Source organism: Dreissena polymorpha, unplaced genomic scaffold (genome assembly GCF_020536995.1).
Source record: "Dreissena polymorpha isolate Duluth1 unplaced genomic scaffold, UMN_Dpol_1.0 chrUn053, whole genome shotgun sequence".
NCBI classification, from domain to species: Eukaryota; Metazoa; Mollusca; class Bivalvia; order Myida; family Dreissenidae; genus Dreissena; species Dreissena polymorpha.
In genome coordinates, this window is record NW_026273367.1 from 158,395 (window position 1) to 211,923 (window position 53,529).

Here is a 53,529-nt window from a genome sequence, read left to right on the forward strand (position 1 = left end):
TATTCAAGTTTTGGCCTAACTATTGTTTTGTAAGCGTGATCTTTAACTTTTGATGAGCTAATTTTTAGGTTGCGGCGAAGACACCCTAGTGCCTGGTTTGCCTTATTAGTGCTTGAGTTGACTAAAGGTAAGATCACACGAATGTGCACGCACTAACTTGCAACGTGCACACTTAAATTGTGTATATTACTTAATGTTATTTAAGTGTTACCATTTGAACTAATTGATTGCGTTGTGTGTTTATGTGTGTTTTTGTATTTTTGAAGGAAGGCAGAACTACCCTAAACTGTTTATTTGTAAATAGGCCTTAAATGGTTTAATGTGTCTATTGTTTTTTGAATTTATAAACTCGCACACTTGAAATCAAATACGTGAATACTAACAAATATTTTGCTTAAACGACATGGTATAATTATACATTAATATACTTGAAACCAAATGTGTTTCTGTACAGATGAACCGTTTATCAAAAAGATTTTCTTTGGTTTACTTTATTCATAAAATTTCACGTTGAAGTACCGTCAAACATTAAATTTGTCAAAGCATCTGCGTTTATTTCCGCCAATGAAAGCCATGCTAATTTATAAGTTGCCTTTATTTTGAAATTTATTATGGCGTTAAAGGGGCCTTTTCACAGAGTTTGGCATGTATTGAAGTTTGTCATTAAATGCTTTCTATTGTAAAAATTGGATCTAAAAAGCTCCAGTAAAAACAAGAATACAATTAAAGAAAGCAAAAAAAGTAATCCTCAACTGCGCTCGAACCACTTATTCCTAGAGTAAAAGTCTATCGATTAGACCACTCAGCCATCCGTGCTCATACATCGAGTGATAAATTTTTTACTTTATATAAGCAATCCTCGTAGTATCACAAAATATAACGACAACAGAACTTTCCAAATTATTCAATCGTTTCGCGTTGCAACGCTTTATAATTTTCAGGATTTTAAATCGTTAAAATATGCATATAATAGAGATTTTAGAACATGGTTAATGTTCAGTATTACTGTTTCCTTACGCATATCATAACTACAACGGAAATTGGCGGATCTGAAACATTTTTTTTGTTTTGTCTATTTACCAAAATGTTCTCAAGGAGTATGTGTTTTGCAAGTTTGCCCGAAATTCTCTTGAAATGCAGAGAATGCTGGGTGGAGATTTATTTTCCTTCATACGGTTCAATTACAGTTTTTATTCAACCAACACGTGCGTTCTTCATGCGAAATTTTGTACCTTAGGTAGTTTTATTAGTTATGGAGTGTTAAATGTCTGTGGTGGTACTGGTCTAGGGAGGGATGAATGCATTTTTACGAAAACAATCCGATATACAAGAGTATTTTACGTCAGTTTAATTTTCATTTGCAGGGGCGCAATTAAGGAAACTTATTTAAACACTTTATAATAGTAAAACAACGATTACAGTTAAGGAGATTTCCAAAATTTCGGGAAATATATATATGCCAGCTGACAACTATAAATACGAAAGCTAAACCGTGTTTGAGAATAATTTTCTAAATAGTATCTTTTACCAGCAAATACAAAATTATTGGCCTCTAAGAAACAAAATCTTGCATTAGTAAAACAATAAATATACCTGATGTTCAAACACGTCCTTTCCATAGCAACCTGTCAACGCGGTACAAATCAGGTGGAATTTAAATATTTATTAGATATACAAAATTCTCTTTATAAAACTTGAGTCTTGATGAAAAGTATGATTTAGATCTAATACATTTTTTACTAACATGATGAAAGTTCTTTTGAGAAGCTGGCAGGCAACAAGATTTGTAAATGTAGTATTCTATATATCCTTTAGGCACCTGGGCAATTTTTGCAGCGAAACGATGTAGCGTATTGAAACGTATACAATTTTTCTCTCCTCAGAACCGGGGCTTTTTTAAAGGTAACACCTACAACGTTGTTAAACATACACGTTTTTCGCAATTTTCAGAACTGTAACGGATTTTCGCGTTTTTTAAAATACATTTTACGGTTTACTACGAAAATCGGGCCTAAAATACGTTTTTTACCCGTCACAGTTGTTTATCGTCAATCAGTTATCTGGTTAAATACGGTATAATTTGTTTTAGAAAGGGATGCCCCATAGCGGCTTCTACCGTATGTTTACGCTTTTATACAACTGAAAAATGACGTGCATGAGAATACTAAGAAGAACTGTAACGTATTTTTACGAACTTAGTCAATAGCAAATAAACCTCTGTAACGTATAAAAACGTATTTTTGAAAAAAATCAATACAGATTTATACACAATATTGCACATGATCCTTTGTGTGATTTGATCTTTTTTGCCAAAACGTTGTCATATAAACATTCGAAATGCAGAACTTTCTTAAGTTTATACCACACACATGACAGTAAATCATTGTTTTCAAAATACCACTCATTTGCTTTTTTAAGATGAATTTTAGCATTTAAATATTTATTGATTTTAACTCTCAATTATTAACCATAAATGGTCGAAACTTTATTTGACAAGTTTATAGTAAACAGACTGTATATTGAACATTCGAACATCGCAGTTTTTATTTAATTTTTGTCTTTGATTAAGTTTCAGTTCATTTACAAACATTGATAATTGTATTTTTTAAGAAAAAAAGTTTCAGGGTTCCTACGCTTAAATGGGGTCAGGTTTTGAAACAACGAAATTTGTATGCGTTCTATAACGTTGTAGTCGTTCACTGCAAAAATCGCCCCGGTTTTGAGGAGAGAAAAAACGTGTACGTTCTAATACGTTACAGGTGTGCAATGGATATCCCGCATATTGGGACGAAATATGCTATTGAAGACCCTTACTTCAATTTCAAAAATGACGTATTAGGTAATATCCAGGCTGAAAAGATATATTTTACTCTCAGGAGATGTCAATTATAGATAATCTAAATCACTCTCTTCTTCACGGGCACTTTATATCAGAGATATTTGAACTCGATGATATTGAAATCGAATGATCGGAAATAATGACTGTCACAAAGTTTAATGATTAGAGCGACCGTCTTAACCGAAACCCAGTAGTTCTTCTTTTGATAAAGTGCTAATAAATAGACTTTGTGCCGGCGCCTATTGCTTAAGGGATGAACACTTTTTAAGTTTGTATATGACAGACAGACAGACAGACAGACAGACAGACAGACAGACAGACAGACAGACAGACAGACAGACAGACAGACAGACAGACAGACAGACAGACAGACAGACAGACAGACAGACAGACAGACAGACAGACAGACAGACAGACAGACAGACAGACGACAGACAGACAGACAGACAGACAGACAGACAGACAGACAGACAGACAGACAGACAGACAGACAGACAGACAGACAGACAGACAGACAGACAGACAGACAGACAGCGACAGACAGACAGACAGACAGACAGACAGACACAGACAGACAGACAGACAGACAGACAGACAGACAGACAGACAGACAGACAGACAGACAGACAGACAGACAGACAGACAGACAGACAGACAGACAGACAGACAGACAGACAGACAGACAGACAGACAGACAGACAGACAGACAGACAGACGACAAGACAGACAGACAGACATACAGACAGACAGACAGACAGACGACAGACAGACAGACCAGACAGACAGACAGACAGACAGACAGACAGACAGACAGACAACAGACAGACAAGACAGACAGACAGACAGACAGACAGACAGACAGACAGACAGACAGACAGACAGACAGTTTATTCAGACTTAAACATAAGTACCTCGTCTTCATACACAAATACATGTATTCACATTGATTTCTGTCACATAAATAGGTTAACAATATTACATTACACAACATAGCATAAATGGTCATTTAAGAATACAAACATAAATAAACACAATCAATTACAAGAATACCTAAATTCCATCAAAGCGGTAATGGTTTTTAATTTTTAAACATAACATAACATAAATAGTCATTATCGAAAAAAAATGTAAATAAACACTATCAATTGCAAAAATACGTACATTCCATCAAACGGTCTTTATAAATAAACACAATCAATTGCAAGGATACGTATATTCCATCAAAGCGCTAATGAATTTTTTTTAAACTTAACATAACATAGATTGTCATTTGCGAATACAAAAATAAAGAAACACAATCAATTGCAAGAATACGTAAATTCCATCAAAGCGGTAATGAATTTGTTCAAACAACATTATTTAGAATTGTATTTCTCAAAGCAAGAGCTTCCTTCAAATATATACATACATTTGAAATAACTGATTTGTCACATGAAACTAATCACTGGTGGAATTTATATACAGATGGGTTTATATAAAATTTACGGCTTATATATTTTTTCCTAAGATCAGTGTTACATCGGCATATACATATAAAATGATATTCATCTTCTAAATCCAAGTCATTACAACATAAACAATAACGTTCATTTCGTAGTATGTTATTTTGGGCGTATCTCCCAGTTTGGATTCTAAAAGGATGTGCAGAGACTCTTAATCTTACAAAAAATAGTCGCAGTCGTCTAGGTAGTAAATCTAAATATGTTTCATATTCTAGACAGTTTTTAAAAAACTTTATAATTATCTAATACAGTACTATTATTAATTTTACCGTACCATTCTTGTTTAAAATTGTCAACAAGTCTACATTTGAACTCGCTAATAAAACTATTAACATGTACAACGTTTGGATTTTCAAAAACATAACCAAATCCAAAATTATTTAACATGTTCTTGACATTTGAGACCCAGTTTGTAAAACCTTTATTACAGTCGCTCAAGGCGTGTTTGTACACAGTATTCATTATGATGTTATCATTGTTCAGAACTTTAAACCAATATTTAATAATTTTAACAAACCTGTTTACATACAATAGATATCTACCCAATTCTCCATAAACAGCAACATTACATGTAATTATTTTTACTTGTAGTAAGCGTTTGCAAAATTTTAAATGTATACGTTCTTAATAATCGGACTTCATGAAACCCCATACTTCTGAAGCATAATTTAATATCGAACCCACAAAAGAGTCAAACAACTGGCAAAATATTTTCGGTTTTATGTCAAATTCATTGCATTTAGACAATAATGTATTCATGGCCTTAAGGGCTTTACCAATCAAATGCTCATGGTTTAGTTTAAAACTTCCAGTATAATTCAACACTGTGCCTAGATAGTTATCAACAACTTCAATAGCATTACCATTATTTCGTTTTCTTTTAATCCTCCTCTCTTCCGAAATACCATTATTTTCGTTTTTGCAGTGTTAACATTTAACCCCCAAGAATTGCAATATAAGTATAAATTATCTAAATGAGTTTGAACTTCAGCCGGGGACTTGCCTAAAATAGCCATGTCATCAGCAAATAATAATAAAATCAACACAATATCATCTATATTCAAACCAGAATTTATGCTATCTTGTAAGTAAAGTTCCAGGTCTTCAACAAATAAAGAAAACAAAATGGGCGACATTACCTCCCCTTGCCTCAGTCCAACAGCATAACTAAAATAATCTAAATAAGATGAGCATGATTTGACACGTGACTTAACATTTTGCATACATATCTTTTACTATTCTAAGCAATTTACCTTCTATACCAGACTTAAACATTTTCAACCATAATGTCTAAAACAATGCTTACTGATGAGTCTGAATCGGCGGTCGACTGGAACAAGGAGATTATCTGGAGTAGTGATGGTCACTATGTAGTGGACAATTTTATATAGTATGATAAGCCGAAAATTTGTTCTGCGTGTTTCAAGAGTGGGCCAATTTAGAGCGTCTATCATATTCGTTACTGAGCTTGTGTTGTGATATATGTTTGTTACGAATCTGGCCGCACGTCTTTGAACTTTTTCCAGTTGAGTTATTTAAGTTTTGTATTTGGGTCCCAGACACTGGAGGAATATTCAAGTTTTGGCCTAACTATTGTTTTGTAAGCGTGATCTTTAACTTTTGATGAGCTAATTTTTAGGTTGCGGCGAAGACACCCTAGTGCCTGGTTTGCATTATTAGTGCTTGAGTTGACTAAAGGTAAGATCACACGAATGTGCACGCATTAACTTGCAACGTGCACACTTAAATTGTGTATATTACTTGTTGTTATTAAAGTGTTACCATTTGAACTACTTGATTGCGTTGTGTGTTTATGTGTGTTTTTTTATTTTTGAAGGAAGGCAGAACTACCCTAAACTGTTTATTTGTAAATAGGCCTTAAATGGTTTAATGTGTCTGTTGTTTTTTGAATTTATAAACTCGCACACTTGAAATCAAATACGTGAATACTAACAAATATTTTGCTTAAACGACATGGTATAATTATACATTAATATACTTGAAACCAAATGTGTTTCTGTACAGATGAACCGTATATCAAAAAGATTTTCTTTGGTTTACTATTCAGTTTTACAATTTTTAACGTTGAGGTACCGTCAAACATTAAATGTGTCCAAGCATCTGCGTTTATTTCTGCCAATGACAGTCATCCTAATTTATTAGTTGTCTTAAATTTTAAATATATTATGGTGTTAAAATAATTGCACTTGTTTAAGGAGTTTGTGTCTTGCAAGTTTGCCAAACATTCTCTTGAAATTCAGAGAATGTCTGGTGATATTTTTTTTCAGCATATGTCTGGTTCAATTACAGTTTCAATTTTTAACAATATGATGAAAGTTATTTGGAGAAGCTGGCAAAAGTGCCTGGTTTGCGTTATTAGTGATTGGGTAAATATGTTTATCCCATTTGAGGTGTCCGGTTTGTGAGAGATATTATGGTAGAAAGAAACTTTATTTTCCAAAGAATCTTTGGATAAACAGGTTGGAACAAATGTAAATTTCCTTTTATACCAAGGATTACAAAATACAATAAAAAATATATTGACAAATTTGAAGACCTGCCAAATTTTAACAAAAAAAACTCAAGGACCTATATTTCAAACTTACATTTAAAAAGTAGTAACCAGTCCAAAAGAAGAGAAACAAATTTATAAAATATTAATTCAAAACGATGAGATTCCAGCTTGTCATACAAAATGGAATACATGATTTTTTAATATTGAATGGAAAAAAGTACATACTCTCGTATTCAATGTAACTAAGAAAATATATGTCAGATGGCTCCAATGCAGAATAGTCCACAGAATATTGGGAACAAAATTTCATATGTTCAAATTGAAATTTGCAGCAAATAATCTATATACATTTTGTAACATTGCAGTTGAAAATATAACGCACTTGTTCCGGTACTGTCCATTTACCCAAGAAATTATTAAATTTGTTGCTGAGATTATTCGTAAAAGTAGACCAAGCATACCTATTCATATTACATGTCAGAATCTAGTCCTTGGAATTATTAATCCAAAAATGAACGATTTAAACATAGTATGCCTAGAGCTTAAGCGATATATTTTTCATTGTCAGAGAAATTACAGAATCCCTTCAAAGTATGGACTCGTAAATAGTATGAAGCACGCTTTGGAAATTTACAAAAATACAATAAAATCAGATGAAGAATTAAGAATCTGGTCCCTTGTAAAACTATTTACTGACACCTCATATAACGACATTACAAATAGTAATAATTACTAATAATATAAAAATGTTTATCCTTTATTATTTGTTCTAAACTCTGCATAATCAATGTTCTTATATAATAACATTCAGCACTTTCTAATTAATTTTCTTATGTGCAATACCTTTTATAATAAATAATATACATACATATATTCAACATTAATTAATGTTGTATGTTACAAGCTTGTTTGTGATTTTGTGTTTGTTTTTTGCTGTTGTTAACTACTTGAAGTATAACACTACTACATTTGTATATGAATTTAACTTGAATGTACGACAATAATATGTATGTACCCATCAAGTAGCTGTACATGAAAAACTTTGCTTATGAAATTCTCAATACTATATGGAAAGCTCTGTATGTATGAACTGTATTGTCTACATATGTATGTAATATTCTACGGAAAAAAAATGCACACACACACACACACACAAAACGTTTATCCCATTTGAGGTTACTTTGGAGTGTGAGACCTAGACATTTGACATGATTTACTTTTTCAAGGATGCGATCATGTAATTTACATTCTTTTTGAGTAATGCTGAGGATTGTGCATGTTTTAGAGTGGAATTTCATCAACCAGTCCTGCTCCCATCGACCAGCAGCTTCAATATCTAGCTGGAGGTTGTGGGCGTCAGAGAGGTTGTTGATATTTTTGTAGATGATGCTTTCATTTGCAAAAAGTCTTAGAGTGCTATGTTTTTTTATAATCAGCAAAGACATTTATTTAGACCAGAAATAAAATGGACCCAACGACAATGCCCATTGTGACTCCGGATGTTACAGGTACCTTGTCTGGCATGGTTCCTTCCAGGACAACTCTCTGGGTTTTATTTGTTCGGAAGTCAGAAGAAAGTATTTGAGTTTTTTTCATAGTATTTAAGCATGCATAAGAGGTGTTGGTGGGGTTCTTTATCGAATGCTTTAGCGAAATCCATAATGATGATATCAGTTTGTATACCTTGATTTTTTTATTGTGTTAGGCTTTGGAGGAATGATATCAGTAGTGTTTCGCAGGAACGGAAAGGTCTAAACCTGTGTTGGAGGTCAAATAAAATATAAAAAAATTATCCAGGTGAGACATGATACAGCTGACTCAAAAACAAAGAGTTAGGGCACACACATGATAGACGTTTGTAAAAATAACTTTTTTGTTAACGATAGAATAGCCAGTACCCGCAATTATAATGTAGAAATGTATGAATGGTACACTATTCTTTATCATCATCCACAATATGTAAACCATTTGACGACCATACAATAAATGAATGTTACATGTGTCTCAGATGGCGACTCACAGATAACACTTTCCATAAAAACGTAATTATATTAAACAAGCGAAACCATTGAAATAGTTACTAAAACAGAATTGAACAAAAACAATTCTAAACAATGGAATAGAGACATAAAACAAGCTAAGTGATAGGTGAGAGTTTATAAAAATTCTCAAAATTGAAATAAATCTTGACGTGTAACTACAATATAAAAGGTACAATTATCAAGCTTTTGTGGGCAATATTGTTTATGATATAAATAACTTATTTAATAAGTGCTAGCTTGATTTGATTTAAATGATTACAATTAAATTGTATGAAGACCAACACCCTATTGAAGAAGATTCGCGTAAAAAGCATTGGTTCAAAAACACATGTAACGAAGCAGGAAATAGATACCGCAATGCACGAAACATGTACAATAAATAAATTGTTTAGCAACTTTCAAAATCTAAAATAGATACTTAAATAATATTAAAAAATATACTTTTAACATCATTTAAAATATAAACACACAAAAACACACTACAAACTAGATAACAGAAATGCAAAAATCCAAAACGATATTGTAAAATAAATAAACAGTACTGAACACAAAACAAATGAAACACGCGTCTCACGAGATGACTTATATAACTATTTCATACAATTATACATACGGCATCACAATACAATCAAACGCAACGAACAAAACATGTTAACTTATATTTTGGAGAAATGAAAACATAAACCAATAGCTAATACAGAAAAAGATAAACCGAATAGTGCTACAGAGATTATTGCTGAATTCAAGCCATTAAAGAAAAATAAATTACCAAGGATTGTCAACATAATAAATGGACAAATAACATAATTCAAAAAGAATTTTTTTACCAATTAATGTAAAACTGTTCATTGTAATATTTAACTCCGGCACCGTACCTGATATATGGGCAATTTGGGAAGATCAAATCAATATATAAAACCCAATGTAGTCCAAAACCTAAAGAACTCCGATATCAAGGGAAATTGTTTAAAAGCATTATAAGCAACAGGCCCAAATCCAAAGAATCAAAACCTAAATAACCAACAGCCAAACAATGTTCATCAACAGTTGACTAAACATGTATATTTGTCCGCTAACCATTTATTGACAACTCAAAGACACAGAAAAAGACAATTTTCTGGTGATGTATAGATCTAGTATACGAATTTGATTCGGCATGGAGAGAAGGGCTATGGAAAATACTAAACATGATAACTATCAATGGTATATGTATTTAAATTATAACCAATATATACAACTACATTAAATCAAAAGAAGTGACAAAGGAAGGTCAAATATCATTCTTTGATGGTCTAGACGGATTAAGAAAGGTGAGAAATAAAGCCCGTTTTATTTTACTATTTTATTGAAATATTTAAATTAATATCTAAACGACTTTGCATAAATTGAATATAAAAAGAACAATCAAGAACTGCACATAATTTTAGGACTGGTCCTATTCTTTCATTAAGGTGTTACCGTTATATATGTACAACTGTAACTGTGACTTCAGTCAACCATTTCTTAATAAAAATGAGTTAGTTAAATAATTTAACTGATATTTTTCATAAAAATTGAACATTCAGCTGGAAATAACTTCAGATTCAAACACATATAAACTAATCAAACACACTTATAAGCTGGAAAAGTATAGAATCAAACACACTTTCACGCCGGGGAAGTATAGTACAACTGTGCTCCAAACGTTTGTAGAAACCGTTTTGACATAAGAAACCATTAATTGCAAGTGAAACATGCCAGCTATTTAATGAAATAGATCCTAATGCAAGAAAACAAATGATAACTTACCTTTTAAATGACCAATTTTCAGACATGGGAGAACACAATATTAAAAAAGGCAATATTTTATTAACCTGACAAAATTTTAATTCTAAACTACAACAAGATGCAAAGATTTGAAATGGATTCAAAATATCAGCTTTTCATGAACAAATATAATATATTTCAGAGATAAACCTAGGGAAAATCAATATTAAACACATATTATGCTAATCAAAACTTCCATGTTAAAAAGTCAGATGTTTAACATTAATTGTCAAGTAAGTAGGACAAATTACACATACCGAGGACCCTATATTTCGTTTCAACATGATGACTCCGATCACGTTGCAGACTAGAAAACAATAAATGATAGCACATATTATGAATAAAAATGGACTGTTACATTTAGTTTGAATCGAAGTTTGAGATGTTATACAATGAATTTTAACAAAAATGATGCATATCCCGAAAACTAGAAAAACAAACCACACCTGTCTAATAAAAGCTTTAGTTTTTTTAGCTCACCTGAGCTGTGCTCATGGTGAGCTTTTGTGGTCACCCTTTGTCCGTCGTGCGTCGTGCGTTGTGCGTTGTGCGGCGTCAGCATTTGCCTTGTTAACACTCCAGATGCCATATTTATTGTCCGATCTTCTCGAAACTTGGTCAGAACATTTGTCCCATTCATACCTCGACTGAGTTCGAAACTGGGTCATGCTGGGTCAAAAACTAGGTCACTAGGTCAAAAAAAAGAAAAACCGTGTGAACACTGTAGAAGTCACATTTGATGCCCAAACTTCATGTTACTGTGTCAAAATGTTTGTCTTAATGATATGTTGGTTGAGTTGAGAAATGGTTCCGGTCCGTTGAAAAATATGGCCACCAGGGGGCGGGGCAGTATTCCGTATATGGCTATATAGAAACCTTGTGAACACTCTAGAAGTCACAATTTTAGCCCAATCATTATGAAACTTGGTTAAACCATTGGTTTTATTGATATCTCGGACAAGTTGGAAAATGGTCCAGATCGGTGAAAAAACATGGCTGCAAGGGGATGGGACAGTTTTTTTTAAATGTATATAGTGAAAACATGTGAACACTCTAGAAGTCACATTGTTGGTCCAATCTTCATGAAATTTGGTCAGAACATTTGTTTTCTGGATACGACGGTTGAGTTCAAAAATGGTTCGGATCCGTAAAAAAACAAGGCCGCAAGAGGGGGTCATTTTCCTTATATTTATTTAGTAAAAAAAGCTTGTGAACACTCTAGAAGTCACATTTTTGGCCTAATCATCATGAAATTTTGTCTAAAGATCGATTTTATAGATATATCGGACGAGTTCAAAAATGGTCATGATGGGTGGAAAAACATGGCTGCCAGGGGGTGGGACAGTTTTCTCTATATGTATATAGTGAAAACATGTGAACAGTCTGTTAAAGAAAGATAACCTGTACATACTTTCTAATACCAGTAGTTAACTCCCTTGGAAAAACCTTGTTAACACTAAAGAGGCCACATTTATTGTCCAATCTTCATGGAATTTGGTCAGATTTTGGTCAACATGGCTGTCTAGGGGCGGGACATTTCGTTATATGGCTATATATGGCTATAGTAAAATCTTGTTAACACTATAGAGGCAACATTTATTATCTTCATGAAACTTGGTCAGAAAATTCATCCAAATAATATCTTGGATGTGTCCAAAAATGATGCTGGTTGGTTGAAAAACATGGCCGCCAGGGGGCGGGGCATTTTTCCTTATATGGCTATAGTAAAACCTTGTTAACACTCTAGAGGCCACATTTATTTTCCGATCTTCATGAAACTTGGTCAGAAGATATGTCCCAATGATGTCTTGGAAATAGTGCTCGAAAATAGTTTTGGTTGCTTTAAAAACATGGCCACCAGGGGGCGGGGCATTTCTCCTTATGTGGCGATATATAAAGAAGTGAATGCTTTAGTAAAACATATTAACACTCTAGAGGCTACATTTATTGTCCAATCTTCATGAAATTTGGTCAGAAGATTGGTCTTCATGATATCTTGGATGAGTTCGAAAATGGCTACGTTTGCTTGAAAAACATGGCTGCCAAGGGGCGGGGCATTTTTCCTTATATGGCTATATATGGCTATAGTAAAATCTTGTTAACACTCTAGAGGCCATATTTATTGTCCGATCTTCATGAAACTTGGTCACAATATCCATCCTAATAATATCTTGGACGATTTAAAAAAAATGATGCCGGTTGGTTGAAAAACATGGCTGCCAGAAAGCGGAGCATTTTTCCTTTTATGGCTATAGTAAAACCTTGTTCTGCTAAAAATTGTGGCTGCCAGGGTGTTCACTAGTCATTAAAGTTGGTAAGAACATTTTGTTCTTATGACATCTTGGGCTGCGCAGAACGGTTCAGTTCCTTTGTGAGCAACTTTGGGCCTTTCAGGCCCTCTTGTTTCCAATATTAATCATAATCCACCGAGTAAAAAAGTTTTTAATGTAGCAAAAAGATCAATCAATAAAGATTGGCAACATAAGTGTAAGACTTAGGGAGATATCGTGTTATCTCGCGGCCCCCTGTTATCTGGCGTTACCTGGCGATTTAGTGGATGACTTTAGCCGGTACGTCTGATTGGTGCCGATAAACATGATTTTTTTTTTACTTCGCTTAAGCATTTTGACATAATTATGGCCCCTTTTACACTTAGATAAATGAACATTTAACGTAATCAATTATAATTATAAAACACATACACACATTTATAGTCTGAAGTAAACTTTGCGATTTAAGCTTAAATTGGCTCTAGGATAGGTGCCCCCCCCCCCCCCCCCGGAGAAGTGCCCCTCAACGATTTTTCACTGGGCGGAGAACTGCCCCCTCACTGTTTTGTTATTGGGCAGAGAACTGCCCTCCTGCTGAAAAATAGGGGGCGGAGAAGTGCCCTCCTGTCGCGGCGAGTAAAGTCGATATATAGAGCGAGTATTACAATGACAAAAACGCCAGTAACATACTTGTTAATATAATTGGAGAGTGAGCAAAATTTCAAAAATAATATACAAGTAATAAAAGGTATAAAACGGTAAAAAATACCTACCTCGGTATGGACGTCGCCATATTGATAATCACGTGATTTCCCCTCTGTGAACAAATAAAAACCCTTTTTGCTAATAAAACGTTTTCGCGACTGATTTATTTGATATTTTCCCCGTAGTTTAAACAAACAATTAGTATGCAATTTATTACCTTATATTAAACACCATACAGCCAGATTGGATCTTTTGATTTTAACAGAAAAGTCAGGTGAAATTCATTAATTAAACTTCGTAAGTTTTCAGGCCAAGGCATTCCATTTCATTGATAAGAACGAACCTGCCTTTTTGCCCAAACTTTATTAGTTCTTAATTAATATTTCTTGCATTAGTAAAATTTTAAAGGAAATGAACTTGTGTTGCCGGGAGTTAATTGTGATATTGTTCGTGAACTAGTTTCGGAAATATTCATTTGCGAAACTGTGTAAGTTTAGAAACTAGGCAGACTTTTGTTTAATGAAAACTACATACCTTCCCCTGCCTTAACAAATATCATTCCTAAATAAATATTTCTTGATTAAGTAACATTTTAAAGTCCATATAAAAAATCAACCGGTAAAGAAATTGTGTGATTAAAATAGTGCACATATTCATTCGTGCCTACTGGCGTTATTTTTCCCAAAGATTTCATTTGACAACGATCGAGATTGGTCAAACACTTGTTTAGACAGATACGCCAAAAATACAGAGCCCGTATATCAACTGTAAATGTCGGAGGTTATCTGTATGTATACCTACTTTTAAACACTTGGTTTGATACGAAGTATTTGCTTCCTACTCCATGATTCGCTGTGAAGCAAGGGGCTATCAATGTTTCCCAAGTTTTAATCGACAAGCCAGCTCTGTTCTGCTAACCCACTTCTCGGATTAAAATTCAACGCGTTCACTTGTAATGGGTACATTATGTCTGTATATCTGTGCAATTTTAAGTACCTGCACGTGAATCTTAACAATTCATGAGTGTTTCATGATTTTTTGGCGGAATGTATTTGATTGAACTGAACAATAAGAAGTAAGGCTAATGTGGATGTTAATTTAAACAACATGCATGAAGGTAAGATCACACGAATTTCCACGATGTAACTGGCCACGTGCATATTCAATCATATATACACATGTACATATATATGAATTGTATGTTTAAATTAACATTGTTACTGCGTTATACAATGACTTAAGAATACTATTTAGGTAGAACGACAAGATGTGAATTGTCTTCTGTTCGACTTCCGCTCCAATGCGTTTTGTGCGTGTTTGTGTGTGTGTTTTTAGCTCACCTGAGCGATAGCTCGGGGTGAGCTATTGTGATCACTCAGCGTCCGGCGTCCGTCCGTCCGTCCGTCTGTCTGTCTGTAAACAATTTGTAAACATCTTCTTCTACTAAACCATTGAGCCAATCACAACTAAATTTCATGTGGAGCATCCCTAGGTCATGGGACAAAAGAATTGTTAAAAAAAAATTGATCACATAACCAAGATGGCCGCCATGACCATATATGGTAAAAACCTTAAAAAATCTTCTTGTCAGAAACCGCTCATCAGATTTTCAAAAAATTTCACAGGGATGACCTTTGAAGGCTCTCCTGAAAAAGTTGTTCAAAGAAATTCGATTCGTCAAAAAACATGGCCGCAGGAGCTCGTTGAACTTTGCATGTTTATTCGTTTTTGCCTATTTTGTGAAAACTTTCAAAAATCTTCCACATTTTTTGTCCGATCCTTTCCAAATTTGCACAGTGTCTTTATACCAATGAGGACACGAACCCTACAAAAAATGAGCATTATTGGTCCATGAAGTACAGAATTACCTCCCCTTGAATTGAGAAAATGGTGTTTATGCAATAGAGTCCAAATTTTTTCATCCAATTCTTTCCAAACTTGTAAGGATTTAGCATGGTTCAAACAAGGGAAACAACTACGGTTTATGCATGTTCTTTCTATTACAGATTTGCCTCCCTTTAATTCATTCAAAATCTCATTTTACAGCAGAGATTCCAAATCTGACCTGTAAATGAGCCCCATATTTACTGCCAGTGCTAGGTTACCTTTTTCCATTAGATCATTCTTAAGTATTGGTCTTGTAATGCTGCTACTGCTTCTGCTACTGCTACTGCTACTACTACTACTACTACTACTACTACTACGACTACTACTACTACGACTACGACTACTACCGACTACGACTACTACGACGACGACTACTACTACTACTACTACCACTACTACGACTACTACTACGACTACTACGACTACTACTACTACTACTACGACTACTACTACGACTACTACTACTACTTCTACTACTACTACCAGTTCAACCACCACCACCACCACCACCACCCACCCACCACCACCACCACCACCACCACCACCACCACCACCACCACCACCACCACCACCACCACAACCCACCACCACCACCACCACCACCACCACCACCACCACCACCACCACCACACCACCACCACCACCACCACCACCACCACCACCACCACCACCACCACCACCACCACCACCACCACCACTACTACTACTACTACTACGACTACTACTACTACTACTACGACTACTACTACTACTACGACACCACCACCACCACCACCACCACCACCACGGCTACTACTACTTTTACCACGACGACTACGACGACGACTACTACGACTACGACTACGACGACTACTACTACGACTACGACGACGACGACTACTACTACTACTACGACTACTACTACGACGACGACGACTACGAACTACGACTAACTACGACTACTACTACGACGACTACGACTACTACGACTACTACGACTACTACTACTACTACTAGACTACTACTACTACACCACCACCACCACCACCACCACCACCACGACCACCACCACCACCACCACCACCACCACCACCACCACCACCACCACGACCACGACCACGACGACCACCACCACCACCACCACCACCACCACCACCACCACCACCACCACCACCACCACCACCACCACCACCACCACCACCACCACCACCACGGCGACGACGACTTTTACCACTACTACTACTACTACTACTACTACTACGACTACGACGACGACGACTACGACCAGACGACGAGGACGCGACGAGAGACTGACGACAACGGGGTACGACGACGACGACGATGACGGACGACGACGGCGTACGACGAGACGACTGATCGACGACGACGAAGACGACGGCTAACGACTACGACTACTACTACTACTATATACTATACTACTACTCCTATTACTACTACTACAAACTACTATTACTACTACTACTACTACTACTATATACTAATACTACTACTACTATACTACTACTACTACTACTACACCACCACCACCACCCACCACCACCACCACCACCACCACCACATCACCACCACACCACCACCATTCACAGTGACAAAAAACGTATTCACACAATGGCTGCTACTACAACTTATAGCCCATACAGGGGGGCATGCATGTTTTACAAACAAAGCCCTTGTTTCTATGGGATTTTAACCACAACTGTTCATGTTTATCTCCGACACATATTTTTAGGTCACCTGTCATGAAGTGACACCGTGAGCTTATGTGATCGTGTGATGTCCGGCGTCCGTTGTGCGTGCCTGCGTGTGTCCGTGCGTCCGTCCGTCAACAATTTGTTTGTGTAGACAGTAGAGGTCACAGTTTGCATCCAATCTTGATGAAATTTGGTCAAAATGTTTATCTTGATGAAATCCGGTTTGGGATTGTATTTGGGTCATTAGGGTCAAAAACAAGGTCACTAGGTCAAATAATAGAACAACCTTCTGTAGACAATAGAGGTCACAGTTTTCATCCAATCTTTATGAAATTTGGTCAGAATGTTTATCTGGGTTGGGATTTTATTTGGGTCATCTGGGGTCAAAAACTAGGTCACTAGGTCAAATAATAGAAAAACCTTGTGTAGACATTAGAGATCACAGTTTTCATCCAACCTTTATGAAATTTGGTCAGAATTCTTGATGAAATCTGGGTGGGATTGTATTTTGGTCATCTGGGGTAAAAATCTAGGTCAAATAAATAGAAAAACCTTGTGTTGACAATAGAGGTCACAGTTTTCATCCAATATTTATGAACTGTGGTCAGAATGTTTATCTTGATGAAATCTGGATTGGGATTGTATTTGGGTCATCTAGAGTCAGGAACTAGGTCACTAGGTCAAATCATAGAAAAACATTGTGTAGACAATAGAGGTCATAGTTTTCATCTGATCTTAATGAGTCAGGTGAGCGATTCAGGGCCATCATGGCCCTCTTGTTTTGTTTGTTAAGGGTTTGGGTAAGACAACACTGGCGTGAATTGTTTATTTTAACATATCCATTACATTATTAAATTTGCTTGTTTTGTTTTGAATATTTAAACTCGCGCACGTAATTGCAAGCAAATACATGAAAACAAAGAAATAGTATGTTTCTTAACATGTTGTAAACTTATATAAACACACTTGAAATTCTGTTTATATTAAACATGTTTGTCTGTAAATGTAAACTGCATTATAAAAAGTTGCTCGTTGGTTTGCGATATTCAAATTTTATAATAAACGCTAAGGGAAAGAATAACGTTAACTGTTTTTGGCATCTGACAGGACAATTCATTAGTCGTCTTTATCTTTGGTTTCTATTTTGTAGTTAACAATAATTGAACGTTATCATGGAAGTTCTGTTTGCAACTTTGCCAGAAATTGTCTTGAAATGAAGAGAATGATGAATGCAGATTCATTTTCCTGTAGATGGTTGACCTAAAGTAGTTTTATTTAGCCGACACGTACGTTCTACATGCGATTTTTTGTTGTTCAGAGAGTTTTATAAGTTTTGGAATGTTGAATGTCTGTGGTGGTACTGGTTGGGGAACGGATGGGGGAATGGGGGTGGGGGGTCTTAACCACGCAAATAAAATGGTTATCAGTAGCTTGCGTGCACTTTGAAATAAAAAAATAAAAGACGTGAAAATTGACAGCACAGCTATATAGCCGTTATATGTTATATTTAATCATAGCATAACTTTCTTTTGCGACGGCGAGATGATCATTGTCAACTGGGTCATGCGAGTTGTGTATCGTGTTATTTCTTAAAAGTTGACTCAGCATTTGTAAAAATATTGCAAGAGATATACATTTCCAGAAAGGAAATTTATTTCTGCGTTGAATAAGACCGAGATCGTGAAAATCGCTGCACAATTGATGAAGATATGGCTGTTCATAGCGATGCACCCCGTTTTGGGGTGATTTTGAGTTGCATACCTTGTTATACATATATATTTAATAGTGAATTTGTTTTTCCATAAAATTTAATTTTTCGTTATAGTAAGATTATTTATCATGCAAAATGATGTTTTCACTAATTAATATCATAGCCACTCGCTAACCACCTGTGGCGTCCAGTTGGTCATTGCAGAAATTTCTACATTAAGCAAATGTCAACGTGATGAATACGTAATTGCTGGTGTGGTAAAATGCCTTTGATTGTCCACGTTTGACAGATTTATGAGGACTATTATGATTGTTGTTTCGGTAAATTGCCTCTGATTGTCCACTTATGACAGACTTTACGCCGACTGAAATAGCGAGGATAAATATTTAAAATACATTTGCTTAGTTTCATGTTATGTTGGTGCGAACCTTTTGGCGTAACTGTGTTGCTCGCGTTTCTCAATAGCAAATTATTGCATAAACTCTATCTATAATTCCCTCTGGCGGGGTGCAGAAACTTGGCAAAAGGAGGGCTTGAACGGGAGAAATCGTGTATTAACAATGCGATTCACGTGCCGTTCAAGCCCTGTTATGTGTTTTTCATATCAATGATCTGGTCCACGCACAGTTACTTCCCTTCCCCAGCCTTCGACGACTTTCCAAGCATAAATGAGGAACTGAATAAGCACCAGTTTCCTCCATGGATAATGACTATTTCAATCCACTTTTCAAGTTATACCATCTGCACTCTCTTGACAACAGCTTTATTTTATTGGCAACGTCAATGAAGTTAAGGTTATTTACTCAACACTTTCAAAAGACTATGCTGTAAATGTAAGTGTTTATGTACCTTCAACGTTCCTGCTGTAAATTCCAAAATAATTCCTCATTTCTTACTTTGCGCGGCTGCATTTCAACTTTGCATTAATCCACTGTTTAAAAACATTTTAAATCGAAAACTGCTATCCGAAGGTAAAGCCTCATCACTTCGGATGATGACCGAGTGAGGCATATGTAAAACACAACCTTGAACTGTATTGAATTAATCGCATTATTTTGTCGATGTCGAATGAACAAAACATATTGTTTTCAATGTTATTTAAAATTATTTTGGTATGTGTAATTTGTTTATGCAATAATAGCGAAAATACACATTTTCTCGGACATGATCATCTGCGGGCAGCACTCGGGCAGGAACGGATTTTTCGAGAGCCCGCACATGATCATGCCCTCGAAAACGTGTATTATCCCTATATTGAAACCTCGAATGGGCTACCTGTTCTTGTAGCTCATATGAGCCCGCTGTGATCACCATATGTCCGGCGCCCGTCGTCGTGCGATGTGCCGTGTGCAGTCTGCGGGCTATGTTTTGTGCTCGTTACCACACTAAAGGACATATCTTTAATATAATCACATGAAACTTGGTCTGAATGTTTATCTTGCAAAATATCTAAGCCCAGTTTAAATCTGGATCGTGCGTAAAAAAACTAGGTAATAAGATCGAATATTAGAAAAACATTGTTGCCACATCAAATGCCATTTTTATGACTGAATGTTTATCTCGATTTTTTTCTAGGCTGAGTTCGAGTCTGGGTTGCATGTGTCTAAAAACTAGGTCACAAGGTCAAATTTTAGTAAAAACCTTGTTACGACTCCAGATTCCACAGTTATTACTAAATCTTGACGAAACGTCAATTGTTTATCTTGACAAAATCTAGGACGATTTCGAATCACGTCACGTTCTCTAAAAGCCAGGTTAGCAGGTAAAAACTTAGAAAAATCTGATAACCACTCTACCCATAAATTAAAAAGACCTTTCCACGTTTTGGTAAATTAACCAAATTAAAAAAAAAAGTTTCCGGTTCGCAAATGTTCTTTGTAGTTAAGATATTTGTGATGAAACAGTAATACTTAAACATTAACCATTTATTTAAAACCCTGAAAATTATAAAGCGTATGCAACGTGAAACGATTGAATAATTAAGAGAGAGTCTGTTGCTGTCGTTATATTTTGTGACACTACGAGGGATGCTTATAAAAAGTATAAAATACATCATTCACTGTATGAGCACGGATGGTTGAGTGGTCTACGCGTTAGACTTTTACTCCAGGGGCCAGGCGTTCGAGCCCAGTTGAGGTATACTTTGTTCTTTCTTTAATTTTAATCTTCTTTATTCCTGGATCTGTTTAGATCTTATGTTTACATTTATCAATATAAAGCATTTAATGACAAACTTCAATGCATGCCAAAATCTGTGAAAAGGTCCCTTTAAGCGTATGTAAAATATGATACAACTCTTATTAATATTAAATATTAGATTTCCGCAGTGACTCCCCTTTGGGTGCAATCTTACTCATAATAATGTTTTGTACTTATGTGTATTATGTGTGGCTTATCGGTTCAATTTTTGTATACCCCTTTCGAAGGAGGTTGCATAGCAGTAGCATTTTTCGTCAGTCAGTCTGCACTAGTGTGCGAAATGTCTTGTCTCACGACAGATCGTGTGTAAAACTTGTCTCCTTACCGCAAAGGTCACTTACGAGTGTAACGTTATGAACAACTATATATAAATTAAAATATATAAATTGGAAATTATTGATAAATTTTTCTTTGAAAATTAATAATAATATAATACTTGAATTTTGAAAATTGTTAATATATGTCTAATTATAAAAAAATGAATTTATAATAAAATAATTGAAATGTGCTTACACTATTTTGAAAAAACAGGCAAACCTTTACATTCTTTGTTAAAGGCCCTATAAAGGTTACGATCCGTAATTATTTATATATATATATATATATATATATATATATATATATATATATATATATATATATATATATATATATATATATATATATATATATATATATATATATATATATATATACATATATATGCTATTGGACATTAATATAAAAAAATAGCAATACAACTTGTTTTTAGCTCAAAATACAGTGTCCTCCAAGTCAATTGTATTTACAAACAATCAGTTTATTTGCATTGCTGTTTACTCAAGAAAGTGAAAGTGACTCAGGTCACAAAAAATATATCGTTGATTTTCAACGTTTTCCGGTAACATTCATAAAGTAGTCTCTTCTAAATGGTTAAAACGTTTGTAGTGATCTAATAAGTTACTTTCTGCTGGTAAAAAGTTTAAAATAGAATTAAAATTGAATTTTCTTTCGGCTAGTTTTAGCATAAGTCACCGCTTTAAGGCTACACATCACGTTAGTTGCAAAGTTGTAAAAATTTCTTCCAATTAGGCCAAAAAAATTATTAAAATGATTTTCGGATTTTCTTTCAAAAAGTGTCGGGTAGGAGGACGGAAAAAAGATGGGTTACCAAATATGCACTCATTTTAAAAATGTTATGGTATGAAGTTCTTTTTACTAAGCGACCACAGTGATTTTTTTCAAACATGTTGATGTGCAAAATGATCATAATCAGACTGTAGGTCTTGATGTGCAGTTTTTAAATTAGTTTGAATTTTAAAAATATCTTAAAGGGACTGTCAACCACGACGACGAAGAAAAGAAAATTTGTAAAATACCGTATTTTTTACAATTATTAGTTTATATTGATTAAAATATCACAACTGGTTTATTAAATTACTAGAAAAAAAGTTGTTAAGTTCATATTTTCAGTATATTCGGTAATAAATTTTACTGGGTATGTCTACCAGGTAACTTACCAATTAACTATAAATAACGCCAGTAGATTGATCATCATCGTCACGTGGTAAACCCATGAATGCAAATTGAGCATGCATAGTGATTGTATATATTTTATATATAAAATGATCAATCTACTTGCGTTATTTATAGTGTGTATATCGTTGTGTCACCTATTTTCGCGATGTACTTTCGATTTCACATCGCGAAATTGTATTACCGAATATACTGAAAATATGAACTTTTTGCAAGTAATGTAATATACCAGTCGCCATATGTTAATCAATATAAAAATTAATAATTGTAAAAAATACGGTATTTTACAACTTTTTTTTTCTTCGTCGTCGTGGTTGACAGTCCCTTTAACTAATTCAAAAGTTATGCAATGTTTTCACTTGTCTATAATAAACTTTTTGTCATTTTTGATGGTTTTTTGTTCACAAGGAATCCATTTGTTGCATTAAAAATACTTTATCTAAACAAACAACCAATAAGCTATTGAGGTTTAAAAGAAACATTGATAGTTTATTGTCCAGTAAAAATCAATACAAATACAAATAGCATAATAAAACACTTTTCAGGGGTTTCACTGGCCCAAAAAAAGTTGTCGCCACTTTATCGCGGTGTGAAAATCGCCCGTAATTCAAACTAAATCAATAAGAACAATCATATAAGGAACCTTACTACATTAATGAATAATGGCATTTACTATATTTTATTACTCTGAGAAGTATGTAAATGCATAAATAACAATAAGTACCTCCATAAGTCTTAACATTAAAAGCTTTATTTTTATATAAATATTTTTTTTCCACTTGATAAACCAGATAACCAACATATTATAATAACGTTAACAATAATGTAACAGTATGCTGCATAAATGTTTAAGAATTATTTATAAAAACCTAGAATCACACAAATATATATCATCTGAAAGGAAAAATAAATCAAACATCAGAAAATAAAGCATCTCAATTCAAATTGTTAAACAGATTATACATTTGGTCATTTGGACATGATATACATTAACTTCTGTTTATTATCAAATTTCACAAATTCTAAAACAACACCTTTGTTAAAAGGTTTTCTGTTGGTTGTGGTGGTTGATTTCCAGGTTCAATTAAATGGATATTTTTTCACATCTATTTCTTGACAGAAATGCCTAGGATAATTGCCACCATCCATTCTTGTTGTCTGAAATAACAAAAAACATATTTGTACAAACTATATACGTCAAATCAACACGTAAATGTAACTATCTTTATATATGTCCGAATTTTAACATATCCGAAATGTAGTACATCGAGTGAAGGACCTACTTTTGATTTCAGAAATAGTTGGTTAATAATGGAACTGTTAAACACAAATGCTTGTTGAAACAAGTAACAATGTGTTTTTGTCATGGTATTGATTAAAGAAATAGCGTCCCTAATAATCGTTATAATTATTGATCTTCGTGACAGTTTATCCCAGGATAACATACTTGATAGTTCAATGTCATAAAGAAAGCTGTTAAACGGATAATAAACTCCATAAACTTGACTATTTTATTTGGACATTCATGGTTTGAAATCGTTTTAAAAACTGTTGATTTGCGATTTTTGAACTTTGGTACGAACCAGTTCGGAACAAAACCGAAGTTTCGTACCCATTGAAAATAACGGAAAAACACATATTATATGCACAAATTCGTCACTACAACTACATAAAACAACACATAAAATTTTATTCTCTAAAATATGACCGTATTTGTGCGTAAAATATGGAATGTTTAAAGTTGATAGGCGTAAATGGTTTTCGCATTGCGAGCACCTGTTAAATTAAAATCGTTCTTTTCTTATTGCTTTCATAATATTTTCTAGTCATTTTAATACTATCACTTTTATAAAATTGTAAAGAAATAATCAAATATTTACTTACAAATCGATTCCATTCAGGATTTCATTTGACGGTTGCATAATTATTGGGAAATAGCAGACTTAGCTGATGAAAGCGTTGTAGCGTTCTTCAACTTCTTGCACAAACAATATGAAGGCGTATCTGTTGGTAAATTTCAGCACATGTTCACGATGATGTGGGTAATTAAAACTGGGTTTATTATGATGATTTATAATTCATTTGAACTTTTTCTAAAGCCCGGCAAGCGTTTCGTGTTTAAAAGCCACCTTTTGGCATCCGAAAAACAAAATATTTTTAATATTATTTTTTTGGTTTCGTCAAAAATTGGAGTCGGCGGGTTCGAAAATCATTTTATTAAAAAATTCTGAACTTATAAAATGGGTATATCTTCCATAATTCTTGACAACGTTGCACCTAAGCTGTGTTATTAGCATTTTTTATGCAAGAGTAACTGAAATCCGGTAAAAATTAGACCAGTTTATAAGCATAGTAATTGGATTTGTCACCTTTATAGGGCCTTTAAAATGTTAAAGATCAGTAACTGGAATTGTCAGAGAATGTCAAAACAGATATAATATGTGATAGCGGCAAAAATAATTGCAGTAGTAAATTATAACAAAGTCCGACAATCTATAACGTCCGTCGAACTGACCAAAGGTGCTAATTATGAGCGCAATTTGGATGCCTCAAGCGTTATATTTATGTTTATATTTTTACTATGTTTATTTCTGTGACATATTTGATTGTGAAATGTATAGTTTTTAGACGATGTACACTGTGCAAGTCTCTATAAATATGTCTTGTCTTGTTATAATCTGAGTCAGCCATCTATAACATCGTTCGAATGTAAATAATGTTGTCTACACGTTTCCTGCATCATTGAACAAGTACAGTGATTCAGCCTATCAACAATTAGCACGTGCAGAAACAGACACTAATGACCAATCAAAATTATAATTTCGTTTTATGCAAATTGATCTGTCAGTAAAATGTGGGTGTTCGGTCGGAATAGGACACTCTTCGCTTAGATTTTGAGGTGTACGGATCAAGAAAGATCCAATAATAAAGTTTTCAGACTGCATACATGTATTTGGACAAATGAATTATATTAGATATTAAATTGGACTGAAATTCACATATGGCGTTGTTGTTAAATATTTCATTCCACGTTGTTATACGGATAAAATGACATTAAAGGAAAGGGACGGCCCACTCCTATTCGCCATGTAGCAAAATGCAATTAATGCGAGTCAGGTCATTATGGCAATATGCGCATGACGTGTATTCGAACGATTACGTGACACGAGTTCACATATCAAATTTGAACAAACAACGGCTAATGCGGACTGTGACTGTGTCATTCGTGATGCGATTTTAATATAACTTGCCATATATGACAACCACAAGGAGAATGCATTTCGGGTGCACATTAGTCTCCCTACCTCAAAGGTCGAGGTCACACTAAGAGGTCAAAAGTAAAATCTGGCTATAAAGAAGCTTAAAAATCCCTGTCTTTTGCCGTATATTGATTGATTTTAAAATGCAACTAATCAAAAGATGACGTGTCGATGGTTACACTCGTATCTCTACATCGGAGGTCAAGGTCACCCCTCCAATATCAAATTTTATCATAAAACAGTTTATTCGGACTGCAACGTTGTCACTCATCATGCTATTTTAAGATAGCGTACCGCTAATGACAATCCCGAGGACACGACATTGCGTGTGTAAAACCTGTATCCATACCTCAGAGGTCAAGGTCACGCGTAGGTGTCAAAGATCCAATACGGATACAAAACAGCTTTTCCAGGCTTAAACGTTTTCATTCATCGTTTCATTTTACGGCAACTAACAACTAATGGCTACCGCAAGGAGACTGAGTATCTCGTGCAGCATGTGAATCAAAGGTCAAGGTATATAAGTGTATGTCAGATGCGTAATTATATAATACTATGAGCTGTGTGCACTTTAAATTAGTATTTAAGTTATGTCGTTTTATCATGCGCATTCGAACTGAATGTACCTGCTTGAGTGCATTATTATAACTACATTTTTTAAGGTTTGTTGGCATTCTAAGAATTTGCATTGATAAAAAACGTAAATTTGATTCGCTTTCAACTTTTGTAAAATCCCACACATACGTTTTTATTATAAAATAAGCGTTTTGTTCAGCCTACACAAATCACAACACGCTCAATAAATTTAAATTCAATGATCCAATTTACAGGTTGTCTAGGAGGATGCTACGTACTGGTATTTTTCATTGCTTTTCGTCTACCCATTAAGCGGTTTATTGTGACAATGATACAACATGAATAGTATATTTCGTAAACGTATAAAACACATAGACATAAAACGATGATAGCATCGTGTTAAAATGTTACTGCATGTTGTAATGAACTTCACAACATGTAATTAGTTCTGCCATGTAACAGATATGCCATGTGTTTGATTTCATTCATTTCGAAACCACGGCTTAGTAACTTGTTCCCAAAGAAGTTCGCACACCATAAACAGTTGCGGGAACGTGATAACTAACGCATGGGGACGAGTTAGTGAGTCGTGGGAACGACTTATTAACTAGAGGGGAATGAACCAACAATTATCAATCGAACCCTTAGTAACTCATGAGAACGATATACAGGATAGTACAACAAACACACATAATACCATGACAAACACACATCAGACTATGGCAAACACACAGCATATCATCACAAACACACATCGTATCATCACAAACACACAACATATCATCACAAACACACATCATATCATCACAAACATACAGCATATCATCACAAACACACAGCAGATCATCACAAACCCAGAGTATACCAAAACAAACACCCATTATACTATGGGAAGCACACAGCATACTATTATAAGCACATATCATATCATTTGAACCCTAGTTATTTCCATGAAAAAGCCGATACACCAATACTCAACTGGAGACTCGAGGCATTATTAAACAATACTTTCCTTTATTTATGCCAATCAACCAATTACCAAACAGGTTTCGATAACACAGTAAGACGGTACTCTACCGCTGACATCCTCTGAATACTGGAAATAAGACAACATTCACGTCATGTAGGTGGATACGAATTACTGAATCCAAACAGCACGTATCAAACTGTTGCAGCTTTCAAATAAACATAACATTTAGTGCAAGTTCAGCAACAAGCAGTTTTCCATAACACGATTAAACGTAACTCTTCCGCTGACAGCCTCTGAAGACCCATACAGTTTAGCGATAACGATTTATAAAACACACATATGTCTATGTATGGAGAAAAAAGTCGCTCATATTTGCATATTTATATGTCTTGATATAAAATTTAAGTTTTTTTGCTAATAGAAAACATTATCCGTTGGTATTGTTGGATTTTCCCCAAATATTCAGCAAATCCATAAAATCAGTCGCGCATTTGTGTGGTATTATTTCCCAGATCCTGATTCAGTAAAATGTATGCTGATTCAGCAAATTAATAAAATCAGTCGCGCATTTGTGTGGAAGAATTTTTCCAAATCCTGCTCCGGTTAAAGGAATCAAGTGAGTTGCGTAATACGATGACGATAAAACTTCACTGCATATCCGTGTTCGGCATGTATACAAACTCGGCCAAGGACCATCCTCTTCGCCAGACTATGACACGCATCGATAAGTACAGAACACTCGGATGTATATATAATACAGCGTAGCTCTTATACAATTCAGTAGCTCTCATACAATTCAGTGTGCAGGTCCGCACATAAGGCAGTCGTGAAGACGCAGCGAGACCTGTAAATAAACTCTAACATTCACACACATACAATTCAGTGTACTTATAAAGCAGTCGGAAATAGTCTGTTAACATACTTCTCTGGGAGTTAAGCAACATGGGAAGCACGGAAAAAACGAAGTAAGCTAGTTTTTGCTTGTCTTTTTACCGTGTTTACGGTAGTTAATTTCAATACAACGCCTAGAGAAAGCGCGTTTAAATTAACATGCTCCTTCAAAAGTTTAGTTTACTTTTGCAAACATGAAAACGTGAAACATGATACCTTATAATGTAACACTTAGAAAGTTGAGAGATAAAAATGTATAGTACATTTTAGTATATAGACATACATATACCTGTTTAAAATGTATTTGAGTTAAATTAGTTTCAATTCACAACACATTCTTTCAGCAGCATAGTACAGATCTGTCTATATATGCGCACTAACCTATATCAGTTATTATTAGATTTATAAGTAAAGAGTTTTAATTTGTAAACAACTCGAGGTTACCTGTGCCTACTTATCTCATTTAAACAGTGAAATATGAAGGCCATAAACTGTTTGCGAAGTTGAGCGTCGCTTTTTGCTCACTTAAACAATTCACATCCCTTAAGGCTGTTCATTATTTTACGTTCGGTACGGAATAATTGCGATGTATCACCAGCTGGCTTTGCACCCATGCGACATGGTAAATAGGTGACTGTGTTGGTACAGTACTAGACACTATCTTAAATCTTACAGTTCGCCTATAAAGACAATGTTTTAGACCCTCATGCATAAATAACCCTTTATGCATAAATGCATTTAATGTATATATTTGTGCGACGAATATGTTTTATCCGTACTACATGTATCCCGGAAAAGCAGCCTTTTGGAAATACACACCACATTAATCTGCTGGTGCAAATAAAGCTGATCCATTTGTACTCCTTTCAAAATCACACACCGTTTGAACCTTTATTATTTAAATCAAGCTGTCATTGGTTGATATAATTGGCCAGCGTTGTTTGTACCAAGGCATTAGTGGGTTTATCGATCCAATCTCGAGCGATTTCCGGGATCAGTTTATTGACGCGATTTCAATCAACTGAACCGTTCCTCTATTTTTTCATTTATACTGTTATCGTGAAGCAACACAACCGTATTCAAATATAAGAAACAATTCAAACCTATAATTTATGCTAACTGGGTTCAGTGCCAGGTCAAAGTCGTGGAGCTCCATTACCAAATGGATCAGTGTCCTATAAAGGAGTCAAACTAATGACTTTTTGTCAAATGTTTTTATTTGCAACAACATTTATATTTTTCGTTTGACGGTATTGTTTTTTAATGTCTAATATTGTTATTTTGTATTATTATAAGTAGTAGTAGTAGTATTCATTATAATAATTATTATTATTAGTAGTATTATTATTTACTTTTTACACATGACTTTTATAATAAATCGCGTGTGATAACGCCACTAATGCATTGAAAGAACCTTATCAGTATTTGGCACTGTATATTCTCCACGATTATGACCGAATACAAAAAATGAAAATTAGCCGATTTTGTCACTACGTTTTTTTGATAAGACCTTGTATAACAGGATAGTCGTGTAAAGTGTGGTTACTTAATGATAACCAATTTTCAATTGATGGGAGCAGTTTTCAATTAGAAGGATCCGGCAGCATAATGAATAACAAGTTGTTTCTTAAAAACCCCAAGACAAGTGACGAGGAGCGGTCTGACTGACAATCAGGGTTTTTCAATTGTTTTTCCTGTAGTATATGACTGTCTTCCGTTCACGCAATACGTTTACTGAATGTGTAATGCGATATATTGACTATACTGACCCTAATGTATATTTCGCTGTAATAAGTAGCCGTTTTTTAATTTAGGTAACACATATCGTGCTTTTATGATATTTAAAGACATATGTATATTGATTCATTCATCATACCACTACATGGATATCTGCCTGCTATAAAGTGGCCTTAAATAATTTTAATATCACGTCAACAGTGACATGGTTTATATCAGTCAAAGTGTGGAGGAAGGTTATATTACTCGGAATCAACTATAATGTCCTCATTCTTTGTTAAAATACAAAAAAGAGTCAACAAAACAAACAATTTGATACCAGAATGTAATATATTTTAGCCACAAATATAAAAAGGCAAGCCTCGCTGTTATTTCATTTTGAGCCTTACTGATATATTACACCACGATAGTGCAGCGATATTTGTCTTCATATGAAGGACGATCGCGAGTCGATCTTCAACGATCGATAGGCTAGTGGCTACAGCTCAAAGCAATAAAGTGGTTATTGTTAAGTTCGAGACGCGTTATTTTTGTACATTATCGACATTGATAATAAGTAAGTGTACGTTTTTAGTGTACATAGAGAATAATAGGTTAGTGTTGATTATAGATCAGGTTTATCATGCGAGGCTTAGAAAACAAAAAGCACGAGCCTTGGCGAGTGCTTTTTCGTTTTCGCGCCGAGCATGATAAACCTGATCTATAATCAACACTAAACTATTATTCTATTTATCCCACTTTTTATTTTGAAAACCTTTTAGTTTAAACAAAATTAGTTTGACTGGATAATTTCGCTGGATTTATGACGAGATTTCGTCGAAATATTGACGTCATTTCCTGCCGTTGATTACAGATGATATTTAATCAACGGGGCTTTAATCAACCGAATTCGCTGTAAAAGTGGGATAAAATAATATGCATAAATCCGCATTGACAATTATGCATCATAAAGATAAACGTTCGTATACCGATACTACTTGATACACCGAGATTGAGATTTAATGCGAATTGGTTGTTTTATTACTTTTGTACATACACTAATGCAAACAAAAAACTGAAAAATGTATAACGTATATTTAAGATTTTATCAAATCGACATCAACTATTCTATTGTGTAATTTTAATAAAACGACCAACAAGTATCATATTTAAAAAATCTAAGCTCGAACCGATGTGCTTCAGTTTGCGGGCCATACATTGATCCACTGAACTGTTGAGCCGCCGTTGACCTCAATTGCCCTCGCGTGGGCCTTCTTTTTGTATGTGATGTCCATGTTTTCCTTGTTTTCTCTACGAGCAACGTCGAAGGATGAGAGAAAAGTCATAAGGGCCTTGTAAAATCTTGATAATAACAAAATGTATCAGAACATTGAACTTGGCCAATAAGCACATGATCGGTTACTGATCCAGGTCAGATCGCTGTCTATACCATGGTTGGTTATGTAAATCATTTCTAATTTGTAATCACTCTTTTGAGTACTATAATATATATATATGTTTTATTGATCGTTTGTTCACAAAGCCATTTGAAATATTTGTCGTACCGGGCAATTGCTCCTCGTTGGTGAACTATGTTGTGTTCACACGTCTATACACAACATTAGTTCTTGTAAATCTTGTGCATGTTTCAGATTAAACGACGTTGGGCTCGTCAAATGCCCTTTTAACAATAACGGCGGAATTGAACAACACCAGGCCAATGGTACACCAGCGGGTAAACTGACCACTGCCGGTAACATGACGTCACCTCCGGGACCCCGGGGTGTGCCCGTGTTCGGGCAGGCATTCAACCTCGATATGGATCACATGCATCTCACGTTCATGGAGTGGCAAAAACGCTTTGGTGACATGTTTATGTTCAAAATCCTGGGCAAGCATTTTATGGTTGTCAGCCACCCGGACATCCTCCGGAAGTTGTTTGCCACGTGCGAACACGCGAATGCATTCAATGACCGAGCTCATAGCTTCATGAATAAATACGTTATACACAATTCCAAAGACATATTGTTCAGGAATATGGACGATAAGCAGCAATTCCTGAAGAACGCCGCCACGAATTTTTTCGAGAACCAATTGGTTGAAGAAAAATGGTTCTACAGTGCTGTAACTGACGAGATACGGTTGCTGGTGTCTGAGATTGAATGTCTCATAGACAGGGAAGTGGACATTATAGGAATAATGGACAAGCTGGTCATCAAAATCATGGGCCTAGTGGTAATGTATTTCTTTATGTAGCTTTATTCTGGATGCTGTGTTTCATAGGCGATGGGCAATGGGCTTAGTACGATAATATATAATTATTAAATCAAGAAATTTTAATTTTTAAAAGCGGATGAAAGCACACATTTAATTAAAATATTGGACTATGCTTTGAATAGTAATAATACTTACTATAGTTATGATAATGATGATGATAAATTGATGATTTTCATGATGACGATAACAATTATATGGATGATGATTATTATTATTATTAGAAAAAGTATTATTTTTATTATCATTATTATTATTATTATTATTATTATTATTATTATTATTATTATTATTATTATTATTATTACTATTATTATTATTACTATTATTAATATTTTTATTATTATTATTATTATTATTATTATTATTATTATTATTATTATTATTATTATTATTATTATTGACCTTGTGATAGCCTTGCTCTGTTGTCGCCGAAAGAACTACGTGCATCTTGTTATTTCATGGATTGTCCCTTTAACGATGATTGACATGATTATGTGTATCGAGGTGTGTTGAAATATTTTACATTAAAGAGTATTTTGTCTATTGAGTGGTAAACGCTACTTACCGCATCACACTAATCAGAATCTGATGCTGTCGTCGCCTTTGTTGATATCGTAGTCTCAGAAGTATTTGTTGCGGTAGTACATGCAGTTGTATCAGAACCAGAATTATTAACCCATTTATGCCTTGTGGACACTTCCATCCTTCTAAATTGGATCAATTTATTTCCAAAATTAGGGATGTATAGTTTAGTTATTTCTGTATTTAGAATATTTCTTACAGAAATTCCTTTAAGCAAACAGCGTAGACCCTGATAAGACGCCGCATCATGCGGCGTCTCATCTGGGTCTACGCTGTTTGCCAAGGCCTTTTTTCTAGACGCTAGGCATAAATGGGTTAATATTAGTTAATGCATACAATATAGACGTTTGATCGTTTTTATAAGTTATGGATTTATAAAGGCCTCAACTAGTATAACACTAACTTCGATCTTAGTTCATTCGTATGCACTGGTAAATGTTTTCCGATCATGTTTTCAGATACCGTACTTGTCTTGGCTCTTGAACCATGCCTAACACAATACGTCAAAAGGAGATAGCGATATATTACAACCGCTCAAGTTAACTTGCAAAGAGTGACATTCAATACTGTCTACAAAACACATTCCTTTATTAAATGGGACACAAATACTAGTAACAACTAGCGCGAGATAAACCAGTGGATAAAATGTATTGACGATCTGTGTTCGCGGAAAATAGGGATGCTCTTCAGCAGACAGTGTTATATAAGTACCGATGTATACTGAATTTCAAACCGACGAAATTTAAAGCGATGCCGACATGTTTACTCATATATGTTGCATAACAAAAAGTTGTGTTTATGTGTCGTATTAACAAATGCGCATTTATTTGCGATGAAATAAAACACACAACTTTCGTTGATTTCCGAGTACGTCGTATTAAGCGCTTTAAATATATAGTATTCGCTTTAGTTCGCATACGTTAAACAGAGGTTGACATTCATCCCTGGTCCGGTATTCGATTTAGTTCGAATACCAATTTCCAGTACTTTTGGGTATTCTTCCCTGTCTCGATATTTGCTTCCGTTCGAATCCTTGATATACAGATGCCTATTCTTAATAATAATGTATTGAGAGTCTTAATTAGTAAAAATTAGTCTTAATAAGTTTATCGGCATCATTCCGCCCGTGTGTGCGCACCTCCATTTGTCAGCATGTTGGCGTCATCGTCTGTCCGTCTCTCCATCCGAATCCGGACCTTAGGAAAACCTTAACATCACTTGAAATAAAGTGAGTGTTTCAAAGTAAAAAATACAATCAAGCCTCACATAAATGGTTTCACACGAAAATAACAACCAGTTACTCTTACAATTCAGTTGACCGGAAATCGTATCACGGAGTCGAGTCGGGAGTTCGACTCCTTGGCAGGCTTCATAGTGCCCGCCAACGAGCTGGCCACGGTAAAGAACGCCTCGGTGTTGACGAAATTGCCGATGTTGCGAAAGGTACCCGGTAAACTCAAGAATCTGTACGACGCACTGGAGGCGAAGAAAAATGACCTGCGAGAGGTCTTTCTCAATGGGACAGGGGTAAATTGAATAAATATTACAAATTAATCAAATAATATGTTTTATAACATAAGAAATATCAATATCTCTTAAAAAAATACGTATATTACTCAAGTCGTGAAAAAAACTTAATCTCCATTATTGCATGTATTAAAAAACTGCAAAATTGTGTATCTTAATAGGAAAAGATCTCCTTATTAAGTTTAGTAGATAAGAAAAATAAATGTATGGGTTAAAACAAATTACACGATTAACCAAAACAATCACAGCGGAGTACCTCATAAAATATATCGTCAGGTGAGCGACATAGGACCTTATGTTCTTTTTTGTCTGAAATAGAATTAGATTAAAGTTGTCTGTATTTAAAAAACCAAAAACAATGTGCTATCTTTTAACACTCAAAACGGCTAATGTCTTATTTGTAGGCAGTGGAGTTTTGTTCCAAATCGTCCCCAATAATTGTTACCCTGATCCTCAACGTTTTGTAAAATGTAAACAAATTGAAACTTACTCCGGCAAATCAGGAGAGAAACATTATTATACACTGCAGTCCGTTTATGATTTTAACCCTTTGCATGCTGGGAAATTTGTCGTCTGCTAAAATGTCGTCTGCTGAATTTCTAAAGTTAGCATTTTCTTCGATTTTTTTCAAAGAATACTATCATAATAGCAAACAGTTTGGATCCTGATGAGACGCCACGTTCTGTGGCGTCTCATCTGGGTCCAAACTGTTTGCAAAGGCCTTCAAAATTCGGTCCCAGCACTGAAAGAGTTAAGATCACATCGCCTAAGATTAGACCACACAAATGTATAAGGCAAACATCGCAGGTCTTAGCCGGTTTTCAGGTGGTCCAGACCTCACATATTGTCAAGCATTGCTAACCAAACTTTAACGCGTATATAAAAATTAACGTCAGTGCGTCAGGATTCAAAATATAATGGCAATGGAAGGGAATACAATTATATTTATTTTTGATTTAATTACTCGATTGTTGTATACAAACCAGGGCAGTAGAATTGTTACTCTTTGAGGCATGATACAATGCAACAAAAACAAGTATCAACAACATCTCGGTTTAGACAAAAAAGCTTTGGAGACAAAGTATCGTTTATATTTAACATTCCGATCATCGTCATGCAATTAAGGTAGCAGAAACGCAACGGTTGTAAAAGGCCTATGTCTACCATAAGCTTCACAAAATAGAACATCATAAAAACCGATTTCAATGTAAATATCAACATTTGAATAAAAACTATTTTCATATTCTGGAAAGCATTTTGACCAGAATTTTCATTCCAATAATTATACGATACCAGAATGTGTTTATGAAATGAGTTTAAATAGTGTAGCTTGTATTTTAACCCCAAATTAATAGTTTTCCAAAATGTAGCACCTACCTTCAGATGTTCCTTTCTCTATATAGCAGTGCGAGCGAGGCCTCGTGTTCATGTTGAGGAATCTGCGCGTTACCATGGGGATGGAGGGTGGAGAGTCCTGGATAGACGATGACTTTATCATGGGCGTGGTCATGGACCTCATACCCGCAGGTAATGACTCCAATCTACAAACCTTAGACTATACTAATAACCAATAAATTGAACTAAGGCTTCTCGTAAAACAACACCTTCACATGAAATCGAATATGTGAATTATATTGGTCAATGTAAAACACGTGAGGCATGAAGATAATTATGTTGTAGTCTCGAGCTATGGACCGCAAACGAGCTGTCGTATTGTTTTTCTATCCAATATATACTGTTCGTATAGTGTAAGAGTATTCAAATGAACCATTAACCACTTTCTACTGATATAAAGTCAATTATAAACTTAGGAACACAATTTGATATGAATATAGATTAGTTTTTTATTGGGTTGACCTGTATCTTAACATTAACCTTCACTTGTTATTTTTTCAGCCATTTTGCCTTTACAGAATATTCTCTCCGTCTTATTCCTGGTTCTCGTACATCACCCTGAAGTTCAAAACAAAATACGCGGTGAACTGACGTCACTTAACGCTGACGTCAGAATCGACGACATCATGAAGTTACCTTACATCGACGCATGCATTCTGGAACTCAAGCGCTTCCATACGCCACTTCCGGTGTCCGCGCGGCACTGCAACCGATCTGGTGATGCTATGTTTGAAAATTACAACATACCGAAAAATACGGAGGTAGGTGTATGTCTATTTGGGCAATAAGATGTGTAGGTATAAGTAGCGAAACTCATAGTAAATACGGTATTGTGTAAAACACAAACATATGCAACCAGTCCCGCTTTCTATAGCGATCGTTACTTTGCTCGTGCCACAGCCAAAATATGTAAGACAATGCACTTGGACAAATACTCTTAGTTAGCAGTCCTAAGTATGAGACGTTTTGGTTGTTCCATCCGATTTATTAGAAGCAAAGAACGCGATTGTTAACAACTCTATCAACCGCGTCTAGCCGCTTTCACTTACCCACGCTCGTGTGATATAGTGAGCATGTACTTTGCTCAATTGGATTTATGTCTTATGTCATACATTAAAGCGAGATTATACGATTTTTTATATGTGTAGAATTGTTATATTATGACAAAATACGTTAAATAACACAAAATAGGCAAGAAAAATTATACATTGAAGACGAATTTCATAAAACGCAGCAAAGACAAATCAGCGCCCCGAGCCGATTGTGACGAAGATATTTCGTACATATTTTCCTACAATAACCGAAGCTTTCGTCTTTTTAGTTAGTGTTCGTGTGTCGTATGGATAGATATCGTTGCAGGAATTTTAAATGAACAGTTAAACTAAATTTAGATTCACATCGTACATGCATGATTTACATGCTGGCGAATTTGATTGTACAGACATTTTCGATTTCAGAATTAAATATCTGGCTTATTTCGCATTTTTCGACAAATGTTCTTCTTTACTTGTATTTTAATTTATATTGAAATATATGTTTAATAAGTTTTTTGACACATTTTATATAAATGAATAAATATTAGACAAAATCGTATAATCTCGCTTTAAGGACTATTATTTTTTATATTAAGAGAACGTTTTACAGTATTGGAAATGAGACTTTTTTCTGTCAGAAATTAAAATTTAAAATAAAGGATGGAAGGACTCGGAATATCCTTTAACTATTCTTCTAGTATGCGCATTTGGTTTCAAAAATCAATCTTTTTATGTGAAGCAATTCGAGGTTATGTCTTTCGGATTTTCTTTGCCTGGTATCCATCGATAAAGTGTTATAAACATTACATTATTGAATAGAAAGTTCATTAATATAAAACATGTGATCACAGTCAAAAAGTAGGAACAGTTCTTTTGTTTTATATTTAATGCACAGAATTGATCCTGCAGGACCCAGTTGTTCAAACAATAAACCGTTCGTTCATTATTATCATACATGTATTTAATTTACAATCGCGTTCGATTATCCTCCAAAATCCGAATAAACTAAAGAAAGAAGGAATTCTGCAGAATATCTTTAAACAAATAACTTTTTATGTTCACAATTATTAGCAAACATTTACCGATAATCATCTATTTTTCAGATATTTTCCAACTTGTTCGGGATTCACCACGACGAGAGGTTCTTTAACGATCCCTGGTCTTATAAGCCGGAACGCTTCATTGCGGAAGATGGTTCTCGAGTAGGGCCCGAACATCCTGTCATGAAAAAGTAAGCGTTAACATTTTATGTGTTCAACCATGCATGCGATTATTTGAGCCGCGTTATGAGAAAACTGGGCTTAATGCATGTGCGTACAGTGTCGTCCCAGATTAGCCTGTGCAGTCCGCACAGGCTAATCAGGGATGACACTTCGCTTATATGGTATTTTTAGTTTCAAGGAAGTCCCTCCTTACCAAAAATCAAGTTTAGGCGGAAAGTGTCGTCCCTGATTAGCCTGTGCGGACTGTACAGGCTAATACGGGATGACACTTTACGCACATGCATTAAGCCCAGTTTTCTCAGAACAAGGCTCATTTCAATCAGCTGAGAGTCGTTTTTTATGTTGCTTTCGTTTTTCTTTGGTCTGGTTTCTATGCTGTTTTAAATATAAATGCCAGCTTTTATGTTTCAATAAAAACTTATATAAAATGTTTACCCTCATTTCGAGGAGTTGCAAAAGAAGCGCATCAGTTTGTTTCACACTGGAAGACATCGCCTTAAAACGAGTTCGGTTCGGTGAGGCTATTATCCGTGCAAACTCATTACAAATAATAACTGATTCGCTATTAATTAACCACCGTTTATTGAACGTTTCCGCATATGCACTTACTTTTCAGCCCAACGTACCTGAAGCATAAAACATAACACATGTCAATATCTTGATTACAGCATGGTGGTGATGGGGGTAGGTCCCAGACGTTGTGTCGGCTCCACGTTTTCGGAGAAAGTCATGTTCCTTGTGGTTACCATTCTCATGAAGAACTTTCGACTGTGTTCAAATAGACAACAAGAGCTTCCACCCTGCGACCCAAGAAAGTTCACATCCGGTATTGTGACGAAGGCGCCCGATTTCAAATGCGTCTTTCAGCCAGCGTGAAAAAGCCACTATTCTCTAAGAATGTTTTCTCAATTTTACCTAAATGTGCTTGACGTGGTATATGGGTGTTTCGGCGAGATGTGTTTTTAATTTTTGCCATTTCAGACCGCTAGTGAACTTAATTGTTACATGATTTGACAATCACATTACATGAACACTTAACGTGTGCTCCATTACACTTACCTGTTATGCTGTGAAAGACAAATCAGCATCAGACTATGTATCGTCATGGTTACCGTTGTATTGAAACCTGTTCTTACAAACGTGACGTTTAGCCGGATCAAATCAGCGTCCGACTATGTATCGTGATTGATACCGTTGTATTGAAACTTGTTCACAAAAACGTGAAGTTAAGCCGGCGGAAGGACATAATGGTGTTATTATGTGTTGCGTTCTGAGAAAACTGGGAATAATGCTTGTGCGTAAAGTGTCGTCCCAAATTAGCCTGTGCAATCCGCACAGGCTAATCAGGGACGACACTTTCCACTTTTATGACATTTTTCGTTTAAATGAAGTCTCTTCTTAGCAAAAATCAAATTTAGGCGGAAAGTGTCGTCCCTGATTAGCCTGTGCGGACTGCACAGGCTAATCTGGGACGACACTTTACGCACATGCATTATGCCCAGTTTTCTCAGAACGCGACTCTTATATTGAATGTTTGTTTTAACAGCACGATGTTGCAATATGACTTTTTATATTGCGTTCTGATTTGATTTACGTGTTTTACACTTAAATCGACGTTGACATAAATGACACCATTCGCTTTGTATTACTTAATTGTTGATAAGTTATTGTATGTATTTACTTAGTACGATATATTTTAATATGTCACTGTTGTTTACAATTGAAAGTTGCATTGTTATTTCAATACATACCATAATAATAAAGAAAAACATTGCGATCATTCTTTTTAAAGAAATATCTTAACGCAGGAATGGTATTTTTACAATGCCATTTCAGTGTGATAATTGGTATGAATAGCATCAGGAGCGAGATTGGTGAACAGTGCATGGGATTGTAGAAGGTGCATTGGTGTCAACTTTTTTTAAATGTCTGTGAAATTATGTTAATAGCTGATTATAATTTCAGTGCCAAACTTTGTAACAGTTTATCGATAAGCTTGACGTACGTTAACAAACCTAAATATTTGAAAATATCAATCAATAATTCATTTTCTTCAAATTATTCTTTTTAGTATCCTTTGCATTCAAGACGTAAGTTTAACAACATTGACGATGATTTATTGATACAATCATGATCCACCCTGATGGTCACTAACATGAACTAATAAAACCTCTTTTCTTATTTGAATTTGTTTAAGCGGTATATAATGAAAATGCCAAAATAAATGTTTAAAAAATATTTCCCTTTGTTTACCTGTTCTCAGTAAAATGTTCAGAAAATAATATGTCAAACGCACGAGGTTGGTTTCTAAAACAAAATACATGTAATGATATACTGGTAGTCAATTATTATTGTGAACTTCACAAGAATACGTCATTCACTATTTAAGATTGATATAAACGTGATTAATATCATTAAATGCATATAGTATAATTAGTATTTTAAGCTATTGACACGCAAATTTTGCTAAAATTTGTTTTAAGCGAGTATATACGATCTTTATGTTAACATTTTATTTTCGCAATATATAACCAATCACAAAAAAGAATGAGAAATATAACACGAACTATCTGTTCAATGTACAATCAATCAAATGCTGTTGACTTACAGGATTGTTATGACGATGCCGACTTTATTGTCACAATTGTTGCTGAACCAAAATATTTCGTGTGATTAAATCTGCTCAGATTAGTGGGGATGATGCAAAGAGTTTAATTGTCTTTTATGCATGAATACATTTTTCTGTACACCAGAAATATAGTTGCGATGGTTTGAACGATCTCATTTCGTTGATGGTCTGGGCTGGTATTCCCAAAGCTCCATAGGGAAGCCTGAACTTTACGTGTATTATCCCTTTGCATGCTAGGAAATTTGTCGTCTGCTAAAATGTCGTCTGCTGAATTTCTACAATAAGCATTTTCTTCGATTTTTTTCAAAGAATACTATCAGAATAGCAAACAGTTTGGATCCTGATGAATCGTCACGTTCTGTGGCGTCTCATCTGGATCCAAACTGTTTGCAAAGGCCTTCAAAATTCGGTTCCAGCACTGAAAGAGTTAAGGTCAACCTTCCATGACAATGGATTATACGAAATAAAAAAATCTGATAACACAAAAATACAATATAAAATTAATACTAATAAACCAATGCATTGATAGTGGCTTATTCTCGACGTGTAAATGCACAACGAAGTGTACATAAATAGCCAGAGACTTAAAGAGGACTTTTAACAGATTTTGGAATGTATTGAAGTTTGTCATTAAATGCTATTTTTATTTTGAGTTTATATTTATATTATATTTATAAATGTAAACATTAATTCTAAAAAGTTCCATTAAAAAAAAGAATAAAATTAAAGAAAGAAAAAAAGTAAACCTCAACTAGGCTCGAACTTTTGACCCCGGGAGTAAAAGTCTATCACTTAGACCTCTCGGCCATCCACGTTCATACAATGAGTGATGTATTTTATACTTAATATACATGTAAGCAATCTTAGTAAGTAAGCATAGTATCCAAAATATAACAACAACAACAGAACTTTCCAAATAATTCAATCGTTTCGCGTTGCAGCGCTTTATAATTTTCAGGTTTTAAATCGTCAAAATATGCCTATACTGGATATTTTAGAGCATGGTAAATGTTCAGTATCACTGTTTCTTCACAAATTTCATAATTATTCTAGTGTTTTATCAATCGATGTTTTATATATTTTGAAAAAAAATCGTATATACTCCCTTCAATCTGCTTGACACACAAGCAGTGTCAAAAGTCCTTCATTAATCACTTTAGATAAGAGTGTCATTATCCACGCCAAGCCTTCTTAACTCTTTCAGTGCTGGAACCGAATTTTGAAGGCCTTTGCGAACAGTTTGGATCAAGATAAGACGCCACATCTCATCAGGATCCGAAACTGTTTGCTATTCTGATAGTATTCTTTGAAAAAAATCGAAGAAAATGCTAATTTTAGAAATTCAGAAGACAACATTTTAGCAGACGACAAATTTCCCAGCATGCAAAGGGTTAAAGTGTGAAGGGATTGGCCATTGAATCTTTTTTACGGAGTCAAGTGGGGTAATTTTCAGTTACTAACATAAGTAAATGGACTTTGTACTGTTAAACCAGCTAACAAAGGAAACGTATGAATATGTGAACTGCCCGTTATAATAAGACTGAAATACTGTTGAAAACTACGGAAAACCTAACTTAACCAGCGAATTTTTTTAAAACAATTCCGTAATCCAACCGTTACGATATACGCAGAACGTCAGGTACCGGTAAATGCCTACTGATACTGGCTTATTATTGAAAGTAAAAACTGTTATAACTTTTACTTAGCGTAAATGATATAACAGACAGAAGACTTCATTCAATTAAGTGTTCAAAACACATTAAAACCTAGACACAAGAACTTCGGTTCATTTTCTTTCGTTTCTTTTAATGACTTCCTTGTCAATTCTTACATATAAACGTAGTTCAAAACACGATCAAGGGTAATGCTCACAAAGCTGTATAGAAAATCTTAACTAATGTAGTGCTTAAACTACATTAAACACTTTCCGCCTAAACTTGATTTCCGGTAAGGAGGGACTTCCTTGAAAATAAAATTACCATTAAAGCGGAAAGTGTCGTCCCTGATTAGCTTGTGCGGACTGCACAGGCTAATCTGGGACGACACTTTACGCACATGAATTATGCCCAGTTTTCTCAGAACAAGACACATATGTAAACAGTGAAAATTCAAAAATATCTCATCTCTGAAACCGCACTCACATTTTAATACGCACATATAGCAATATTACCGGTACTAAAAAAAATAAGTTTCCATATTTTTTCTATTGGGTCTAGATTGGCCTATTGTGCGGTTGTGTTAAATATATCATAAAGAATTACATTGAAGATATGTGCAAATTATGTCTCTGTCGTCAAAAATATCACCAAATCAGGGGTCTCGAGTAATAATACCACTGAGTTTCAGTTTTTTATGTGAACATTCAATGGTCCTCTGATACTTTTTGTCCTGTTTATTTAGTATTAAGCTTATTGTACTCTTATATAATGAGGATTACCGCACCATGAGTCTAATCAGTAATCCCAGCAAAGTCAGGCTACGCATCATCCTTCATCGATTGAAAAATAAGGCCGAGGAGCAGGCTTAACTCTTTCAGTGCTGGAACCGAATTTTGAAGGACTTTGCAAACAGTTTGGACAAAACGTGGCGTCTCATCAGGATCCAAACTGTTTGCTATTCTGATAGTATTCTATAAAAAAATGAAGACAATGCTAATTTTAGAAATTCAGCAGACAACATTTTAGCAGACGACAAATTTCCCAGAATGTAAAGGGTTAAATCCGAGCTGGGTGCTCTTCCACAGCTTCATTGACTTTAAGAAAGCTTTCGACTGCGTGTAGCATGATGGCCTATGGCATGTTATGAGAAGATTCAACAGTGACAAAAGGCTGGTGATAGCCATTCAAGAACTCTACGAAAACGCCATCAGCGCAGTTCTTCTCAACGGACAGCAGGGGGGGGGGGCTTCTTCGTGAAATCAGAGGGCGTCCGTCAAGGATGTCTACTCTCTCCCGTCCTGTTTCCTTTTCATTGAGAAAACCACCTCACCTCTATCCCCATCGGTGAAAGACTAATGTCCAAATTTGCTGATGACATTGACCTCATGGTTGGCACCAGATGTGAACTAAAGATCTCACAAACAGACGCTGTGAACAAGCAAGAGCATACGGGATGGAGGTCACCACGACCAACACCAGTGCAGACATCACCATGAATGGCATGAAGCTAGAAGAAGTGACCAGATTCAAGTAATTGGGCGCAACACTGTCCAAGGATGGTACGAGTACCGCTGAGGTCCGACTTAAAATTGCCATGGAGACCGAAGAGTTGGCAACACTGAGAAGGTTGTGGAAATGCAGTTCCATCAGCTTCCCCACCAAGTACAGGCTCTACAAGTCCCTCGAAGTATCCATCCTACTCTACGGCTGCGAGGCCTGGACGCTTCACGCGGACACAGAACGCTAGATACAGGTCTTTGAACATAAATGTCTCCGAAGACTTCTCAAAATGTCCTATACGGAGCACAATACCAACGAGTACGTCCGGATCATGATCGCAACACTTGTTGGTCCACAAGGGCGTCAACTGGCGATCGTCAATCAACGGAAGCTGACTTGGCTTGGACACGTCACCATGCACGACTCTCTGTGTGAGGCTGTTCTCCAGGGCACGCTAGAGGGAGGTCCACGTCTAGGACGTCAGAAGAAAAGTTGGATGGATAATATAAGAGTGGACATAACTTCCCTCAGATAAATTACTCTCAACAGCACACAAAAGACCTGGCTGGAGGAGGGTTTCTGTGTCGTCGTCCCTCATTTCCCCCCAAAGATTAAACCGGTGAAGGGATTGATTATGATGATGATGATGATGATGATGATGATGATGATGATGATGATGATGATGATGATGATGATGATGATGATGATGATGATGTTGTTGATGATGATGTTGATGATGATGTTGTTGTTGTTGTTGTTGATGATGATGATGATGATGATGATGATGATGATGATGATGATGATGATGATGATGATGATGATGATGATGATGATGATGATGATGATGATGATGATATTGTACTTAGCAATGCAATCAAGATGACACAGTTTCACTACACTGTACATGTCAATGAATCTCCTGACTGGTATATTTATTTCATTCCAGTCATGTGTTAAGATGTTTCTCAAAATAAAATTAACTCAGTACTGAATACTTTTTTTTATTAACGTGGTATGCAAAACATTAACAATGTGAATGTTCAAATGTAAAAATTACACGTCACGTGTAACATAATAAGTAATAAAACGCAATAAATATAGCATATTTAGGTTTATAATAATTCGATTGTCGATCCAATAACACACAATCAAGACCTTCAGCGGTCCGAAAAAGCATAAAATCACAGCTCAAATGACTCAAGCACCCATCTGTGCTTCTAGTCGTTAACAAAATATTGTTAGAGCATATAAGGCTGAAATACGCAGGTGAAATCGGGCGACTTCGTCACGATACCGGAGGTGAACTTTCTGGGGTCGCAGAGTGGAAGCTCTTGTTGTCTGTTTGGACACAGTCGAAAGTTCTTCATGAGCATGGCAACCACAAGGAATATGACTTTCTCTGAAAACGTAGAGCCGAGACACCGTCTTGGACCCACTCCCGTGACCACCATGCTGTAATGAAGAGATACACGTGATTTTATGTTTGGTATTTAACATATGTTGCGCTGAAAAGTGAAGCATACTTAAGTACATGTTTAATAAACGGCGGTGATTTAATTGCGAATCAGTTATTCCTTATGACGATTCTGTAAGTAGAGTAGGCTCACTTCGAGGCGATGACTTCCGGTTTGGAACACACTTATTTGTGATTTTCGTTAGCTTAGTAATGAGGTATGTCTGATAAGTTTCATAACCGTGGTTTACGTTACATAAAGCATAGAATTTCTAACGGAAAAAAAGCAAAGCTGAGATAACAAGAAACACGACAGCAATGCCGAAGAATTGGATAACAGCTGAGTTAAAAAATCGCATGACTTGTCAAGTCTAATAACATTAACTCTTACTTTTTCATGACAGGATGTTCGGGCCCTACTCGAGACCCATCTTCCGCAATGAAGCGTTCCGGCTTGAAAGACCAGGGATCGTTAAAGAACCTCTCGTCGTGGTGAATCCCGAACAAGTTGGAAAATATCTGAAACGACAAATGTTCGAAACATTTTATTACTTTGTTGTTTTTTTTTCCGTGAACATAGACAAACTGTTCTTTGTTGTAGTATTTTTTTTAAATATCCGGTAGTCGTTATGTTTTATTACACCTCCTCAATCCAGAAGTATTTAATCAACCACGTTTAAAGTTTCGAAACAAAGTGCTCTTTGTTTACTATCATAAAGTTCGATGTAGAGGCTGAATTTCGCTGGTTATAAATGTATTCTGAGTCTGGACCGTATTTAATTCACGGAGTATAATCAAATGCGTTTGTAAATTAAGAATGATAATCATCAAATAACATTTAATTGTTTGAACAACTAGGTCCTGAGGATCAATCCGGTAAATTAAACACTTAACAACGTCATTTTGGAAATATTTGTATTGTGATATATTATATTCTTTGCATAACTTCCTTTTAATCATTTAATATAGATGTATCACATGGTATTGTTATATTTTTATCCAGGAAAATATTTATCCTTTAGACATACCCTAATTTTTAACACAGACATTTCTGTGGGTTTTTTTTCACCAAATGCGCATAAAACTGACTTGTGTTTTGGTCTTTTCTATAAGTAGAACGTGGTTTCCACATGTCGCACGGAAAACGTTAAGGATAGTTTCTATACATCAAACATAAAAGTGGTCCGCATTCCCAATTTTGCAAACGGAAAGATTTGCAATACGGAATACTTATCCAGTGAGTTGTATTTAATTGGAATACAAAAAAAACCCTATATTTTAGAAAGCATTTGTAAAGATATTTTACCAATACTGATATAGGTCTGTAAACCCTTAATGCATGTATCCACTACGGCACACGCGCCAAGGTTAAAGCGGGACTGCACGATTTGTATATCTGTTAAATTGTAATATATTGATAAAAATATGTTACAATAACACAAAAATGGCAAAAAAAAAACAACAGATTGAAGACGAATTTCATAAAATGTAGCAAAGACAAATTAACGCCCCGAGCCGATTGTGACGAAGATATTTCGTACATATTTTCCTACAATAACCGAAGCATTCGTCTTTTTATTAGGATCGGAGTTAGTGTCCGTTTGTCGTATGAATAGATATCGTTGAAGGAAATTAAAATAATCTGTAAAACAAAATTTATATTCACATCGTACATGCATGATATACATGCTGGCGAATTTGACTGTACAGGCATTTTCGATTTCAGAATTAAATATCTGGCTTATTTTGCATTTTTTGACACATGTTCTCCTAACTTTTATTTTAATATATATTGAAATAATATATGTATTATAAGTTTTTTACACATTTTATATAAATTCATAAATATTTGACAAAATCGTGCATTCTCGCTTTAAAAGTGGTATTCAGTCCTATAATTTGCTTAAAGTAAGTGGTAAAGGAACAACCACAAAAAATACTGGCTTCTTATTAGGGTTAGTAATTAATAAAAAGTGCCTCGTACGCAATTAATTATTTTTAATATTGTTAAACAAAATAATATCCGGTTACATTGGAAAACATACAATTTGTATCTTATGATATTCACAACTAATAAGAATCGGATAATTTGCATTAACATAAACATCCCATGATTACACAAGCAATACGATCCGCGTCATGCGAAAATTGGTCTAATGCAATATGTGTCGTCTATTCATGAACCACCTTGACGGCTATCAAGTCACTTTTAGGCTCGTTGTCTCATAAGCAGGGTACCTACTGACTAGACTGTTCGAATGCACGCACTTGTCTGGAACTACACTGCCCGCATATCGAATAAGACATATTTTCGCATGACGCGGATCGTACACATACCTCTGTATTTTTTGGTATGTTGTAATCCTCAATTATAGCGTCCCCAGATCGATTGCAGTGTCTTGCGGACACCGGGAGTGGCGTATGGAAGCGCTTGAGCTCCAGAATGCACGCCTCGATGTATGGTAACTTCTGGATGTCGTCGATGGTAACATCAGCGTTCAGGGACGTTAAATGCTCGCGTATTTTGTCCTGAACAGCTGGGTTGTGCACGAGCACAAGGAATAAAACCGAGATGGTGTTCTGTAAAGGCACAATGGCTGAAACAACATACATACCATTATATGTTAAGTTAATGTTTAGTTGCATTTGGGTATGTCTATCCAATAGCAAATATACACATCTATAACAAGTTGTGATGATCATGGACAAATAACTTTTATCATCAGAAGATTATATGTGAAATTAATATTGAGTGTATTTATTACGTTATTCACTAACGCTTTACAAAACGAGGAATCACAATTAAAAACTAGAGCACGGCTTAACCCATTTATGCCTAGCGTCTAGAAATAATGCCTTGGCAAACAGCGTAGACCCAGATGAGACGTCGCATGATGCGGCGTCTCATCTGGGTCTGCGCTGTTGGCTTAAACGAATTTCTGAACAAAATATTCTAAATATAGAAATAAATATACTAGACATCCCTAATTTTGGAAATAAATTGATCCAATTTAGAAAGATGGGAGAGTCCACTAGGCATACATGGGTTAATCTCTAACGTTGCCTTAGCATGAAATATTGACCAATACTGCTTACACTCTAACCGATTACATGAATGTGTTTTATTTATCTTGAGGTTTCAATTATTTGTAAATGCGACCTGTACTCCATCTTAATACACAATCACGCGACAAAATTGAATAACGATACATTTTCTGAATAAGCAGATTTTTTATGCACTGAGGTCTATGAAGAATTTCAGTAAATGTGTTTAATTCCTTGGTTTCTTTCACATATCCTTCTTTCAGAACCATATCGGTCTGTTTGCAGTGGGCTAGACATTCCGTCGCTTCTTGATAAGCTATAATTTCTTTGATAAGACAGGACTGACATCTGTGCTAAGTTTGGTATTTCTTACCAATCCCTTGGATTCGTTCACATGCAATTCATGAACAAATTGGTTTAAAATGTCTATTTTCAAGTGGACTAAATATTACATCGTTTCTTTAATTTGTCGTTAGATCTGTAATAAGAACAGACCTTGTAATGTTCGCTACCTGCGGGTATTAGGTCCATGACAACGCCCATGATGAAATCATCGTCTATCCAGGACTCTCCGCCTTCCATCTCCATGGTAACGCGCAAACTCCTCAACATAAACACGAGGCCGCGCATGCTTTGCTGCAAGACAATTATATGTGTTTAAATGTGTAAAATTATTAAGTCCTTCCGCCTCACAGGTCGCATAAGGTGATAAATAATTTGGATAAATTGTGATCGATTTTGAAGTATAGATGCAGTTTCCATCTATTAATTGTTTTATAGGAATGCATTTGATTCTGAAATTGTTTTGTGCTTTGGTTGGCGGAGGAGGTGGGGAGTACACGAAGGAAACCTTGACCTTCTTACATGACCAAACCAAAACCAAATGCGCCGGCCGGGAGTGGGGATTGTGTGAGAAGCGCGTGTAACAACAAATCTTAACATGTATCAGCACCATATGACCACTAAATATCCATGTATAAAGTCTGGTCGTGTAAATTAGAAATCTATATCTATTTATTAAAGATACATGATGTTTAACTATTTCCAATAAATGCATTTATGGAGATAACGTATTCGGTGACTGCAGTGAATATTGTAGTTATCAGACAGATGTTGGTGTAACATTTGATTACTATGGCTTTACTACATGATTGTGCTTTCTGCGTGTATTCTTAGCGTGGAAGTAAACAAACCTCTGTCCCATTTAGGAAGCAATGTCGCAGATCTATTTTCCCGGCCTTGAGTGCGTCGTACAGGTTCTTGAGATTACAGCCGGGTACCTTGCGCAGTATCGGCAGCATCGTCAGCAACGACTGGTTCTTAACCTTGGCCAGCTCGTTGGCGGGCTGTATAAAGCCGGTAAGCGATTCGAATTCTCCGCTTGACTCCGTGATACGATTTCCGGTCAACTGGATTGTAAGAGAATCCGACTGTTAGCTTAGCTGAATGTAAAGCTCGGTTTATTTAGTCTTGTGTGGCTGGAAGAGAAACACTCGAGTAATAGAACAAAAGCTGTGGGCATATAGAAGCACTTTTGAGCTCGTTTAGTGATTAGAACCAGATTGATTGTCGTTTTAAAGGCCTAAAGAAAGATAACCGTGGTTTTTCGTGCACATGCGTAAACAATATGAGCCGCGTTACGCGAAAATGGGTCTTAATCAGTATGCGGCCAGAGTGGCTCCAGTCAAGCTTGCGCATGCGCTAAAAATATTAAGAGTGCACTGCCTTTGATCTTTTGCACCTTGAAAGCTATAGAAATAAACTTCATGAAGACTGGACTCACGAACTGCGCCACCTTAACTAAAAGTCCACAGTAGACAACATCTATCGTCCTTGATCTTAGCAATGTCCTTGTTAACAAAATATTGTGTGACATGTGCATGCAATCTTGTAAAAACAATACGCTGACGTTTTATTTATTTTCATTTCGCAGACATGTTAATTACTTATACTGCACGGTAAACAGCAGTTTTTTTTTATCTGTTTCCCTTTACCGGACTATTTTTAAAAGCGTAAACACTTTGAAACACAAGTTTATTATTATTGTCTTCTTTTTTTGCATAATCATTATTACCATTATACATGCTTTATGTAATACAACTAATATTTGTATATTTCTATACAGCGCTCAGGTTCCATACGAAATTTTACATAACGATATTTGCATGACGATTTTTATTGCGTTATTTGTTTTGCGTCTAACGAGTTATCTCATCCAAGATGTTATATTTTGACCAATTGGATTAATGTTGTGTTAAAGCATATAAGATATCGCGTTTATGTATGTAAACAGGTGCGGTTGTAACAACTCTGTAAACATATCTTGCACATAAATCTTTTAAATCTTTTTTGTTGTAGTCGTCGGATTTTATATCAATTCAACTGTTTTTGCAGAGAATACAGGAAAAGCGGAGTTTCAAACTTCCACGAAAAACGATAGGTATTTATAGATATTTACCGCTATGCGCGTTCGTGCAGAAGTCTTTGTCAGGAGCGAAAAGTAACCGTTATAAACGTTGATTAAACAATTAACAAATATATCGAAGCAACGATCTTTATATGAATTTAAGCCACAACTGTAATAGTAAAACAGCTGCTACTGTCGCTGCTACTGCCGCTGCTGCTGCTACTTCTAATCCTACTACGCACACAGTACAACGACAGCATTAAATAAGTAAAGGGCACCGACAAGATCTTCAGATTCAGCCATATATATTGGTAACGTTTTCTTTTTTACCATAAAAATAATACTTCAATTAAGTGTACCTGAAAAAACTCCATACACATATATTTTTTATCTAGGAGCTGACAACTAACGGGCAATGCCTATCAATGACCGTCAATAAGAGACTCCATTTAACAATCTCCATCGTCATTATCATTATAATTTTGACTCAAAACATGACAAATAGAGGGATAGTAAAAGGGGATAGCAATGAGCATTGTCTATTGGGTATGAACTGGAAACTAACTTACGTAAGACACATACAAAATGCTTTTAATAATAATAGTATTATTCTTTCGTGTACATTCGACATATAATTTAAGTGTTTCATTTTTCCAATTTCAAATATTTTCTAATGTTTAAATTCTTACAAATTATCATATAATTATCCATTATCTACTTCATTCAAGATGATGTAGTTCATAAACGAAATAATTACATAAAGTAATAAATTACCAGTAGGCCCATGATTTTAATGACCATCTTGTCCATCATCCCGATGATGTCCACTTCCCTGTCCACGAGACATTCTATTTCAGGAAACCAGCATCCGTATCTCGTCCGTTACAGCGCTGTAGAACCATTTTTCTTCAACCAATTGGTTCTCGAAATAGTTCAAAGCGGCGTTCTTCAGGAATTGCTGCTTCTCGTCCATATTCCTGAACAAAATGTCTTTGGAATTGTGTATTACATATTTACTCATAAAGCCACATGGTCGGTCATTGAATGTCTTCGCTTGCTCGCACGTGTCAAACAACTTCCGTAAGATGTCTGGGTGGCTGACAACCATACAATTCTTGCCCAGGATTCTAAACATAAACAAGTCACCAAAGCGTTTTTGCCACTCCATAAACGTGAGGTGCACGTGATCCATATCGAGGCTGAACGCCTGCCCAAACACGGGCATACCCCGGGGTCCCGGAGGTGACGTCATGGTACCAGGAACTGGCCTGTACACCAGGCGGTGAACCATTGACCTGGTGCCGTTTGATGTTGCCTTTACCGATAAAAGGGCATTTGAATGGACATATGCCAGTTAATCTGAAATATGTTAATAAAATTCATACTTAACGAGAACAACTGCCTGAACAAAATATTGTTAATTGGTGTTTTATATCGCATTCGGGGACTATCCGATAGCGCAGATTTACAACGAAACAATGTCACAACCTTTATGAAAGAGAAGAAAACTGCTTGGCAAAGAAACAACCTGCTTGCCAGAGAAACGGCATGCTTGCTTAAGACAAAAACTGTTTGACAGAGAAACAGTCTGTTTGCCAGGGAAACATTCTGCTTGTCAGAAGAAAAATCGGCTTGCCTGAAAAACAACCCTCTTGCCAGGAAAACACACTGCTCGGTAGAGAGACAGTCTGCTTGCCGACGACTCACCTGCTTTCCATAGACAAAACATATTTGCCAGAGCAACATCATGTTGACCAAAACAAATAACCTGTTGGCCAACAAAAAACGTTTTTTCCGCAAAACAACCAGCTGGACAGGAAAAAATTCGCTTGACATTTAAAATCAAAGCGCTGAAGGCACTGAAGTTGTTCGCTATTGAATAATCTTAGACGCAACTCAGTTTTCAAAATTATGTTATAGCTTTTTATATCGCAAGTTTGAAATGATCACAACCCATTCAAATTTATAAAGAGTGTGTCCTAAAGAACAGGTCGAGATGTTTATCCTCATATTTATGTTATAGAGATAACTTAGACAGAATAGCAACAATATGTCTCTTTTCTTTCGCAATTGGTTGCTGCGCTGGGCAACCATCTTTAGAATTTTGATTGCCTTGCTAAGAAACAACAAGCCTAGAAGCATGTGCATGTGTTGTTATGTGTATCTAATTGGCGTCGCACTGAAGTGCGGCGACTAGTATTTCGCTTATGGGTGGAGAAGTTATTTTACGGATCAATGTATATATTTTTGTTGTCAGAATATCTTGAATAGTGGATTAACTTAGTGTAAATAAGTCCTGCATTTGTGCATATTACATTTACTACAACATTTATTGCCAATTATGCAAAGCTAATTGTTTTAATTAATAACTGATCACAGGGGAAAGATCACAGGGACTGGGCAAATACACGAACCGGTGAAACTTTCTGGTTTTGTATAAAAACAAAACTTCTTTGTTCCACTATCCTAGCAACCACCTAGTTACTAATAAAGCGCGACACGTATTATAAATTGTAATAATGAGTCTTGATAAAGGAAGCAGCCGCTTATCAATGAGGAGCACCATCACAGCACCCCAGTCTCATTACTATCAAGTCCTCCTACAGGTTTTTTTTAATAACCAAATATAGAAGGCCGCAGGCTGACCCGTATCTTGCCAGTGGTATGGACCCTTTGGTATGAACTTTACCCCGCTCACTACCAA

General features: G+C 35.5%; 2 protein-coding genes across 4 annotated transcripts; one reads left to right on the top strand and one right to left on the bottom strand.

Moving 5' to 3' along the window:
• Positions 1-14,490: 14,490 nt before the first annotated feature.
• LOC127863877 (cytochrome P450 2D27-like) lies at positions 14,491-40,371 on the top strand. Of its 2 annotated transcripts, none has more exons than XM_052403564.1 (7): positions 14,491-14,796; positions 31,748-32,330; positions 34,269-34,481; positions 35,885-36,008; positions 36,378-36,637; positions 38,014-38,141; positions 38,802-40,371. In XM_052403564.1, exons 2-7 carry the CDS (start codon positions 31,854-31,856, stop codon positions 39,007-39,009), a joined length of 1,410 nt encoding a protein of 469 aa, XP_052259524.1. In that variant the 5' UTR covers positions 14,491-14,796; positions 31,748-31,853; the 3' UTR covers positions 39,010-40,371. The 2 variants fall into 2 exon arrangements, with proteins under 2 accessions (XP_052259524.1, XP_052259523.1); XM_052403563.1 differs by lacking the exon at positions 14,491-14,796 and adding an exon at positions 28,246-28,453.
• Positions 40,372-44,907: 4,536 nt separating this feature from the next.
• On the bottom strand, positions 44,908-51,785 carry LOC127863882 (cytochrome P450 1A1-like). 2 transcript variants are annotated; one of them, XM_052403567.1, is made up of 6 exons: positions 51,600-51,785; positions 49,612-49,827; positions 48,931-49,054; positions 47,711-47,970; positions 45,765-45,892; positions 44,908-45,372 (listed from the first exon to the last, which is right to left on the bottom strand). In XM_052403567.1, the coding sequence occupies exons 1-6, from the start codon at positions 51,636-51,638 to the stop codon at positions 45,159-45,161; spliced, it is 981 nt and encodes a 326-aa protein (XP_052259527.1). In that variant the 5' UTR covers positions 51,639-51,785; the 3' UTR covers positions 44,908-45,158. The 2 variants fall into 2 exon arrangements, 1 of the variants encoding a protein (XP_052259527.1); XR_008041231.1 differs by lacking the exons at positions 44,908-45,372; positions 45,765-45,892; positions 48,931-49,054; positions 49,612-49,827; positions 51,600-51,785 and adding an exon at positions 48,457-48,803 and having other exon boundaries at positions 47,823-47,970.
• Between the last annotated feature and the right edge of the window lie 1,744 nt (positions 51,786-53,529).

What these genes read in the sequence shown, in the direction of transcription:
- LOC127863877 (XM_052403563.1), top strand. Translation starts at nt 28,431, where the DNA reads ATGGGAAGCACGGAAAAAACGAA. An exon ending in CATGGACCTCATACCCGCAG is followed by an intron (nt 36,009 to 36,377) that starts GTAATGACTCCA and finishes TTATTTTTTCAG; the next exon opens with CCATTTTGCCTTTACAGAAT. An exon ending in GAACATCCTGTCATGAAAAA is followed by an intron (nt 38,142 to 38,801) that starts GTAAGCGTTAAC and finishes TCTTGATTACAG; the next exon opens with CATGGTGGTGATGGGGGTAG.
- LOC127863882 (XM_052403567.1), bottom strand. Translation starts at nt 51,638, where the DNA reads ATGATGGACAAGATGGTCATTAAAATCATGGGCCTACTG. An exon ending in TTAAAATCATGGGCCTACTG is followed by an intron (nt 49,828 to 51,599) that starts GTAATTTATTAC and finishes CTTACAATCCAG; the next exon opens with TTGACCGGAAATCGTATCAC. An exon ending in GCTTCCTAAATGGGACAGAG is followed by an intron (nt 49,055 to 49,611) that starts GTTTGTTTACTT and finishes ATTGTCTTGCAG; the next exon opens with CAAAGCATGCGCGGCCTCGT.